The 72,089-nt window shown below is 43.2% G+C and overlaps 1 protein-coding gene across 3 annotated transcripts; it reads left to right on the forward strand.

Annotated features, from left to right (window-relative positions):
- Window positions 1–2,448: 2,448 nt before the first annotated feature.
- CASP8AP2 (caspase 8 associated protein 2) lies at window positions 2,449–59,657 on the forward strand. 3 transcript variants are annotated; one of them, XM_073626936.1, is made up of 10 exons: window positions 2,449–2,676; window positions 16,339–16,417; window positions 17,549–17,620; window positions 34,595–34,695; window positions 36,105–36,179; window positions 38,822–38,937; window positions 42,837–44,824; window positions 46,974–49,668; window positions 53,437–53,536; window positions 55,348–59,657. In XM_073626936.1, exons 2-10 carry the CDS (start codon window positions 16,360–16,362, stop codon window positions 55,408–55,410), a joined length of 5,268 nt encoding a protein of 1,755 aa, XP_073483037.1. In that variant the 5' UTR covers window positions 2,449–2,676; window positions 16,339–16,359; the 3' UTR covers window positions 55,411–59,657. The 3 variants fall into 3 exon arrangements, with proteins under 3 accessions (XP_073483037.1, XP_073483040.1, XP_073483038.1); XM_073626939.1 differs by having other exon boundaries at window positions 42,837–44,644; XM_073626937.1 differs by lacking the exon at window positions 16,339–16,417.
- Window positions 59,658–72,089: the final 12,432 nt, after the last annotated feature.

Genomic DNA, 72,089 nt, shown 5'->3' on the forward strand with positions numbered 1-72,089 from the left:
GAGCTGAACAAAGCTTGGATCGGTTTTGTTTGGCTCTTGGGTATGGTAACCTAGAAGCGATGACCTGACATCACTTCTGGTTTACCCAGATGTCAATGGTGCCATTTTCAAAAAACAAAAGCATTTAAACACACTGATCTTGTTGTGATCAAATGCTTTTAAGGGCAGAGGAGAGGATTGGGGTCTTACAGACCCAGGATCTCTCCATAAAGTGTACCTGTCACATGCCTATTGCTGTCAGGGGATGTTTACATTCCTTGTGACAGCAATAAAAGCGATAAAACAAAATAAAATTATTAAAGAGACAGTGTAAAAATGAACGCACGCAAACAGCGATTGCCCCACACATCTGAGGTATCACTGGGAACGTCAGATCATGGGCAGTAATTCTAGCACCAGACCTCCTGAGTAAATCTAAAATGGTTACTTGTAAAGGCTTTTAATATGTCGCCTATGGACAGTAACATTTACATAATTTGTTGGGGTTGTACGGGGCGTGATTTTAAAACGTGACATGTTTGGTGTCTATTTACTCGATGTAACATCATTTTTTATATTTTACCAAAAAATGTGGTTATGTATTGTGTTTTTTTTGCATTCAAATTCAAAATAAGTGTATGTTTTCCCAAAAAAAAAAAAAAATCGCTGTGCAAATACCATGTGACATAAAAAAATTGCAAAACCCAACAATTAATTCTTTAGGGCCTCTGCTTTAAAAATATACAATGTTTGGGGTTCTAAGAAATCTTCTAGTAAAAATTACCGATTGTTACATGTAAACAAAATGTGCAAGAAAAGCCCTGGTTCATTTTTGCCATTTGTGTTCTACTTCCCCTTTATTACCATTAGCATTTTTTGCTATACAGCACTGCAATACTTCAACTGACAATTGCACGGTCATACAACGCTGTACATCAATGAATTTTGTATATTTTTTTTCCCCCACAAATAGAGCCTTCTTTTGGTGATATTTGATCGCCACTGTTTTTTTTTTTTTTTTTTTGTGCTATGGGGGTTTTTTGAAAAAAAAAAAATATCTTTTAATTTCTGCTATAAAACATATCCAAGAAAAAAAAATCCAGCCTCCTAGGACAGTCAGAGGAGAATGAAAACTCCCCCTACAAGCTTTAACCAGTGCTAGAGCAGACACGTGTATTTTGCAGTTTATATTTACTAAAATAATTGCATTTCCAAGTTCTGTGTACTGGAGACCAGATATAGTGAATGCAGGGTCCTGGGTTTAGTAACACTTTACCTGTGTGCCTAACCAGTGTTTTTGTTTGTACTGAGAGGTGCTTTTACTAAGGGATGTACTAGATTTTATCCCCTGCAAAGCAGGCACACAAAATCCATCACTTCCCCCCTCTCAGAACGAAGCTCTGCATTGTTTGCATATGCAGAGCTCCATCCAGCCTGGCTCCTTGCTGATCAGTGGGTGCCGGCCTACACCCACTGATCGGCATCTGCTGTGACTAATCACAGCAGAAGCAGTACACCCCCTACCCAGAAGTGCAGAATCAATATATATATATATATATATATATACACACACAGGATTCTGCACAGAACAGCTGCCCTGTAGCAGTAAATCTGCTATAAGGTGACTGATGTTCTATCGAAAAATGCCCCCCCTGATGGGTCAGCGCATGCGCAGTAACAAACATCACTCTAGCTGATATGTTGATCAGCTGGCGTGACGTAAACACAGCGCATGCGCAGATCATCTGAGGCATTTTTAGACGGGAGACAGTATTCAAAGCTATGCAAACAGTGGAGGGAGACCGTACTTGTCAGATTGAGCCTCGCTGTTGCGGGGCGATTTTTCCGTGTGCTGAAGGGCAGGATTTGTCTGTGTTGCACAGCGGGTTTTGCCTGTGTGTAAGGACGGGTTGCAACACACACAAAACACGCCCACAACCCACCCTGCAACAGCGAGGCTCAATCTGACAACTATGTTCCCTGCGCTGTTTTCATAGCGTCGGATGATGCCTCAGACGTTCTGCGCATGCGCTATGTTGACGTCACGCCAGCTGATCAAAATATCAGCTGGAGTGATGTTTGTCACTGCCCATTGCGTTGACCCACTGGGGGCATTTTTCAAAAGGGAGGCATTTCTCTATAGAACACCGGCAAGCAGTCTCTTACTTTCACAATTACAAGACCAACAGAGAGGGCACAGACAGTAATGCAAACCAAATGGGTGTACTAATCCTCTCCACTTTGTCCACAACTAAAAAAAGTTTTACGTTTATTTATACTTTAAATATATGGATAACAAATACCTCATCCAGAAACTACAATACTAATAAGAACCTTCTTACTTCATAAGCTGACACTATACACACGCCATAAGCATAGCTACTTCGCAGCGATAGCGCTGGGAAGATGTCATCCCTGTCACAAGTATAGCGGATCATCCCCTTCACACTCTCTCCGCCTCAGACAAGCCTTCCCGCCAAAGCCCGTGCATGGATGAGGCGCGCTCCGGTGACGCAGTCAGGCGCGCTAGGACGTGCTCGCTGATTGGTTGGCTGTGCCAGAGATTGTTTGGAGGGGTACATCGGTGTCACCGAGAAGAGGTTCCCCCCTGAGGTGTCCGAGTGCGGAAGACACCGACAGGCCGATGAGGAAGGGGGGGTTCAAGGCCCGGCGGTGGTTGGCGGGGCCTGAGAGTAGGTGAGTGGCAGACACGCAGGCCATAACTGTGGGAGACATGGACAGGATAGGCTGCACCGTGCTCCACTATGATACGATATTGTCTGTTTCCGGGATGGCAGGTTCATACATCAATGTATCAGTTTGGAGTTGCTGCGGGCATGACAGGGATACAATCTGCTGTGTCTGGCGAGATCAGGGCTGTTCTGGTGCCCCTGTGCTGGCTTATCTAATGGAAGAGCACCTATGAAGGAAGATCACATTTTGACCGTTGGGTTCTAAACATAATTAGGGTTCGTTGACACAGGGGTTGACTCCATACAGTGTAAAGAGCTGTTTTCTGAACTGTGTACAGGCAGGCAATGTTCGTGAATGGACACGCATCGGCTGTACAGAATCACCCATGCAGGTACGCATAGAGTTGCCACCTCATCTCTTTAAACCCGAACACATAAGAATTATGCAGGTTCTGAGGCTAATTTAATGCAGATAAGGCACCAAGTGAATTTAATTACCACCTTAATCAGCCACAGAACCTGTGTAATTAATATGTGTTTGGTTTTAAGGGGATGAGGTGGCAACCCTAGCGTACGCAGGGACAGGTGAACACTGGACATGCTCTACATCATTGATGACTTTGCTGCCTGGCTACCCTACTTTCTCTCCTCTGAAATACCCACCATTATTCTTGGTGACTTTAACATTCCTGTCAATGTCAACAGCCCAACTACAGCTAAACTTCTCAACTTAACCTCATCTTTTGACCTAACCCAATGGACACATACTTCCACTCACTCCAATGGTAATACCCTTGACCTTGTATTCTCCCATCTCTGCAACCCTGGCAACCTCACCAACACCCCCTTTCCTCTATCTGATCACAACCTCATTACTTTCACTGTATCCTTGCCTCCAACCACCCATCCCTCCAAGCAGCAAACAATTACTTGTAGAAACCTTCGCCACTTTAACCCTTCTCTTCTCTATTCTGCTACTGACCACCTATATGACATAATCTCTCCCCTGTCCTGTCCTGACCTGGCCACTTCTGTCTACAACAGTTCACTCTCATCATCACTAGATGCACTTGCTCCCCTAACCACACGCAGAATTAGGCCCCGACCGTTACAACCCTGGCAAACTGACAACACTAGAAATCTCAAGAGACATTGCCGTGCTCTTGAACGACTGTGGCGTAAAACCAAATGCCTGCAAGATTTCACCCTATATAAATCTGCCCTTCTAAAATACAATTCATGCCTCCATGCTGCCAAACAAGCCTACTTTGTCTCTCTTATTAATTCCTTGTCATCCAGTCCCCGTCGGCTCTTCTCAACCTTTAACTCTCTGCTTCGTCCACCACCCCCTCTACCCACTAACTCACTCACTGCCCAAGAGATTGCCAATCACTTCAAAGACAAGATCAATGCAATTCGTGAGGACATCTCCACTGTGCGTACATCTTCCCCACCCATCATACCTTGCCCAGCAGCACATTCAACCCTCTCCTCTTTTGAATTGGCTACTACGGAAGAGGTTACAAAAATTTTCTCGAATGCCCACCTAACCAATTGTCCCTTGGATCCTGTTCCCTCACAACTACTACGGTCACCCTCTTCTTCTATCCTATGCTCCCTCACCCACATCTTCAATCTCTCCCTTTCTAGTGGCATTTTCCCCTCCCCTCTAAAACATGCACAGATCACTCCCATTCTTAAAAAGCCCTCACTGGACCCTACCGACCTGAACAACTTAAGACCCATCTCATTACTCCCATTCACCTCTAAACTTCTAGAACGCTTAGTCTACAACCGTCTTAGCTCCTACCTCAATGAAAATAACCTTCTTGACCCCTTACAGTCTGGCTTTCGCTCGCAGCACTCCACGGAAACTACCTTACTAAAACTCACTAACGATTTACTAACTGCTAAAACCAACAGCCAGTACTCCATACTCCTACTACTTGACCTTTCTGCGGCCTTTGATACTGTTGACCACCCGCTCCTTCTCAATAAACTACATTCCCTTGGCCTCCGAGATTCTGCTCTATCCTGGTTCTCTGGCTATTTATCACAGCGCTCCTTCAGAGTCACCTACAACTCTGTCTCCTCCTCTCCATTGCCCCTTTCTGTGGGGGTCCCCCAAGGCTCGGTTCTTGGACCCCTTCTCTTCTCTATCTACACCACCTCCCTTGGTCACCTAATAACTGCCCACGGCTTCCAATACCACTTATACGCTGATGACACCCAAATCTATCTGTCTACTCCTCACCTCACTCCTTCAGTCTCCTCTCGCATTACTAACTTACTAACTGACATATCAGCATGGATGTCGCACCACTTCCTTAAACTAAATCTCTCTAAAACTGAGCTATTAATATTCCCCCCCCCGCCCGTGCCCCCCTCCATGACTTTTCCATCAAAATCAACAATGCAACCATCAGTCCCTCCCCTCACGCCAGGGTACTAGGTGTAATCCTAGACTCCGACTTGTCATTTCAGCCTCAAATCCAATCATTGTCAAAAGTTTGTAGAATTCACCTCTGTAACATCTCTAAAATTCGCCCTTTTTTAACAAATGAAACCACCAAGCTCCTCATTCACTCCCTTGTTATCTCTTGCCTTGACTATTGCAACTCCCTTCTCATTGGCCTACCGCTCCATAGGCTATCCCCTCTTCAGTCTATCATGAATGCTGCTGCCAGACTTATCCACCTTACCAACCGCTCAGTGTCTGCCAACCCTCTACTTCAATCCCTACACTGGCTCCCAATCACCCAGCGAATTAAATTCAAAAATCTAACCACAACATACAAAGCCATTCACAACTCTGCCCCAAGCTACATCACTAATCTTGTCTCCAAATATCACCCAAATCGTCCTCCGCTCTTCTCAAGACCTCCTGCTTTCAAGCTCTCTCATCTCCTCCTCCCATGCTCGTCTCCAGGATTTCTCCAGAGCCTCTCCCATCCTCTGGAACTCGCTACCTCCATCTATCCGGCTAGCCCCTACTCTTGCTACCTTCAGGCAATCCCTGAAAACTCATCTCTTCAGGAAAGCCTATCACGTCTCCAACTAATCTCCTACCACTTCCACCAGCTCATTCCCCACAGTTACAACCTTTTGTACCACCTGCCCCACCCTATTAGATTGTAAGCTCTTCTGAGCAGGGCCCTCTTAATCCTATTGTATTGTATTGTATTATATTATAACTGTATTGTCTCCCTTTTATATTGTAAAGCGCTGCGTAAACTGTTGGCGCTATATAAATCCTGAATAATAATAATACACCGGGGCACATGCTAAACTCAGCTGTGCGGGGGGAGTCTGTACATCTCATGGGTGTTCAATCACTAACATGGCTTGCCTGTACACAGCTAAGTGCTAGGACAGAAAAGTATACAAATGCCTCTTCACTAGGGTTGCCACCTCATTCCTTTAAACCCGAACACATATTAATTACACAGGTTCTGAGGCTGATTAACCGCTTGACATCCGCGCTATAGCCGAATGACGGCCACATCGCGGACCTGAATTTTCCGGAGGCCGTCATATGACGGCCTCCCCTGTGCACGCGCGCTGTGATCACGAGTTACTGAGACTCGGGTGATCACCGATCAGAGTAAGGGGCCGGTCTCGGCCCCTTACCATGTGATCAGCTGTCAGCCAGTGACAGCTGATCACATGATCAAAACACAAGCTCTGTGGGGTTTTTTTTCTCCTCAAGCTGACGGTGTGTGGAGAAAAAAAGCCGATCACCGGCTTATCTGCAAGGGACATCGGTCCCGAAGAGGAAGAGGCAATTCTGCCTCATATGTGCCACCAGTACCCCCTTCCAGTGCCACCTGCCATTGCCACCTATGCCCACGAGTGCCACCTATCAATGCCACCTTGCAGTGCTGCCTATCAGTGCCCATCACTGCCACCCATCAGTTCCCATCAGTGCCACCTCATCAGCGTACATCAATGAAGGAGAAAAATGACCTTTTTTAAAATTTTATAACAAAATATTTTACTTTTTTTTTTTTTTTTTTTATTTCGGTCTTTTTACAGTTTTTTTTAACAAAAAATAAAAACCGCAAAGGTGATCAAATACCACCAAAAGAAAGCTCTATTTGTGGGAAAAAAAATTATGTATGACCACGCAATTGTCATTCAAAGCGCATTAGCGCTGAAAATTGGTCTGGATAGGGGAGGGGTTTAATTGGCCATTAAGCAAGTGGTTAAGGTGGTAATTAAAGTGGATGTAAACCCACTGTCATCAATTTGAAAGCATTAGCAGAGTTAATATATATAAGGCTTTACATGGCTCCTGCATGTATCCTTCTATTTAAATTTTATTTATTTATTATTTATTTCAGGTACTTATACAGCGCCGTCAATTTACGCAGCACTTTACATATACATTGTACATTCACATCAGTCCTTACCCTCAAGGAGCTTACAATCTAAGGTCCCTAACTCACATTCATACATACTAGGGACAATTTAGACAGGATCCAATTAACCTACCAGCATGTCTTTGGAGTGTGGGAGGAAACCGGAGTACCCAGAGGAAACCCACGCAGGCACAGGGAGAACATGCAAACTCCAGGCAGGTAGTGTCGTGGCTTAGATTCGAACCAGCGACCCTTCTTACTGCTAGGTGAAAGTGCTATCCACTACACCACTGTGCTGCCCAGTTTAAATAGTCACCCTCTCACCTGCTAGGAGCCCCGCAATCTTCCCGATTCTATGGGCGTTTTAATTCTCTGCGCTCGGTGGGCGGAGTCGTGACGTCAGAGGACACCTCTGCCAGCCAGGACGAGCCTTGCGCCTGGTGAGACTCGCATGCATTTGCAGGAGTGACCGAGCGCGTTCTGTGATGAAAGCAGAGCACACTCATGTTACTCCTGCGCATGTGCAGACCAGGAAGCACGAGAAGGAGAGGCAGAACCATTGGAAATGGTTGTACATCCAATCCTGGCAGAACAGCAGAAGAAAGGAGTTGGAGGGAATTAAAAAAATAATGCATGTCTCTTAGGCTAGTGCACAAGATATGTAAATCGCCTGTCACTCACAGCAAGGGGGAGGATTTGAAAAAGTTTTTCTCAGTTTGTCAAGATTTATCTCACTGAACAATAATAGAGGATTGCTCAGAGCTGGATTAACTCTTTGTCGCTAGACTGGGCTCAAATGATAGGAAATCTTATACTCTACATTATGACCTAAAAAATAAAAAAAAAATCGGGTTTACATCCACTTTAAGCTCACCTAGTGCCTTATCTGCATCAAATTAGCCTCAGAACCTGTGTAATTCTATGTGTTTGGTTTTAAAGGGATGAGGTGGCAGCCCTACTCTTCACGCTGTACGGGGCTGAGTGCCCATGGAAATGAGCTCTATTTTGGGCTGGTCATATCTGTCACTTACCTGAAGGCAATAACCAAGGCATCGCTAGCTAGAATATAAGTAGGATCTGGAAGCTGATGACATGCATGTTTTTGGGTGGCGGGAGGGTATTACATATAAATTGATGTACGACATCTCACAAAAGTGGGTACACCCCTAACATTTTTGTAAATATTTTATTCTATCTTTTCATGTGACAACACTGAAGAAATTACACTGCTACAATGTAGTGTGTCTTGCCTAAAGTCAAGAATGGTGGTGGGAGTGTCATGGTCTGGGGCTGCATGAGTGCTGCCGGCACTAGTGAGCTACATTTCATTGAGGGAACCATGAATGCCAACATGTACTGTGACATACTGAAGCAGAGCATGAGCCCCTCCCTTCAGAGACTGGGCCACAGGGCAGTATTCCACATAACGACCCCAAACACACCTCCAAGACGACAAACTGCCTTACTAAAGAAGCTGAGGGTAAGAGTGATGGAATGGCCAAGCATGTCTCCAGACCTAAACCTTATTGAGCATCTGTGGAGCATCCTCAAATTATTTATTATACCTTTCATGTGACAACACTTTCTTCAGTGTTGTCACATGAAAGGTATAATAAAATATTTACAAAAATGTGAGAGGGTGCACTCACGTTTGTGAGATACTGTAGCTGGAGTCATAGGGTGATAACCCATGCTTCTACAGTGTTTACCTCTTTCAAATAACCATTGAGGGAATTTTAAGTCAGAGTGAATAAATGTGGGAAATGTTACAATATACAGCTACACTATCATTTAAAGCAGTGGTCCCCAACCTTTTTGGCACCGGGGACCAGCGTTGTGGAATAATATTGTGCCAAGGCACCCTGGGGGTTTATGCAGCTTATCTCAAATCGCCTTTCAGGACAACCTTGAAGAGAGCAGGAAAACGCATGCAGCCTTTAAATCCCTCCTCTTCCACCATGGCTACAGTTATTGCGTTTCCTCCACCATGGAAGCACTGCTGGAACCAGGCGGAGCTGCGCTCTCTCCAAGGTGGAAGGAGAAGGCTTACCTTAAGGAGGTTGTCTGCCTGGTGTGCAGTGACCATCCCAGCACCCCCACCACTATGGGCGGAGGGTGTTCCAGAGTCCCCAGCCTCTCTAGCTCAGGGGAAGCAATGGTCCGCAGGAGGCGCTGATGTATGTGTGCCCGGAGTCTGCAAGAATAGTCCAGGTGGTCAGGCGGGGTGCAGCTGCTGGTTGGCAGGGTTTCCCACATGTCAGTCCCGGCTGGCGGGTGATGTCACGTCTGGTGACGCGGCTTCCTGTAGGGGCGGGGCGACAAGTGGTTCCAGTCGCCTGGAACGCAGAGGCCAAGGGGGCGGGTCTGTCGACTGGTGGTTCCGGCCCTCGATGACGCTGGGACCGGTTGTTCTCAGTACCCCGCTGCACTTTCTGCTGAAATGGACGAGAGACCAACAGCTACAGCGGAAGCAGGTGCCTCAGGCACCGGTCAGGCCCAGGTAAGAGGGATACAGTGGTACCTTCTATTCTACTCCATATGGGCTTATGCTGGGTATTTGTGTGTGTTCCTCCCCGCAGGGAGCCTGTGGCTGCAAGGTCAGAGGTAACCTCGCTCGGACCCTGCAGCCTGGACATGGTTTCTTTTGACTGGGGCTGGCCCTGCTCGGGGCACAATCTCTTTGTCTGCTGGAGGTCTGTTTGCACTAAAGGTAGAAGAGTAAGCAGGGGTGCTTAGGTGAGTCTTGTTTGTTTTCTTTGCAGGGCAAAGCGTTAGCAAAAACCAAGCATTCAAATCCACCAGTTCAGAGGAAATACCCATCTTACAAGAATCCTCTCAGAGATTCATGGCAAAAAGCAGTGTGCAGGACCTGTATTACGGAACTGGTTGAAGAGGAAACGTCCCAACAATACAAGGATCTGTTTTCTTCAGTACAAGAGCTTACGAACTCTTTGAGCTCAGTCAAATCTATTTTGGCCAAGAGCCCGACAGGCAGGTTGAGCCCCAGCATCCACCGTCCAGCTCTCAGGCATCCAACTCTAAAACAGCAGAGGTTGTTGACTCAGGTGATTAGAGGAAAAGTACTCTTACCTCCCTCAGGGATTCAGACGAGGAAGAAAAGGAAGATGATAGCCGAGCATCTAGGTACAAGCCATCACTGGAGGAGGTAGATCTTTTGAGAGCAATCTACACGACTCTTGAGATCCAGGAGAAAAAGGTGCAACTATTGGTTCATGAGAAAATGTACCAAGGACTAGATGACACTAAACACAGGGTGTTTCCAGTCCACAGAATCCTCTTGGGCGCAGTTAAAAAAGAATGGAACGACCGGGAGAGAGGCCCTTTCTTTTCCAAAACCCTCAAGATAAGGAGACAGAAGTTTGGAATAAGAAACCCGAGTAGAAGCCACGTTCTCACAAGTATCCCATCGCGCGGACCTAGCGTTCGAAGACATGGGGGTACTAAAGGATGCGATGGCTAAGAGCGGACTCCCTCCTGAAAAAAGCGTGGGATTCCACATCTGCCAGTCTCAAACCCGGTATGGCTTCCACGGTAGTGGCAAGGAACCTACAATTCTGGGTAGAAAAGCTGAAGAGCCATGTAGTGGCAGGTACATCATGGAAAGATTTACTGGAGTCCTTTCCACTGATACTGAAGGCAGTAAAATACATGGCTGATGCAACAGCTGAATCAGTAAAGATGTCGGCGAGATCTTCAGCACTTGTGAACTCAGCCAGACGTGCTATCTGGCTGAAAACTTGGACTGGTGACACAGCATCCAAGATATAATTATGTGGCCTACCTTTTTCAGGCGACCTTCTTTTTGGTCCAGACCTTAAAACCGTCTTGGACAGGACAGCCGACAAGAAAAAGGCGTTTTCTTCCAAAAAGAAACCTATCAAGAATTTTCATGCTGTTCAACAGCCCTACAAAAATAGGGGCCAGGACCAGAAGAACCGCTGGGTCTCCCAAAGGGGCATGGGAAGAGGGTGATTTCTCTTCAGACCCGCAGCTCTCTAAGAATAAGTAAAAATCTCACCCCAGTGGGGGGGAAGATTGTCTGTCTTCTTTTCACCTACAGTGGGGAAAAAACAACTACAAGCCTGTTTGTAAAAAGCTTTATCTCCCAGGGGTACAGTCTGGAGTTCTAAACCCCCCCCCCCGAGCAGATTTTATGCCGCAGGTCTTCCAGAAGACAAGGAAAATGCTTCCGCAATGATGAACCTGCTTCAGGATCTGATCCAACAGCAAGTGATTATCCAAGTCCCAAAATATCAGGAATGTCGGGGCTTTTATTCTCACATCTTCTTAGTGAAGAATCTCTCGGAAGTATAGGTTGTTGCTGAACTTAAAAATTCTGAACAAATCGATCCGTTACACTTTTGGATGGACATGATCTATTCTATAACAACGTTACTGACCCCAGCTTCCTTTATGACATCCCTATATCTAAGGGACGCTTATTTGCACGTCCCGATAGCTCAGGCTTCCTAACGGTTTTTCAACCTGGGGAGTGTTTTTGATTCTGACAGCTTTGGGGGTGGAGAAGATTCCCCTGCTAGCTGTAAAAATGGGGGGGGGGGCGGAAGCTAGTCCATCTGTAATTTGTTACATATTACACCCTGATTATAGGTGTAACATGTTACAAAAGGTGAACTTCTTCTTTAACCCTTGTTCCAGGAAATGGCATACGTGCAATTTGATGCATTTGCGTTTAGAAATGTCTTAAACATAAACATGTAATGATTTTAAATTGTATAATGCACACCCTACATTTACTTGCATTCAGTTTAAATCTGTTCAGTGGTGGCCCGTCAATAGGGGGCACACGGGTGCCCAGGCTTTCCCCCAAAAAAAGTAGTCACTTTAAGAGTGTCCAGGCACCGGACACACAGCAGTCTATGGGAAGCTTGCAATTGGCTGAAAGCAACTGGGAAACTGATTTGCCTGTGCCTACAATGAATTTGTCTTTGGCTCCTGTCCCCCTTTTTTTTTTTTTTTTTGCGGGGACTGGAGGACAACTGGGTGGTGCTTTTTGTGTCACTTCCGGTTTACCCGGCTGGCTCACTGTGCTGTGGAGTGGACTCTAATGCCCTGTACACACGGTCGGACTTTGTTCGGACATTCCGACAATGAAATCCTAGGATTTTTTCCGACGGATGTTGGCTCAAACTTGTCTTGCATACACACGGTCACACAAAGTTGTTGGAAAATCCAATCGTTCTAAACGCTGTGACGTAAAACACGTACGTCGGGACTATAAACGGGGCAGTGGCCAATAGCTTCCATCGCTTTATTTATTCTGAGCATGCGTGGCACTTTGTCCGTCGGATTTGTGTACACACGATCGGAATTTCCGACAACAGATTTTGTTGTCGGAAAATTTTATATCCTGCTCTCAAACTTTGTGTCGGAAAATCCGATGGAAAATGTGTGATGGAGCCTACACACGGTCGGAATTTACGACAACAAGGTCCTATCACACATTTTCCATCGGAAAATCCGACCGTGTGTACAGGGCATTAGGCTGTGCGACTGACACGTGATGGAAGCCGTCCTGAGCGGTGGGGTAATGGTAGGTAAAGCTAACGACACCGTGGGCCTCAGTCTCCCTCTCCTCTGAGTTCTAGCTGAGTAAGCTGACTGTCTGACAGCCGCAAGCTGCCCCTTCGCTCCGCACACACTTCACTCGGTCAGTTCCCTGTGCGTCTATGCTCAATGAGGTCTCCCTACTCAGTGCAGACTGTGCCCAGGCCAGGGCAGATGTCCTGGCAGTGGTCACTGAATGAGGATAGCGATGATGCAGGGTGTATTATACAATGGGATGGTGGGTGTATTTTACGATGATGATGATCATCGTATATACCCTGATCTGTGAGGCTGAGTGAGCTGTGTATATACCCTGATCTGTGAGGCTGAGTGAGCTGTGTATATACCCTGATTTGTGTGAGCTGTGTATATACCCTGATCTGTGAGGCTGTGTGAGCTGTGTATATACCCTGATCTGTGAGGCTGTGTGAGCTGTGTATATACCCTGATCTGTGAGGCTGTGTGAGCTGTGTATATACCCTGATCTGTGAGGCTGTGTGAGCTGTGTATATACCCTGATCTGTGAGGCTGTGTGAGCTGTGTATATACCCTGATCTGTGAGGCTGTGTGAGCTGTGTATATACCCTGATCTGTGAGGCTGTGTGAGCTGTGTATATACCCTGATCTGTGAGGCTGTGTGAGCTGTGTATATACCCTGATTTGTGTGAGCTGTGTATATACCCTGATCTGTGAGGCTGTGTGAGCTGTGTATATACCCTGATCTGTGAGGCTGAGTGAGCTGTGTATATACCCTGATCTGTGAGGCTGAGTGAGCTGTGTATATACCCTGATCTGTGAGGCTGTGTGAGCTGTGTATATACCCTGATCTGTGAGGCTGTGTGAGCTGTGTATATACCCTGATCTGTGAGGCTGTGTGAGCTGTGTATATACCCTGATCTGTGAGGCTGTGTGAGCTGTGTATATACCCTGATCTGTGAGGCTGTGTGAGCTGTGTATATACCCTGATCTGTGAGGCTGTGTGAGCTGTGTATATACCCTGATCTGTGAGGCTGTGTGAGCTGTGTATATACCCTGATCTGTGAGGCTGAGTGAGCTGTGTATATACCCTGATTTGTGTGAGCTGTGTATATACCCTGATTTGTGTGAGCTGTGTATATACCCTGATTTGTGTGAGCTGTGTATATACCCTGATCTGTGAGGCTGTGTATATACCCTGATCTGTGAGGCTGTGTGAGCTGTGTATATACCCTGATCTGTGAGGCTGTGTGAGCTGTGTATATACCCTGATCTGTGAGGCTGAGTGAGCTGTGTATATACCCTGATCTGTGAGGCTGAGTGAGCTGTGTATATACCCTGATCTGTGAGACTGAGTGAGCTGTGTATATACCCTGATCTGTGAGGCTGAGTGAGCTGTGTATATACCCTGATCTGTGAGGCTGAGTGAGCTGTGTATATACCCTGATCTGTGAGGCTGAGTGAGCTGTGTATATACCCTGATCTGTGAGGCTGAGATGTATACTCCTGACACTATGGGTGTTTTGTATTTTTTTTTTTAAACACAAAACAGTTTTTTTCCCAAAAAAAACGCGTTCAAAAAATTCCTGCGCAAATACTATGTGAGATAAAAAAAAAAAAAACAACCGCCATTGTATTCTCTAGGGTCTTTGCTAAAAAAACATATATAATGTTTGGGGGTTCTATGTAATTTTCTAGCAAAAAAAATATGATTTTTACATGTAGGAGCAAAGTGTCAGAATTGGCCCGGTATTGAAGTGGTTAAAAAAAAAAATGCACCTCCCCATTGAAAATGCAGTAAGAACGCATCAAAAATGCACCAGTGTTGTTTTTTGGAGTCACATGACCTATGAAAAGCATACTGTAAGCACTGTAAAATCGTGGCAAAATTAGGGGCCTTTTCTGCACTTTTTTTTTTTTTTTTTCCGGCACAACACTGAAAACCCTTTTTTCGGGCCGATAGTTTTCAGCGGATCACTAGTATGTACCTGCTCTCACCTGCATGGCCCTCAACACTGGGAACATGGCGGTTTTGTCTCTTGGAGAAATTTTGTACAAAGTTTATAACCTTGTTTGTACTTGATATTGTCCTGTTTTTCATTTGGGACTCTGTTGCATGAGTCCGCCTGAAATGCATATTACTACTTACATTGTTTGCACTCTTTTTATGCATTTTGTAAAACAAACCTGTCAAATGAAAATTTAAAAAAATTTAATAGAAGGGATAATTTAAGAGCATGCTTATTAACCACTTCACGCTTGCGCTATAGCTGAAAGATGGCTACAGCGCCGGCTTAGATTGCCGGGAGGGCATCCATGTACGCCCCCCGCGGTGTGCGGGCAGCGCGCTTTGTGGCCACCGAGTCCTTGGGACTCGGCTGATCACAGATTGGAGTAAAGGGCCGATCCCGGCCCTTTACCACGTGATCAGCTGTCAGCCAATGATAGCTGATCACACAATGTAATCCGAAGCCCGTGATCGTCTTTTTTTTTTTTTTCCTCATGCTGACAGCGTGAGGAGAAGAAAAACTGGTTGCTGGCTTCTGTAAGAGACATCGGTCCCACTCAGTAGACACAAGTGCTGCTAACCAGTGCCACCTACCAGTGCCCATCAGTACTGTTAATCGGTGCCTCCTCAGCGCACATCAATGAAGGAGAAAAATGTATCTGTTTGCTACATTTTATAACAAACTATGAAAACTTTATTTTTTTCTGTCTTTTTGTTTAGCAAAAAATAAAAACCCCAGTGGTGATTAAATACCACCAAAAGAAAGTTATTTGTGAGAAAAAAAATTACAAAAATTTCATACAGGTACAGTGTAGCATGACCGCGCATTTGTCATTCAAAATGTGAGAGCACTGAAAGCTGAAATTTGGCCTGGGCAGGAAGTGGGTATATGTGCTCAGTAGGCAAGTGGTTAAATATTTCTGTGGGACTTTATGATGGACTTTATATTAAGTGAAATTTGAGCACTGCACAGACTGCCCCCCAAAGTACACCACTATATCACTTTGGTCTCAGGTTATTGTGTTAAATTTACTTTAGACAAACTATAGCTTAAAAGTGGACTCCATCTTTTATAACACGTTACACCCGTGTTTAGGGTATACCATGGAGCCAAGCTCTGCCCACACAGCCATGCCATTCATTCAAATCGATCAGTGAATGAATGAACTACAAATCCTGTCTTCCACGGCAACGGATGGACTTGTAGTTCTTGTTAGAATACAAGTGTGATGATCACTGTACTTGCAGTCCCTTACCACTTCCTCCAGCTCTCCAATAGTAAGCCTGTACGTCTGTATGGACAGAGAGCTGGAGGAAGAACCTGCAGGATCCTGGCACTGATCGAAGGTACAATGCCTTTCACCCTCCTATGCGGAGATAAAAATGCATGCCCATGATGGACTTTATATTAAGTGAAATTTGAGCACTGCACAGACTGCACCCCAAAGTACACCACTATATCACTTTGGTCTCAGGTTATTGTGTTAAATTTACTTTAGAAAAACTATAGCTTAAAAGTGGACTCCATCTTTTATAACAAGTTACACCCGTGTTTAGGGTGTACCATGGAGCCAAGCTCTGCCCACACAGCCATGCCATTCATTCAAATCGATCAGTGATCGGAGATAAAATGCATGCCCATTTTTTTTCTTGCAAAAATATGTGAATTTATTATTACTTTAAAAAGGTGAACTTGACCTTTAAGTAACATTACCCTATAATTTTCCTGCAGATGGTTACATAAACCAGCAAGATGTCAGCCAAGAAAGCCCTCTGTGACCAGGATGTAATAGATTTTCAAGATTTGTATGGCAAGTGTTACATTAAAACTAGACTGTATAGCACTGTAATATGGTGCATGGATGCATTGTAATATTGATCTCTTTCAAACATTTGCAGCAAGTAATTATTGTGTTCATTTCAAAGCATGTACATTTTATTTTTTCTTTTGTTTTCCTCCCAGAGTGCACAGCAATGTATAATGTGTAGATTTATCCGTTTTCTCACATAGCCACATGTACAGTACATTCACGTTTGAGCCTGTTTTTTGTTTCATGCATGTGCATGATCCAAATATGGGCTATGTAGTTTAGCAGGATTTTTATTCTAGTAACAGAAGTAGCTCACATTACGAGTTTCAAAGGCTAACGCCACCTTAAGGTGGAGTATTTAGGGTGTAACATATTGCTAAGTACCCCCCCCATGCTCGCCCACAGCCTTTGTCACTTTTAAAATCAGCAAAGCTCTACGACAGCTGCTTCATTCACAGAGATCTGTGAATGAATACGCTACAAGTCCCATCTGGCAGCACAGCAGAAGGACTTGTAGTTATTAATGGAACATGAGGGAGGTAATCGGGTCACTCTTAGTTCATTGATATTTTCTCCAGTTACCTAACTGAAAGCCAGTATAGGGGTATCAGCAGAGAGCTGGAAGGAGAGTGTGCAGGAGCCTGATATTGCACTCGCAATCCACTGATCGTATGTGCAATGCTTTGAAGGCTTCTGTGGAAAAAAAATGCACAATTTTTTTCCTGCAAAATATATGCATTTATTTATTCTCTTAGAGGAGACCGTAGCCTTTAAGCTGAATTCTCACTAAGAGCCCTTTCACACTGCCAGTGCCTGGGCAGTAAAGCGCCCCTAGTTTTAGCGGCGATAGTGGGGCGCTTTTAACCCCTGCTAGTGGCCCAATAAAGGGTGCAAAGCACCGCTGCCAAGGCACTTCATTGGCGCTGCCCATCAATTTCAATGGGCAGGGGCGCTTTAGGAGTGGTGTGTGTATGTACCGTTCCTAAAGTGCCTAAAAGAAGCTGTTTGCAGGACTTTAGGATTTTACTAATTTTTTTTTTTAGATGCTTTTTTTGGATTTGGTTATTGTCCCTGCTTAGCCTTGTATGAGGATTGCAAATAAAATTACTTTTTATTCTTTTTATTTTACAGGGTCTCCTGCTAAAAGTGAGACCAGTTCAGTTGACCTATATGATGGACTGGACATGTCAGTGACTGTACCAGGTAATGTATTTATTACTTTTTGTTGGACAAACAAGGAATGAATCAGCCTTTCTGTGGTTCCCTGCAGAATAACTGTAGATTCTTTGAAATAAAGCAGATTTCATTCCAACATAATGCCGTTATGACCTGCCAAGCAACGCCTTGCTTTCATACTGGTTTTCTTGAAAAAGTAAAGAACAGAACGTAAAGATTTAACACTAGAAATACTGTATGAACCCTCTGCACACTGCTATATATCCTTTCAAACAAACCTTGCAATGAAAAACGGGGATTTTTAGTTCACACATATTGCAATACATGTTTTAAGCTGGCCAGCTTCATCAAAATAATCTCTCTTATGGCCAGTCCTACTCTGCCAATGCAAATGCTACGGTGAACATCATGCCAACATGGGCCAAACAGACACACAAAATGGGGGAGAGCTACTAGGCACTAAGGGGGTGTAGCCACATGTTCACACTAGAAATTTTGGATGAAACCTCTGCACGCTGCTATATACCCTTTCTAGCAAACTTTGCAATTAAAAACAGGTATTTCCCTAAACATCTTTCAGGACAGCACCTGAGAGAGTGGCTCCACCCACTGTTTCTCCTCTGGCAGGGGAACACTTAGTGGGAGTCAGGGTTTCTTGGGTGCTGTCCTGAGAGGCCAGACTGCCTACCCCACCATATCTTTTTGCCTCCAGAGAGTCCGCCCCTCCCACGCCGCACCAAGGGTAGCTGGTAAGTGGGCTCCTTCTCCAGCTCAGAGAGAGCTTGACTGTTTCTGGGGCCGCTCCTAGGTGGTGGCAGCCGTTCGCAAGTTCCCCAGCATGACGGCGTTACAGGCCGCCGCCATCTTTTTGGGTAGAGTAGAGACCCAGCTGGCCAGAAATGAGGTGAGACTCGGCTGGGCGGAAATGAGGTATCCAGCAAGGGGCTGCACCGAGGAACAGGCGCAGCGTGATTTCCATTGGAAATTGCGCAGGAGGGAGGACCTGTCCTGGTGCCTATAAGCCACTAACAAGCAGCATCATGATCGACTCTGTGGCAGCAGCAAGTGGGACAGGCACAGGCACCAGTATGGCCCAGGTAAGTGGGTTTGGGGGGTCTACCCTGTATACTGTGGTGCCTCTCTCTCGTGTGTTTGTTTGTTTTTTTTGTTTTTTTCCCATTGGTGGCTGGGGCCTGTCTGGGCACAGGGAGTTGGCTGTTGTACTACCTGTGCACCTGTGGTGAGCCCATTAGGAGGCATGTTTGACTCACTGGGATGCTCTGGTGTTCTTTTTTTGTCGTTTTTTTGGCAGGCTAAGAGCTCTGATCCAACGATCAAAAAGATATGCCCCCCATTTAAAACCAAGTTACCAGAGGATTATAAGAAGTTTGCATTAACTCCTTAGTTAAGGAAGAAGCTTCTTCTGCATGCAGTGATTTAATCGCATCAGTTAAGAAAGAGCTAATGCTACTATCCAATCTTTTCGCTCTTCTTTTACAACACCATCCCTGAGTCAGCCAACTACCTCAGGATCCTCTCAGGGCTCACAATTAATCCCAGCAGTGGAGGCTGAAGCTGGTCCTCCTACCCAAGGGGAGCGTTCCCCCTCTCACTCCAGGGAAGAAGAGGAGGAAGGGGCAGAAGATGCTCCTTCAAAACACAAGACACAAACTGTCCTTAGAACAAATAGACAGTCTGTTGAAAGCAGTCTATGCAACATTGGGTTTAGGTGAAGAAAATAAAGAATTATCGCTGAATGACCGAATGTACACAGGGCTTAGTGAAACAAAGTCACACTTTCCCTTTGCATTTGGTAATCTCTGAAGCCGTCAAAAAGGAATGGGCGGATCCAAAGTTCTTTTTTTCCCAAGAGCACATTAAAAGACGCTTCCCGTTCAGACCCAGAGGCGCTTTGGAACAAAGTTCCTAAATTGGATGCGGCATTTTCCCCAGTTTCCAGATCGATGACTTGGCATACGAAGACATGGGAATATTAAAAGATCCCATGGACAAAAGGGTGGATCAACAGCTTAAAAAGGCTTGGCAATCCATCATGGGCAACCTCAAACCGGCTATGGCTTCTACCTGCGTTTCTAGAAACATGGAGTTCTGGCTAAATCAGCTAAAAGTCCCCATTATAGCAGATTCACCCAAGCAAGAGATTCTGGATTCTTTTTCAACCCTAGCAGCAGCTGTGACTTACATTTCTGATGCATCTGCAGAATCAATAAGGATGTCAGCTAGATCCGCGGCCTTAAGTAATTCAGCCAGGAGAGGCCCTATGGCTGAAGACCTGGCAAGGAGACGCAGCATCTAATAGTAAATTGTGTGGAATCCCATTTATCCTGATCTAGATTAAGTTTTAGATAGGACAGCTGATAAAAAAAATATTTTCCTGTTAAAAAGAAAAAGCAGCCTGTTAAGCGGCCTTTTCGACCTCAAAAAACTCAGGAACAGGGCAATAGGCTCCAAGAGAAGAGAAGGAATTGGTCGGCACAAAGGGGCAAAGGCATAGGTAATGTCCTTTTCCATACTCCTGCGCCAACCAATAAATTTCAACGACTCGTCATTGCCAGTGGGAGAAAGGCTTCAGAAATTCTTTCCTTACTGGGCAAGCATGACAGAAAACCCATTTATTCTAGACATGTTGGCCCAGGGATACAAAATAGAGCTTTCGGCCCTTCCTCCAGAAAGATACTTTGTAACAAACCTGCCAAGGGACACAACAAAGGCCCTAGCCATGAAGAACCTGTTAGGGGATTTGATGCAACAGGGAGTTGTGATTCAGGTATCTCCAGAGGAATGTTATCAGGGTTTCTATTCCCAAATTTTCCTGATTTAAAGAAACCGTCGGGAAGCTTTCGTCTCATTCTCAACTTGAAACTTGTACCAAATTCCACATGGACTCCATTGTTTCGGTCAGAAATCTTAGACAAGGGATGCTTCATAGCATCAATCGACTTAAGAGATGCATACCTGCATGTGCCTGTAGCCTCTCGGTCTCAAAAGTACCTCAGGCTGGCTATAAATATAGGGAAGGATGTTCTTCATCTACAATTCAAGGCTCTCCCTTTTGGTCTTTCATCCGCCCCATATTTACAAAATAATGGCGGAAGCTCTTGCTCCTCTCCGTCTGCAAGGAATTGTGGTAATCCCTTATCTGGACGACCTCTTCTTCTTTGCCCCTTCCAGAGAAAAATTGCAGGTAGACCTGGCCAAGGCCCGCAATCATTTGGAAGCCTTGGGCTGGATTGTGAACCTTCAGAAATCAAATTTCAATCCAGCTCTGATAGTTCAGTTTCTAGGTTATCAAATAGATTCTGTAGAGCAAAGGTTTTTTTTCTTCCAGAAGAAAAGAAAAACCCTCATGAGTGTAATAGCCAGGCTACAAACAAACCAGGAGATATCAATCAGATTATGTCAGCCCTGGGAACCTTAATTCGACAATGCCGGTGTTCTGCCGAGAAAGTTCCGCTCGGCGGATTAGTTCCCCCCTCTACTGCGCATGCGCAGTAGAAGCCGGCGGAAATAGCCGAAGCGGAACAGCTGAAAATCAGCTGTACACGGCGCTTCGCTCGCCGCGCTTCGGGCACGGCCTCGCTGCGCTCGGCACTTTTAGATTCCCCCTCTAGGTCCACTTGGATAGTGGGGAAGGAACCTGGACCCAGAGCACAGGCGCCGTGTACAGCTGATTGAAGCGTTTGAGCTTTGGCTATCTCCGGCGGCCGACAGTAGTACGTACTGCGCAGGCGCTGCGCCTGCGCAGTACAGGGGGGGAACCTATCCGCCGAAGGAACTTATTCGGCAAGACACCGGCCATTCAATGGGCGAGGCTCCATTTCAGGCCTCTCCAAAGTTTTTCTCTTAAAGGTTTGGGATTAGAGCCTGAAACCTTAGACACGAAAGTCAAACTCCCCACCAGGGTCAAGAGGACCCTGTGGTGGTGAAGTCAGTCAGTTTTGTCAAAGGGCTTACTATGGTGTTTTCCAACAGAAAAAAGAGTCACGACAGATGCCAGCAGTTGGGGATGGGGGGCCCACTGTGATCAAAATATAGCACAGGAAATTTGGTCCTGATCCGAAGCAGGAAGGTCCTCAAACTGGAGGAAGTTAACAGAAGTCGTCCTATCATTGGCTGCCTTCTCTCCAAACCTCCAGGGGTCCTATGTGCAGATTCTATCAGACAATGCCACTACCGTGGCATACCTGAACAAGCAGGGGATACAATAAGCAAGGCTCTTCTATTGCTGTCATCAGAAATCCTGGAGTGGGCAGAGAAGCATTTACTCTCCCTGTCAGCAGTGCATCTCAAAGGCATGCTAAACAAAGTTGCAGACTTCTTGAGCTGACAAATTCAGGAAGCCGAATGGAGCTTGAATCCGGAAATATTTTCATTGATCACCAGGATGTGGGGGCGTCCACAAGTGGATTTGTTTGTGTCAAAAGAAAACGCTCAGCTCCCTCGGTTTTTTTTCTCTGCACAGAGACAGCGACTCACTAGGGATAGATGCCTTAGCAGATCCCTGGAACTTTCATCTGGGCTTTGCCTCCCCCCTCAGCTAATTCCACTGGTATTGAGGAAAATACAAAAGAAAAAAGCATCTGATCACTCCGTTCCGAAAAGAGCCCGGTTTTCCTCCACTCTACAAATGACTGTCAAACCATCCTGGCAGCTTCCTCTGATAGGACTTACTACTTCAAGGCCCAGTATACCACCCGGATATAGCCAGATTAAGTCTCACCATCTGAGATCGGTATCTGAAGAACAATAGATTGTCAGAGCCTCTAGTATCCGCTTTACTCACCAGTAGGGATGAGCCGAACACCCCCCTGTTCGGTTCGCACCAGAACATGCGAACAGGAAAAAAGTTCGTTCGAACATGCGAACACCGTTAAAGTCTATGGGACACGAACATGAATAATCAAAAGTGCTAATTTTCAAGGCTTATATGCAAGTTATTGTCATAAAAAGTGTTTGGGGACCTGGGTCCTGCCCCAGGGGACATGGATCAATGCAAAAAAAAGTTTTAAAAACGGCCGTTTTTTCAGGAGCAGTGATTTTAATAATGCTTAAAGTCAAACAATAAAAGTGTAATATCCCTTTAAATTTCGTACCTGGGGGGTGTCTATAGTGTGCCTGTAAAGGGGCGCATGTTTCCTGTGTTTAGAACAGTCTGACAGCAAAATGACATTTTGAAGGAAAAAACTCATTTAAAACTACCCGCGGCTATTGCATTGCCGACAATACACATAGAAGTTCATTGATAAAAACGGCATGGGAATTCCCCAAAGGGGAACCCCGAACCAAAATTAAAAAAAAAAAATGACGTGGGGGTCCCCCTAAATTCCATACCAGGCCCTTCAGGTCTGGTATGGATATTAAGGGGAACCCCGGCCAAAATTTAAAAAAAAAAATGACGTGGGGTTCCCCCTAAATTCCATACCAGACCCTTCAGGTCTGGTATGGATTTTAAGGGGAACCCCGCGCCAAAAAAAAAAAAAAAAACGGCGTGGGGTCCCCCCAAAAATCCATACCAGACCCTTATCCGAGCACGCAACCTGGCAGGCCGCAGGAAAAGAGGGGGGGACAAGAGTGCGGCCCCCCCTCCCTCCTGAACCGTACCAGGCCACATGCCCTCAACATTGGGAGGGTGCTTTGGGGTAGCCCCCCAAAACACCTTGTCCCCATGTTGATGAGGACAAGGGCCTCATCCCCACAACCCTGGCCGGTGGTTGTGGGGGTCTGCGGGCGGGGGGCTTATCGGAATCTGGAAGCCCCCTTTAACAAGGTGACCCCCAGATCCCGGCCCCCCCCCCCCTGTGTGAAATGGTAAGGGGGTACATAAGTACCCCTACCATTTCACGAAAAAAGTGTCAAAAATGTTAAAAATGACAAGAGACAGTTTTTGACAATTCCTTTATTTAAATGCTTCTTCTTTCTTCTATCTTGCTTCATCTTCTGGTTCTTCTGGCTCTTCTGGTTCTTCTGGTTCTTCCTCCGGCGTTCTCGTCCAGCATCTCCTCCGCGGCGTCTTCTGTCTTCTTCTCCTCGGGCCGCTCCGCACCCATGGCATGGGGGGGAGGCTCCCGCTCTTCTCTTCTTCTCTTCTTCTTTTCTTCTCTTCTTCTCTTCTTCTTCATTTTCTTCTCCGGGCCGCTCCGCAATCCATGCTGGCATGGAGGGAGGCTCCCGCTGTGTGACGGCGCTCCTCGTCTGACAGTTCTTAAATAACGGGGGGGGCGGGGCCACCCGGTGACCCCGCCCCCCTCTGACGCACGGTGACTTGACGGGACTTCCCTGTGACGTCACGGGGAATGCCACAGGGAAGTCCCGTCAAGTCACCGTGCGTCAGAGGGGGGCGGGGTCACCGGGTGGCCCCGCCCCCCGTTATTTAAGAACTGTCAGACGAGGAGCGCCGTCACACAGCGGGAGCCTCCCTCCATGTCAGCATGGATTGCGGAGCGGCCCGGAGAAGAAAATGAAGAAGAAGAGAAGAAGAGAAGAGCGGGAGCCTCCCCCCCATGCCATGGGTGCGGAGCGGCCCGAGGAGAAGAAGACAGAAGACGCCGCGGAGGAGATGCTGGACGAGAACGCCGGAGGAAGAACCAGAAGAACCAGAAGAGCCAGAAGAACCAGAAGATGAAGCAAGATAGAAGAAAGAAGAAGCATTTAAATAAAGGAATTGTCAAAAACTGTCTCTTGTCATTTTTAACATTTTTGACACTTTTTTTGTGAAATGGTAGGGGTACTTATGTACCCCCTTACCATTTCACACAGGGGGGGGGCCGGGATCTGGGGGTCACCTTGTTAAAGGGGGCTTCCAGATTCCGATAAGCCCCCCGCCCGCAGACCCCCACAACCACCGGCCAGGGTTGTGGGGATGAGGCCCTTGTCCTCATCAACATGGGGACAAGGTGTTTTGGGGGGCTACCCCAAAGCACCCTCCCAATGTTGAGGGCATGTGGCCTGGTACGGTTCAGGAGGGAGGGGGGGCCGCACTCTTGTCCCCCCCTCTTTTCCTGCGGCCTGCCAGGTTGCGTGCTCGGATAAGGGTCTGGTATGGATTTTTGGGGGGACCCCACGCCGTTTTTTTTTTTAAATTTTGGCCGGGGTTCCCCTTAATATCCATACCAGACCTGAAGGGCCTGGTATGGAATTTAGGGGGACCCCCACGTCTTTTTTTTTTTTAATTTTGGTTCGGGGTTCCCCTTTGGGGAATTCCCATGCCGTTTTTATCAATGAACTTCTATGTGTATTGTCGGCAATGCAATAGCCGCGGGTAGTTTTAAATGAGTTTTTTCCTTCAAAATGTCATTTTGCTGTCAGACTGTTCTAAACACAGGAAACATGCGCCCCTTTACAGGCACACTATAGACACCCCCCAAGTACGAAATTTAAAGGGATATTACACTTTTATTGATTGACTTTAAGTATTATTAAAATCACTGCTCCTGAAAAAACGGCCGTTTTTAAAACTTTTTTTTGCATTGATCCATGTCCCCTGGGGCAGGACCCAGGTCCCCAAACACTTTTTATGACAATAACTTGCATATTAGCCTTTAAAATTAGCACTTTTGATTTCTCCCATAGACTTTTAAAGGGTGTTCCGCGGCATTCGAATTTGCCGCGAACACCCCAAATTGTTCGCTGTTCGGTGAACTTGCGAACAGCCAATGTTCGAGTCGAACATGAGTTCGACTCGAACTCGAAGCTCATCCCTACTCACCAGTAGAAAGAAAGTAACTAAAGTTTGGAGAGTCTACAACTTTTGGTGTCGTTCGTCAAACCAAACCTTAGAAGACCTTGTGTCGATTTTGGAATTTATACAAAATGGCGTGGACAAAAGGCTTGCGATTAGCACTCTTAAAGTGCTAGTGGCTGCCCTGGGAGTATACATAGACCAATTTCTTCAGTCCCATTTGCTTACAAGATTCTTTAAGGCACTTGCTAGGTCCAGACCATCTCCTACTAAACATTTTCCTAAATGGGACCTGTCAGCAGTTTTGCAAGCCTTTACAAAAGATCCTTTTGAACCGTTGGACAATCTCGTTAAGGTATTTAATTCTTTAAAACGGTATTCTTGCAGTTACGTCCACAAGAAGAATCCGCGAACGACATGGTCTATCAGTAAAGGAACCTTTTTTGTTAATTTACCCAGACAGGATTGTACTTTAAAACAGATCTGGGTTTTTTCCAAAAGTATCATAAGTTCATAATAGGTCTCAGGAAATCATCCTGCCAACTTTTTGTTCAACTCCTTCTGGAATAAAGGAGAATTTATTCCATAACTTGGATGTAAGAAGAATTTTAATACATTACTTGGAAGTAACAAGGGACTTTAGGGCTTCGAGCTCTTTATTTGTTCTTTTTTCTAGCAACAGGGCCACCAAGCATCAAAGGGGTCAATTGCTAGATGGCTAAAATCGGCTATTTTCAGAAGCTTATTCCCAGATATGTTTGTCTCCCCCGCCGGGAATTTGAGCACACTCTACTAGAGCTCTGGACACTACCTGGGCAGAAAAAGCTGGTGCCACCCCAGATCAAATTCGTAAGGCGGCTACATGGTCACGTTATCTAACGTTTGTCCGTCATTACAGACTGGATCTTCTGTCAGCCGATGATCAGGCATTTGGCAGAAAGGTCCTGCAGTCTGTTGTCCCTCCCTAGTTGTTAAGTCTTGATTATTCTCTCAGGTGCTGTCCTAAAAGACGTTTAGGGAACATTCAAGTTAGACTTACCGGTAACTTGTTTTCCAGGAGTCTTTCAGGACAGCAACGACCCGCCCTTTTCTTGTTTTATATACTGTATTTGCTATGACTAACCATATTCTGATTATGTGTTCCAGCTTGGGCCGGAGGGACTCTGCTACAACTGACAAGCTGTGGGGAGAAGCCTTCTTTTAAAATTTGGTGTTTCCCGTCTCCTAGTGGGTGAAGCCACTCTCTCAGGTGCTGTCCTGAGGTGGCACTGATGGGCACTGACAGGCAGCACTGATGGGCAGCACCGATGGGCTGCACTGAGATGGCATTGACAGGCGGCACTCCCCGTCCACAGCAGGGGTAAGGAACGGGCGACCAATCAAGCCCGCAACCCAAACCCCAGCCGTAAAACTGAGAAGATGGGGGGAGGGGGGGGTGCCTGGGTTTTGTTGTCGAGTCCTGGATTTCATACATACAATCTATTGGGATTTGAGCACAGGTATATCTTGTTTCTTCTGCAAAAGATTTAACACACCAAACTAGTAACCCTTTAGTAGAACGCCAATAGGGGCTGGCTTTACTAAATGAACTGACATACATCATGGGTTTAGAAGTCTTAGGCTACATTCAGACCGAGGCGTGTTACAGGTGTTTTTGCACTAAAAATAGCACGTGTAAACTGCTTCTTCTGCAGCCCCTTCTGCTTTCACACTGGGGTAGTGTGCTTGCAGGACAGGAAAAAAATAAGTCCTGCAAGCAGCATCTTTGGGGCGCTGCTGAAGCGCCGCTTTTTAACACTTTCCTGAGCCGCTAACAGGGGTTAAAAGCGCCCCGTTAGGGGCTGAAAACTTCCGCTCCAGTGTGAAAGCAGCCTAACTGGCTGGATCACCAGGTAACAACATTTTGTGGGGCTCAGTTAAACAGACTGCTGTGTTAACCACTTGTCGACCATCGCGCACACATATACTTCGGCAGAATGGCACAGGCAGGCAAATGGGCGTACCTGTACGTCCCTTTGAATTTGGCGCCTATTGGGCATGCGCCGCTGGTCCCGCAAACTCGATGTTTGCCGGCGGCCCACGATTGCGGCAAGGGGAAGCAGAACGGGGAGAGGCCTATGTAAACAAAGCATTTCCCTGTTCTGCCTAGCAACATGACAGGGATCTACTGCCCCCTGTAATCTGGAGCAGTGATCTCTGTCCTGTTGTAGTGAGCCCTTACTCCCTAGGACACACTTAACCCCTTGATCACTAAGGTTTAACACCTTCCCTGCTAGTGTCATTCATACAGTAATCAGTTGCTATTTGTAGCGCTGATCGCTGTATAAATGACAATGGTCCCAAAATAGTGTCCGATGTGCCTGCCATAATGTTGCAGTCCCGATAAAAATCGCAGATCGCCACCATTACTAGTGTAAAAAAAAAAAAATAATAATAAAAATGAAGGAAGGGGGTAAATTCTTCCGTGGCTGAAGTGGTTAATGCTACTGATGGACTGTATCCTATGTGCCATTTTGATACGGGCCATAGTTGAACTTTAAGCTGTTTGCTTTATAATTATGAATGCTTATTGTATATACTGTATGCATGTTATCTGAAAATAACAATGTGGGGCAGTACTGTGCATTGTGGCAATGTGCATAGTACCACAACACAAAGGTGTGCAGCTCTCTGTTTTTAAAATAAATATCTGTTTCAATCAGTTTGAATAGTTTTTATGTGAGAGAATAGCTGATATGTAGAGTGGGGTTCGGCACATCACGGATCTAGTGGACAGATTACTGGGAGGGGCTGGGGAAGACCCAGCTGTCATGGTGCACGTTGGCACCAATGACAACGTCAGAGGAAGATGGAGTGTCCTAAAAAAACGATTTTAGGGACTTAGGGACTAAATTGAGGAAAAGTACCTCCAAGGTAGTATTCCCAGAAATACTACCGGTACCTCAAGCCACACCAGAAAGGCAGAGGGAGATTAGGAAAGTAAACAAGTGGCCGAGGAGCTGGTGTTAAAAGAAGAGGTATGGGTTCCTGGAGAACTAGGGCGACTTCCCAGCTCTATAGAAGGGACAGACTGCACCTAAATGGGGCAGGTGCAGATCTGCTGGGAGTGAAGATGGCCGAAAAGTTAGAGGGGCTTTTAAACTGGCGATGGGGGGTCCAGAGGTAGAGATGGTCAGCGCGGCACATATTCCATAGGGTAGTATTGGGGGCATCAGTGGTAGGTTGACTAAAGCACCTGAACCCGAGGTAAGTATAGTATTAAATCCTATTTGCAACCCCAGAGCACCTAATAAGGAGATGATATGCGACCGATCTTAACTGTGGCATGTTCACCAATGCCAGGAGTCTGGCAGACAAGATGGGAGAACTAGAGCTATTGTTGTACAAGGAAGATTTTGATTTTGTAAGAATTGCAGAAACATGGTTCGACAGCTCTCATGATTGGTTGGCAACCATTCAGGGGTATTCCCTATATCGCAGGGATAGAGAGGGTAAAAAAAGGGGAGGGGTATGCCTGTATATCAAAAATGATGTACAAGTGAATGTGAGAGATGACATCACTAAGGGAGAAAGTGGAATCCTTATGGGTAGAGCTACAAAGGGAGGAAACTAAGGGTAAAAGTAATACTGGGAGTATGCTATAGGCCCCTAACCAGAGGCAGACCTCCTATCACAATTTGGATTAGTGGCAAGAATGAGAAGTGTTTTTCTGTTAAAAAAAAAAAAAAAAAAAGAATGAGAAGTGTCATTATAATGAGCGATTTTAATTATCCAGACATAGACTGGGTGGAAGGAACCACGCATTCATCTAAGGCTCGCCAGTTCCTAAATGTCTTGCAGGACTATTTCATGGGTCAGTTGGTAAATGCACCAACTAGAAACAAAGTGTTACTAGACCTACTGATTGCCAACAATACAGACCTGATCACGGATGTGGAAATACAGGGCAATTTAGGAAACAGCGATCACAGGTCAATAAGTTTTTAGTATAAATCTCACAAATAGGAAACATAAGGGGAATTCAGACACTGAATTTCAAAAGAGCCAACTTCCCTAAACTACGATCCTTGCTAGAAGATAATAATTTGGATAGTCTTATGCCGCGTACACACGAGCGGACTTTACGGCAGACTTTGCCCGGCTGACTTTTCGACGGACTTTGGACTTTCTGAATGAACGGACTTGCCTACACACAATCCACCAAAGTCCGTCGAATTCGTACGTGATGACGTACGACCGGACTAAAACAAGGAAGTTCACAGCCAGTAGCCAATAGCTGCCCTAGCGTGGCTTTTTGTCCGTCGAACTAGCATACAGACGTGCGGACTTTTCGACCGGACTCGAGTTCGACGGATTGATTTAAAACATGTTTCAGATCTAAGTCCGTCCAATTTTGAGAAAACAAAGTCCGCTGGAGCCCACACACGATCGAATTGTCCGACGAAATCCCGTCCGCCAGGCAAAGTCTGCTGTAAAGTCCCCTCGTGTGTACGCGGCATTAGGAACACCTATTCTTACAGGAAGTTCTCCTTCATCCTGTAACTTTCCTCAGCCTTCCTTCTATTCCCCTCTCCCCACCCTCCAACATGCTCACACTAATCTTTGCTATATTGTCCTCTCTCCTCAAACTCTTCTTTACCCCTCCCTTCCAGCCCGCAACCTGTACATATCTCTCTCTCTCTTCTGCCCACTCAATATTACTGCACTTATCACCTCCTGCTTATTCTAAGCCCATACAGTATCACCACTTCCACTCCACTACAGCATGTGCCCTCCTATAAATCCCACTCCTGCCTTACCACTCTCACCCTCCTACTACTCCTATTGTCTGGGGACATCGCACCAAACCCTGGCCCTCCCACACCCAATTCCCACCCCCAAAATTGTCTTTCTACCTCCTCCAACAGTAGTCGTAACTACCACCTTCTCATCCCAATTCCCCTGATTCCACAAGTCAGCCCCCCTCTTTCATGTGCCCTCTGGAATGCCTGCTCAGTCTTTAACAAACTAGCTTGTCAATGACCTTTTCCTCTCCAAATCCCTTAATCTATTTGCTATTACCGAAACCTGGCTCCAGGAATTTGACACTACCTTGCCCAGCTGCCCTGTCCCACAGTGGCCTCCTCTGGACTCACTCCACCAGACCCTGTGGCCGAAAAGGAAGTGGCGTCTGACTTCTCCTCTCCCCACAATGCACCTTCCAGGTTCTTACCACACCTCCCTCTCTATCCCCTTGCTCTTTCGAAGTGCACTGCATTCGTCTTTTCTCTCCAGCTTGTCTGAGGGTCGCAGTCATTTACCGGCCTCCTGGACCAGTGTCGCGCTTTCTGGATGACTTCTCTGCATGGCTACCCTACTTTCTCTCCTCTGAAGTACCTGCCATCATCCTAGGTGACATTAACATTCCAATCAATGTTAATACTGCAACCACTTCTCAACTACTCAACCTAACCTCCTCTTTTAACCTAACACAAGGGACACAAACCACCATTCACTCCAATGGCAATACTCTCGACCTTGTATTCTCCCATCGCTGCACTCCATGCAACCTCTCTAACACCCCCTTTCCTCTCTGATCACAACCTTATCCATTTCATCTTTCCTTGTCTCCTTCCTCCCATGCTGCCAACCCACAAACCACTACCCACAGAAACCTTTGCAACCTCAACCCTTCCCTCCTTCTTCATTCTGCTACTGATGGCCTTTACAACAAAGTCGCAACCCTGTCCTGCCCAGACCTAACCACCTCCATCTACAACAACACACTCTCATCCTCCCTAGACGTACTTGTTCCTCTTTCTACACGCAGAACCATGCACCATCTGCCACAACCCTGGCAAACAGACGACACCAGAAGTCTCGACCCAGCCGTGCTCTTGAGCAAACATGGCATAAATCGAAATCCCTGCAAGACTTTACCCCCTACAAATCTGCCCTTCTCAAATACAACTCCTGCCTCCACGCTGCTAAACAAACCTACTACAACACTCTCATCAAACCCTCTCACCCAAGCCTCGTCAACTCTTTTCTACCCTTGATTCCTTCACCCCCCCACTGCTCCCCACCCACTAACTTTCTTACCGCTCAGCAGATTGCCAACCATTTCAAAAGCAAAATCGACACAATTCGCATGGAGATATCCAGCATTCAACTCCCCTACCCAACCCATCAGGTCCAACACCTCGCTCAATACTCTACTCTCCTCCTTCTGCCCAGTTACCACCGATGAAGTTGATAAACTCCCCTCCATGGCCCACCTCTCTACCTGTCCTCTGGACCCTGTCCACTCACAATTACTGCGACCACCTTCCCGCTCTATCCTAAAATCCCTAACCCACATCTTCAACCTCTCCCTCTCCTCCAGCACATTTCCTTCCCCGCTCAAACATGCACTGGTTACCCCCCCCCTCCCCCCATACTTAAAAAAAAAAAAAAAAAAAAACCCTCACTAGACCCCCTGTTTTAATAACTTAAGACTCATCTCCCTGCTCCCGTTTGCCTCCAAGCTCATCGAATACCTTGTCCATGACCAAATGAGTCGCTGCCTCACGGACAACAACCTTCTCGACTCCCTACAGTCTGGCTTCCATCCACAACTTTCCACTGAAACTGCCCTACTAAAACTCACCAATGACCTACTAACTGCTAAAACCAATGGCCATCACTCCATACTCATACTCTTAGACCTCTCTGCTGCCTTCCACACAGTTGACCACCTTCTCCTCCTCAGCAAACTACACTCCCTGGGCCTCCGTGATTCTGCTTTATCCTGGTTCTCCTACTACCTATCTCAGCGCACTTTCAGTGTCACTTCTCAACTTCATCTCCTCCGCTCCTCTTCCTCTTTCTGTTGGGGTATTCCAAGGCTCCCTCCTTGGGCCCCCTCCTATTCTCGCTCTATACCTCTTCCCTGGGCCAGTTGATAACCTCCCATGGCTTCCAATACCACCACTACGCCAACGACACACAGAACTATCTCTCTTGTGCTGTGCCCCCTCTACATTGTAAAGCACTGCAACTGTTGGTGCTATATAAATCGTGTATAATAATAGGAACAAAGAACACAGAGGAAACATGAGTATGCTTTAAGAGCATATTAAATAAGGGCATTAGCCAGTGCATCCCAATAGGAAATCAATTTTAAAAGGGCTAATAAAACTCCGGGGTGGCTTAACTCCAACGTAAAAATCCATATAAAAGCAAAGGAGAAGGCCTTCAAAAAATACAAGGCTGAGGTATCATCATCAGCATTCCAACTTTACAAAGAATGCAACAAGAAAGGTAAGGGGGCAATCGGGGCAGCTAAGATAGAACACGAAAGGCACATGGCGGAGGAGAGTAAAAAAAAATCCCAAGAAATTCTTTAAGTACATAAATAGTAAGAAAGGGAGGTCAGATCATATTGGTATTGGTCCCATAAAGAATGATGAAGGGAATCTGGTTACTAAGGATGGAGAGATGGCGAAGGTATTGAATTTATTCTTCTCCTCAGTCTTAACCAGGGAAATGGGGGGGGGGGGGGGGGGGGGGCTTCAGTAACCAAAACTACAATGTTTATCCTCGTGACACATCACAGGAAGCACCCTCATGGCTAACAGAGGACAGAATTACAAGTAGACTTGGAAAACTTAACATTAATGAGTCAGCGGGACCAGGTGGCTTGCACCCGAGGCTCCTTAAGGAACTCAGTCAAGTAATTGCCAGACCATTGTTCCTAATTTTTACAAACCGTCTACTGACAGGAATGGTACCAGCTGATTGGAGAAAAGCCAATGTAGCACCAATATTTAAAAAAAGGGCCAAGATACATCCCTGGGAATTACAGACCAGTTAGCATAACATCAATTGTATGCAAGCTCTGGAGGGGATGATGAGGGACTATATTCAAGATTTTAGTAATCATCATGAATTCATGAAGAATCCTTCGTGCCAAACCAGTCTATGAACCTTCTATGAGGAGGTGAGCTGCCATCTAGATATTGGAAGGTCCCTAGATGTGGTGTATCTGGATTTTGCAAAAGCATTTGATACAGTTCCCCATAAACGTTTACTGTACAAAGTAAGGTCCGTTGGCATGGACCATAAGGGGTGAGTTTATGGATTGAAAACTGGCTACAGGGGCGAGTTCAGAGGATGGTGATAAATGGGGAGTACTCGGAATGGTCCGGGGTGGAAAGTGGGTTTCCCCAGGGTTCTGTCCTGGGACCAATCCTATTTAATTTGTTCATAAACGACCTGGAGCATGGGATAAACAACTCGATCTCTGTTTTTGCGGACGATACTAAGCTAAGCAGGGCAATAACTGCTCCGCAGGATGTGGAAACCTTGCAAGAAGATCTGAACAAATTACAATGTGGTGGGCTACTACATGGCAAATGAGGTTTAATGTAGAAAAATGTAAAATGATGCATTTGGGTGGCAAAAATATAAATGCAATCTACTCACTAGGGGGAAAACCTCTCGGGGAATCTAGGATGCAAAAGGATCTGGAGGTCCTAGTAAATGACAGGCTCAGCAATTGCATGCAATGCCAAGCTACTACAAGCAAAGCAAACAGAATATTGGCATGCGTTTAAAAAGGGGATCAACTCCAGAGATAAAACGATAATTCTCCCACTCTACAAGTCTCTGGTACGGCAGCACCTGGGCTGTGCTGTCCAGTTCTGGGCACCAGTCCTCAGGAAGGATGTGCTGGAACTGGAGCGAGTCCAGGGAAGGGTAACAAAACTAATAAAGAGACTAGAGGAGCTTATGAGGAAAGGTTACCAGCACTGAACTTGTTCTCTCTGAGAGGAGACGCTTGAGCGGGGATATGATTTCAATGTACAAATACCGTACTGGTGACCCCACAATAGGGGGGTTTCCACGAAACTACGATCACTATGCTGAAAATTTGTGGACGTCACACATAGCTATTATTTTGAAATCCTATGCTTGACAGCTAGATAAATGCTGAAGGCATAAATGAAAAGAGGTTCTACCTCCTAAAATCTGTTTGCTCAGGCAGATATGACACTGTATCTGAATAGTTGGTCCATGCTCATTTTCAGTCTCAGATTCATATACAAGAGATGTTAAACTGTAAAGGAGATCAAGCGTAAACTTCTCTTGTTAAATTGCATTGTTTTTATTTTTGTGGATTCTGGTACCATCAATAAGAAAACTGTTCTCTTTCTTGATCCCCCTACAATTATTATAGAATAACAGAACTACATTCTATGTGTTATATCATGGATGCTTTGAATGTTTTAAAAAGGCTTTTTTCATATTTTGATTTATTTATTAATTTAATTTTCTTGCAGATGAAACCACTAAGCCATCCAGTCCTTCAAGAGACTGCTTGGACCTATATGAGGAAATAATTGCAGAAGAAGGAACTGCTAAGGAAGCATCATTTAATAATGTATGTAGTAAATATAAAAGCAACCATGTTTGAGTGTAAAGTAATTGTGAACTTGTACGGTTTTATGCCAGTGCTTGCAGACTTCTGATCACTGTTGTAAACTGGTGCTGGAACCCCACTAACATGCTATGAAATTATTAAGTTTGAAAGTGTGTCCCAATTGCCTGAGCAGCCTGGCAATCATTTGCTATGGGTAATGGATTGGGGTGTTTACAGCTGTTCCATATCTGCAAGCTTTTCATCAGTGGAAATGGTGACACATGGAGACAGATCCCTGAAAGTAGAAGCTGTATTCTTATAGTGCCTGCTATACAGCTTTACCAGTACTTTGCTTTATGCTTTGCACAGGACTGTATTAAGGGGTATGGATAATTTAAAGAAGTTCACCTTTAGGAGTATGTTACACCGATATTTAGGGTGTAACATTCTCCTATGCATCCACTGCCAGCGCCTCCTGCTCTTCTCCCTGCACCTGCTTTCACTTTTTGAAAACAGCTCAGCTGTGCGGGTTCTGTCCACACAGCCATGTAATTCATTAACAGAGATCTGTGAATGAAAAAACTAAAAATACCGTCTGCCACCATGGAGCTTGACATTGCACTCATGATCTGCTGATCGTGGGTGCAATGCTCTGTAGACTCCAGTAAAAAAAAATAAAAATGTATAGGAATCCTTACCAGAACAATTTATTAACCATAAACAGCACACATATGAATATATAAGAGCCCTTGCACACTGGGGCGATTTGCAGGCGCTATTGCGCTAATAATAGCACCTGCAAACCGACCTGAAAGTGCCGCTGCTGTGTATCCAGTGTAAAAGCCCCGAGGGCTTTCACACTGGAGCGGTGCGCTGGCAGGACGGTAAAAAAAGTCCTGCCAGCAGCATCTTCGGAGCGGTGAAGGAGCGGAGTGTATACCGCTCCTTTACCGCTCCTGCCCATTGAAATCAATGGGACGGCGCGGCTATACCGCCGACAAAGTGCCTCTGCAGAGGCGCTTTGCGGTGGTATTTAACCCTTTCTCGACCGCTAGCGGGGGGTAAAACCGCCCCGCTAGCGGCCGAATACCGACTGTAAAACGCTGCTAATAATAGCGGCGTTTTACCGCCGACGCCGCCCCCGCCCCAGTGTGCAAGGGCTCTTAGTCATGATATTAGCGGTCCTGGGCATTGTGATTCTATAGAGCTTTAGACATTCCCTCATATAAAGCAATTAAAAGATAAAAAAAAAAATGCATCTCAAACCTATGCAGTGGTATATAATGGAACTTTTCCATTTACTTCAAATAAGTTGATCAAGAAAGGGTAGATTTATGTTCAGTTATGTACATTGCAATTTAAATGTCTCCCCTTTAACTTGTTTGTGGTGTTTTTTTTATTTTTTTTTTTTTTTTTTTTTTTTTCATTAGCTAAATACTGAATATGAAAAGTGCCAGAAACAAATGAAACAGCTAGTAAGCAAGTTGAAGGAAATGCAGTGTTTGGTAAAGTACTAATTTTAAGACCCTAAAAAAAATTTCACTTTTGTATATTTATTTGGTTAAGATGTATATTTTAAGAACCTTTTTAGTGTGGTGGAAGTTACTCACTCATGTTTTCAGCTATACAAGACCTTCATTTCCTGGCCTTTAAAAGTTGTGGTACCTTTTTGAGACCTTTTAATTTAATATTTTTCCTGCAAATTAAGAAAATATCACTTTGATGTTTGTCTCCACCAGTGTATCTGCAAGTATTACATAGCACACACAAATAGTAATACAGAAGTAGAGTTCTATACTGATGCAAATGTTGCAGTAAGTCATAATCCAAGTTTATCAAAATTTTGTAAACCGTTGATGCTAGTGGTGAATATGTGACAAAATCTAGCCAGTAAGAATTCACAGGTATATAACTGCTTTAATAAAACCTGGAGTAAATTTATACAATACAGACGCTTTGTGTGTATGTAAGTTAAAATAGCACACAAAACTGTGGGCTAGACGCAAATTAAGAATGCAAGGGGAAGACAGACGGCTTTTTTTTTTTTTTTTTTATTGGTTCAAGTTCACACCAGCGCTGTGTGTTGATGTGTACTGGGAACAATGTAGGTCATGATGCATTTTATTACAGCGCATTAAAATGTATCAAAATGTGTTGCAACTAGCTACAATGTGTGATAGCCAAAAATTAACTTTGTAAGCCTGTGGGAAAATACTATATAGCATACATTAAATTAGAACTATAGGCAAAGCTTTTTTTTTTTTTTTTTTTTTTTTTGGGATAGAGTAAGGGAGGGCTAAAAGCCCTGTAAGGTTTATTTTTTACCTGTTTATCTCAGTGGGGAGATTTACCTTCACTTCCTGTCCCATAACCAAAACAAGAAGTGAGAGGGAATCTCTTGGGGACCCCCAGGTCACAAGAACTAGTGTCCCCGTTGGAAGATTTTTCCTCTATTACTTTTCTGGGGACAACACACAATTTGGGATTTTTTTTTTTTACCTTCACTTGCAATGATAGTAAACAGGACAAATTATAGAGGGTGAATCTCCCTGACAGGTGTTCTAATCCTTCTCCACTCTATCCAAAAAATAAATAAATAAAAAAAAGCCCATTCAGGGAGAAACTCATCAGAGGGGCGTGACCAAGATACAGGGACTGTAGCCTCTATTCGCCTACCAGTGGATGTGGTTGATCGATGCAGTGTTTGTTTGAAGGCTGGGAACAGTGTCAGTACAGGGCTTTCATGATTGTTGTTAACTTCTTATTTGTTATGAAAGCCCTGTGCCATTGTTTGTGTACAATTGAAAGCAGGGCTGTGTTCTGACACTGCTGCTACTCCCAGCTGTCAAACAGGACGTGTGTGAGCTGTAGCGCCATTTTGCTGTTGCTCCTTATACAAAAACTTGGAGCGCCACTCAACACTATAAGACTTCACCGTGCAGTTCAGACACAGATCGGGTGCTGACGTTCAAACAAGCTCATTCAGGCTAGCTGAAACAATTCGTAAGAGAGAAGTAGGAAATTCTGCACACCAGAACGTAGCCACTATATAGAGAGGTAAAGATACGGCTTCAGCCTGAACTCCTCCTCGCTATGTTCCTCTGACATATTTTGCCTTGCCTATGGAGCTTAATCATTCTCAATGACTGGGTCCTGTAGGCAGGGCGAAACATGCCAGAGGACCATAGCCAGGAGGATTTCAGGCTGAAGCCATATCTTTACCTCTCTATATAGCGGCTGGGTTCCAGTGTGCAGGGATTCTACCTTCAGTCTTCCGCACCTTTTGTTGTTGAGTGATAATTTCACACACCCACTCCCTTGTATTCAAAGTAAAAGCACTGTCAATCATACAGCCGTCTCCTTGAAACTTTGTGGTTGGAAACAGGTGGGCAGAGCTTGTAGCACGCTGTTATTTACTGGATCTCAACTTTTACAGCTCCTCCAAAGATTTGATTACAGTATTATATGTACTTTATTTCCTAGGAGGTTGTAGAATCCTAATAATAAAGTTTAATGCTGGTTGTATGCTTGACAGTTTTAATGGTTATCTTTGAATTTTCTATCAGCTTAGATTGAACAAAAGATTCAAAGTAGCATGCAAATTGAAAGTGCCACAGAAAATAACACTGACGTGTATTGCACTTTTTGTAGGGTGTGTGTGTATATATAGTTTTTTGTTTTTTTTTTGTTTTTGTTTTTTTTTTCTTCTTTTTATTCAAGTGGGTTAAAATAAAATAAAAAAACTTGAATATCCTCACATCAACACAAGCAGCTGACAACGGGGACTCTCCTCACTCCCCCAGTTAGAATACACAGATCAGTGCCATTTGTGTTGATTTTTCAGCATGACTGTTCAACAGAAGTCAGTCATTAGACCGGCTTCTGTTGGACAGCAGTACCCACATACTGAAAGTGGGCAGATGTCTGCTAACCAGCTGTCTTTCAGTATGTGTATACCCAGATTGTCTGCTTTTTGTAGTTTCCCTTCACCCCCAAGCTAGTAACCTTGAAAATATATTGTATGAAAAAGGTAAATTGTTTTGGGGTTTTCTTGTGTGTGTGTGTGTGTGTGTGTGTGTGTGTGTGTGTGTGTTTTTTTTGTTTTTTTTTTAACTTGGTGAATTAAGGTGTTTTATTTTTGTTGTAGAACAACAACTTACAAAATGAAAACCAGTGCTTAAAGAAGAATATTTCTGCTCTTATAAAAACAGCAAGAGTTGAGCTCACACGTAAAGAAGATGAGATCAACAGACTTAATCAACAGTAAACATGGTCTTTTATCTCTATGCATACTTCTGTGAATTAGGATTATTTATATATTTTTTTTTCTTTGTGAAGTTTAGCTGCAAAGATATGCCTTTTCAATATTGACTATTTCTACAAAAACAGTAAATTTTATATTACATCAGATAGCTGATGGAAATACAATGGATGGCAAACAATATAGTTCAAAGAGTGTTTGTTTTAAAATGAAAAAGTTTTCATGATTGATTGTAATTGTTTTAATTAGAGTCACCAATGGTAGACATCAGTTAAAATGGGGAGCAAACCCTACATACTCTTGTATTCAGTGTTTTATTTTATAGATGTAGCTGCCGTGCACTCATCCAGTTAACTCCCGTTTAAGAATTCATGAACCCCATTTGCTTATTTGTGAGTAATTGAGAAGTATTCCATTTCCCGATAACTTGCTGTCTAATGTTCAGAAAGCCTGATATTTGTAAGTCTTTAACCACTTAATCCCTGAACCATTTGGCTGGCCAAAGACCAGAGCACTTTTTGCGATTCGGCACTGCGTCGCTTTAACTGACAATTGCGCGGTCGTACAACGTGGCTCCCAAACAAAATTGACATCCTTTTTTTTTCCCCACAAATAGAGCTTTCTTTTGGTGGTAATTGATCACCTGTTTTTTTTTTATTTTTTGTGCTATAAACAAAAAAAGCAATATTTTTTACTTTTTGCTATAATAAATATCCCCCAAAAATATATAAAAAAAATTTTTTCCTCGGTTTAGGCTGGTTATATATTCTTCTACATACTTTTGGTAAAAAAAAAATTGCAATAAGCGTATATTGATTAGTTTGCGCAAAAGTTATAGCGTCTACAAAATAGGGGATAGTTTTATGGAAATTGTATTTTTTTTTTTTTTTTTTTTATAAGTAATGGCAATCTGCGATTTTTATCGTGACTGCGATATTATGGCGGACACATCGGACACTTTTTTGTAAATGACACTGGCAGGGAAGGGGTTAAACACTAGGGGGCCGATTAAGGGGTTAAGTGTGTCGTAGGGAGTGATTATAACTGGGGGGAGGGGATAAGCTACCGAGGACATGACAGTGATCACTGCTCCCGATGACAGGGAGCAGTGTATCTCTGTCATGTCACAAGGCAGAACGGGGAAATGCCTTGTTTACTCTCACTAGAGCGCTGAAGTATGGACGGGGTGGAAGCAGCTGGCTCAACCTCTCAGCAGTGCGCTGAGAGGCTGAGCCAGCTGCCGGTCAGGAATCTAGGCAGATCCCGTTATCATTGTCAGGTTCTCTGTAGAGCCTGGACTGGCTTTGGTTCGCTGTCAGCTGAATCTTGGTCACAGGAACGCAGAACCAAGTGCACTCCTGTGACACACAGGAGAAGTATGGCCAAAATAGCTTTGACCATACTTCTCCTTTAGCTTATAGTGTGCCTGCGCTTTTTACAAAGTAGCTAAATTCCTGGAATTCAGGTTTATAGTAAGCTGCATGGGCTTCAACCTTAGCCCAGTTGCAATATCTGCAGGATAATGTTAAAGTGTTTGTTAACCCCGGAAAAAAAAAAAAAGGATCCTGCTTCTTTAAAGCATGTTATATGACAGTGCTTGTGCTGTGTCATTTGGCCCCCTGCTGTAACGCCTAAAAAACCTGACTGATCCTGCCACTTTCTGCCCTTTCCTATGTAAACTGACCACGGTGTATGATGGCTGATGCATAAAGTGATCTGTGCGCGTTTCAGAGATGTATACCAAATGCTAAATAACATCTATCTAATAAGTAATTAAATGAAATGATCCAAAACATGTAACAAAAAAACACAATCCAGAATGTGAAATATAATAAAGTCCAAGTTGTCCGAAATCTGGACTACAAAGTCATGTTGGTGATGACAATAAATAATGTCCACAAGTGTGACAAATCTTCTAAATAATAAATGCAAATGTTTCTTAACCACTTAAGGACTAGCCTCGTTTTGGATTTTAGGTGTTTACATGTTTAAAACAGGTTTTTTTGCTAGAAAATTACTAAGAACCCCCAAACATTATATATTGTTGTTTTTTTTCTAATACCCTAGAGAATAAAATGGCGGTCATTGTAATACTTTTTTTTTGGCACTGTATTTGCGTAGCGGTCTTATAAGCGCAATTTTTTTGGAAAAAATTAACTTTCTTGAATAAAAAAAGACAACAGTAAAGTTAGCCCAATTTTATTTTTATATTGTGAAATATAATGTTACGCCAAGTAAATTGATACCCAATGTGTCACGCTTCAAAATTGCGCCAGCTCGTGGAATGGCATCAAACTTTTACCCTTAAAAATCTCCATAGGCGACGTTTAACAAATTCTACAGGTTGCATGTTTTGCGTTACAGAGGAGGTCTAGGGCTAGAATTATTGCTCTCGCTCTACCGGTCGCGGCGATATCTCACATGTGTGGTTTGACCACCGTTTTCCTATGCGGGCGCTACTCACGTATGCGTTCGCTTCTGCATGTGAGCTCGTCGGGACAGGGCGCTTTAAAAAAAAAGTTTTTTTTCTTTTTTATTTTACTTTTATTTTATTTTTCACTGCTTTTTAAAAAAAAAAAAATTGGATCACTTTTATTCCTATTACAAGGAATGTAAACATCCCTTGCAATAGAAAAAAGCATGACAGGTCCTCTTAAATATGAGATCTGGGGTCAAAAAGACCTCAGATCTCATATTTGGACTTAAATGCAATAAAAAAAAAAAAATGTCATTTGAAAAAAATGTGCCTTTTAAGAGCCATGGGCAGAAGTAACGTTATGACATCGCTTCCGCCCTGCAGTGTCATGGAGACGGGTGGGGGCCATCTTACCCTCACTCGTCTCCATGCACAGCCACTGACAGTACGCGATCGCCTCCGCCGTTACCCGACAGCTCTGGTAAGCAGCAGAGGGCACCGGATCGCGGCGGGAGGGGGGGGTGACCCTCTCCCGCCACCGATAAAAGTGATCTTGCGGCGAATCCACTGCAGGAACCACTTTTATCTTGTAACCGACCGCCGGCCGAAAACGGTGATACCGGGGTTATGGCAGCTAGTTGCTGCCATAACAACGATATCTGTCCTCAAAGTTAGGACATACATCGGTGTGCGGCAGTCGGCAAGTGGTTAAATATAAATCTTCGTGACTATACATCCACCTAATGCTCACAGAGCTCTTACCTCCATATGGAGTATAGTAAGCCTCAAGGATATCATGTGATGGGACCAGGTACACAGCACACAAGTGTCCATATGGGGAATTCTGGGTGTGGGTAGCAATCTATCGGGCTCTAGTTTCCCTCTGGTATAGATCAAATTTTCCTCTGGACCTCGCGGTGACACAAACTTTTTCTGCCCACTGGGTGTCCGCTGGGAGATAGATTCTGAAGGCTGCTGAGCCTGTCACCGTGGTTCGTTTACGTGCCTCTGTCATCTGCAGCCTGCTATCTGCAGGCTGCTATCTGCTCCTGTGTCCTCCCCTCCCCTCTCTGTCTGCCTGTGACAGTGCCACCCCCCCTCTGCTTGCATAACACAAACCTGTACCGCTGCATCTGTCAGAGGAGGAAAGGAAAAAGCTGGCTGGTCATGTGATCGCAATCTCTGCTGTGAAATTGGGTATTTGCAGCAGAGGGGGACTCTGCACTAGGAGGCAGTGCTGATGGTGTTTACAGGTTAGAGTGGCTTAACAACCACTTTAACTGATTTCGCTTATGGCCTAAAATTTAACTTTTAAGAGCTTAGTTTATCATGTGTTGTATTTTGTTTGTTTTGAAAATTAGAATTTTAAAGGTAAAAAATGTATTGAATATCATTTTGATAGCGATGGCTGTCTAAACAATTAGGTCGCAGTAGTTATTGTGCTAATTCCTATTTTTCCATTTTTTTTTTTTTTTGCTTATTAAGGCTGTGTGTTCCAGGAAGCTATCGAAGTTTTAATTCCCGTCCAGCGCCATTACTAACCATTAATACAAAATTAAAGAACAAAGAGCTTTCCGAAGACACAATAAATAAGACCAGTAGCATAAGGAAAGAAGTGAAACCACAAGGAACTTCCTCTAAAGACCCAATGAGTAACTATTCCTCTACAAAAGGCAATTCTGAACCGGTCAAGTCTTGTGTAGAAAATAATTCTGAATCTAATTCAAAAATGGACCAAAAACAATGCAAGGAGAATGAAGGAACAGAAAAACCTTCTTCAAGGCACAAGTTAATGGTAGATAAGAAAAGTAAAAAAGAAATGGACTCCGATAGTCAGAGTAGAGATGTAGATCGACGGCAAAGGAGTGAAGGACACAGACCCAGTCTTAGCACTGTAACCGATGATCGTGTTTGTGAAATAAAAGAGAAGTCACATGGACACCCAACAAAAACTGGGAAAAGTGAAAGCTCTCAAGAAATCAGAAATTCTAAAAAATCTGATGTGGATAACAAAATGGACAGTAGGAAACACTCTTCAAGCTCCCATGATAAACCAAGCTTTTCAAAGGAAAACACACGGGGCCAAGAATTACATCAATCAAAAGAAAAGCATTTAAAAACAGATGAAAAATCGGAACACAGAAAGGAGTCTAAGGGGTATGAGAGAGACAAAACTGTGGGACACAGAACAAATGAAAAGGATGATGAGTCCCAAAGGTTGAAAAGAACCCATTCTTCGAGTCTTAAAACCGAATACTCTCAAAAATCATCACCATCAGAACAGAATGTTGGCAAAGGGATTAACGAATCTGACAGAAGGGATAAACGCTGCTCAGAGTACAGCGATTCCAAAAATATAAGCAAAGACTCAAAATCAAGCAAAGCTGAAGTCAGGCCATCATCCAAAAATAAACAGAAATGTGATAGCAAAAGTTTAACTGAACGGGACAATAGGACTGAAAAGAAGAGATCTAAAAATGATGAAAATATTAGATCTGATCAAAATCGCAGAGGGCACCGAAAAGGAGAAAAAGTGTGTCACCATTCTTCAAATAAAGTAAAAATACAAGATTGTCCTAGTAAAGCAGACGTCAAGTCCCAAAACTTTGCAAAAGGCTTAACTTGTCAGAGGGAAGATAATTCTGTAAAGGACTTGAAGTTATCCTTTATGGAGACTCTTAATCTGACCCTTTCTCCAGCTAAAAAAAAAAGTCAGGATTCAGAATCTGCCAACTCTCCTGTGTCTTCCGGGGAAACTGACATGAATTCCATAAATACAGAGGTATCTTCTAAAGTGTGCACAAGCAGTAATAACACAGATTCTCATGAACATTTAAGTAAACCTAACTCAATGTATTTGAAACCTAGTACAAAAATGTCTGTAGAAAATCCAACTTCTTCAGACGAGTTAAAATTGGTGCATCATTCTGAGCCTGTTGAAGATACTGTAGCACTTCACAAAGAGCAATTAACCGTGACCATTAAGGAGGATAAGGCTCTTACAGAAGCTACTCAATCAAATGTAGATTGTCCCCATGTCTTACATATGGAACCTGAGGCCAACATATCTGATGATATGAACACACAAAGCATTTTACTTGAATCCGATTTTATTGTGCTTGATTCTTACATTGAAACTGACAAGTGCAGCAGTAATGAAATCCCTTCTGAAAATCTGAACATGTCTGTGCCAGCTGAAAATGTCCAAGATAATGGAGTCTTCTTGGCGCAGATATCTGAAGATGTAGACCAGACAAATGGCTTGAAACCATATATAACTGGGTCCACAAAAGGTATCTTTGAATCCTCCAATCCTAATCAGTGTTTACATGATGAAATAAGTCTTGACTTAAATTTCTGTAGACGTATACCTAAAGTCGTCAGTCCGCTAAAAAGCCCAGCCAGACCTTTAGCGCATCTGCCTACAACTGAATGCACAACCAAGGCTTCAGTAGTGAGCGTTTCATATAAAGGTAGTACTTTTTCATTAATATAAAAGTAGTAGTTTTGCATGCAGGCATGCTTTTAGATTTAGATCTTTTTTTTTTTTTTTTTTTTTTCTTTCTTCTGGCGTTGGACTGCTTTTTATTTTTATTCTTTCTTTTTAATTCTAATCCTTTTTTTTTGTGTGTTTTTTATATTTGCCATGCTGTTTTTATTTTTTCCTTTTTACGGTTTTCTTTCTGTAGATTCTGAATTGTTATTGCAATCCTAACTTTTTTATTTTTTATGTTGGATAGATTTATGACTTTACTCTTTTTGTATTTCAAGATGTAATATTTAGAATTTGATTTCTGTTATTTTTAGTTTCACGAGTCTAAAAATCTTTTGGGAATATAGTAATATACCGCTGGAGACACTGGTCTGGGTCTTTTAATCTTCCTTTGAGTCTATATAATTTGCAGTTTATGAAGGGTCTTATTGACAACAAATTGGCCATTATTGCAGAGATCTGTCAAAGGGTAAGTCCACCCTTACACTAAAATCTCTAAATCTAGACATCCACCATCTAAGACTAACCTATCTAGCCCTGTAAAGAAGAACTCCATATACAGTAAGGCTCTGTTTCCACTACTGAAAGTTGTGAAGTCGCATGACAAGTCAAAATCTATGTATTTCAATGGTCCCCGTTCTAATTGGTGCGACTCAAGTCGCAGCAACTCCAAAAAGGGTTTTTGTACTACTTTGGTGCGACTTGTTCTCCCATGGTTCTCGCCAGTAGCATGATATCACATTGCAAAGTAGCACTGCAAATCACGCGACTTTGGGGTCGCAATAGTGGAAACCTAACCTAAAAGCTTGAATCGCAAGCATAATTCGTTCTGGAAACATGCTTGTAATCCAAAGCACTCGTGTATCAAAGCAAATTTTCCCATAAGAAATAATGGAAACTCAGGTGATTCGTTCCTCAGCCACTTATTCATAAGTCCTTCAGTTTATAGTCCATATAAAAAGTTTATAGCAATGTGATAGGTTGTGTAACCATAAAATGTCCATCCAAAAATGGCAGCCTCCACAAGGGGATTAGAATTAAAATCCAGCAGGAGCTGCAGAGTATAAAAGAGAAGAGAGGCGCTCCTAAGCGTAGCAATATGGTTACATTTAATGAAGAAAAGAGGCACATCTAAGTATGCAGGCATATGGGGTAAAGCTGTCCACATAGACTCCTCTGCACTGCCGGCTCTCACTGCTGTCAGCCTGTAATTGTGACCAGGAAGACTACCCTGCAGTAGAGAAATCTGAAAGCGAGGCTTGAAGCGCTTGTGCAGTGCAGCGTGGAAGGGATGACGTCAAGGGCGGTGTGGAGGATGGTCTATATGGACAGCTTTTCCCCGAATGCCTACATACTTAGATGTACCTGTTTTAATCATCAACCCTGTGAGTTGCTAAATGTTGTACCTTCAGTAAATGTAACCCTATTGCTACACTTAGAGTGGCCTCTGTTCTCTTTTTATACTCAGTTGTGACGTGACGTTACTTGTATATCAAGACATCGCTCGTTTAGAAGTCAAAATTTTATAAAAAAAAAAAAATTTGCTTGTCTTGAAAAACACTCTCAAACCAAGTTACTCTCAATCCAAGGTTTAACTGTACATACTTTTTTCTGAAGCCGGTTCGGTCCCACGCTGAGCTGTCAGTGGCGGCTTTGCTATGGAGGCGGGTGCAGAGGAGGCAGCTGACAATGGAAGCCCCATAGTAACTCTATGGGTGATGTCACTTCCCATTAATTTCACAGCCGTTGTTGGTTGTGTCCTCTGCAGAGCTCCTGCTGCTGGAGACCTGACCGGAGTGGCTTCAAAAAAATATCTATAGCAATTTCTTCTTTACAGGGCTAGATAGGTTAGCCTTAGATCGTGGATGCCTGTAGATGTAGCAATTTTTAGTGTTAGGGTGGGCGTCCCCTTTAAGTTATGAACTGTTTATTTTTTTCAATAACAAATTACCTTCAATAGAAGGTTAAATCATCTTTCAAGTATGCTTTCTTTTTTACATTGCCAGTGTGAATTAGTGTGTTTAAAACTGAGGCAAATAAGTTGATGTGCTATTGCACAGTTCATGAATTAAAAAATATATGCATCACCAGAATTGTCTTAAAATCTTCTTTTTTTGTTTCCTTGTTAGATCTTCCTTCAGATGTGAATATAAGCACTCCAAATGAACTGAACAAAGAGAATTGTAAACCAGTCATCAAAATTGATCTAGGCTCTGAAACTTTTCCCATAGAAATTTCTTCCGATGAAGTTGAGGAAGGGGAGATTGTAAGTGATGAAGAACCAGATAATGAGCAATCCTCACAGTCTAAAAGTAGTCCAAGCCAAACCAAGCCCATCAAAGATGCAAATGTGAGCAAGAGTCCCGAAAGTCAGGAAAGCAAGATAGCTTCTGTTATCAAACCAAATGGAGTCATTTCACCACTGAGGCAGTCCACTTCAAAGACTAAGAAACAAAAAGATAACACAAAAGCAAAGTTGCTTGCATTGCCAGTTGACAAAGGAAAAAATGTAAGAGCTGACTCTTGCCTTGAAGGAGTCTTACAAATTGTTCCTCCATCAAATATACAGGATGTTCTACAGATGTTGAGAATAATTAGAAAGCATATAAGAAAAAAATACATGAAATTTAAGATACAGTTTCCACTGTCCCAGTTCCATCGCTTTGTTGAAGCAACATCATTATGCTTTACCACTCTAGCAAACCGTTTGGATTGGTCTAGGTTGTGTTCTTCACCAGACAAATTGCAAAAACAAATGTGTAAGCTTATTGAATCCAGGCTAAAGCAGCTTAAAAAGAATGGGATTGTAGATCGGATCTTTGAGCAGCAGCTCCTAGACATGAAAAAGAGACTATGGAAATTTGTAGAAGAACAGCTTGATTCTTTATTCGACACCCTTAAAGGAATTACCGTACAACTTTGTGACAAGTCCAAATTAGAAGATGGCCAAGATGAGAATAAAAGAAGCACGTTATCGTCAACAAAAGTTAAAAAATCTGATCAAATAAAGTCACAAAAAGTGAACAAGACTTCTAAGGCTAAAGCTTCCCTGGCCAAATCAGAAAATGAACGTTGTTTAAGACGTTTGGACTTTCAGTATCAAAGAGATGCTGCGAACACAAAACCTCAAACTATAGAGGACCACGGCGTGGAAAAGAAGTGCTTAAAAGATTTGAGTACTACTTATGAAAAAAATGGTATTTCACCTTCTAACCACATGAGCCTAAAACCAAAAATGCCTCCTTCCTCTACTGCCAAACCTGACACATCCAATGAATGTCAAATAGATCAACAAAGCTCTGCAGGTTTATCCTTTAACTTAGTAAGTGATGATCACATGGGTGACATTTTTAAAAGTTTGCTGAATGACTCTGACAATTTAGAGGTTAACACCCTGCATGAAAATATATGGATATTGGACACTCCAGAGAAAAAAAGCACCCCAAGTCAAAAAGATGATGTTGTAAATTCTTTGTCAGAAATTAAAACTCCAGTTATGGTAGCTTTTCCTTGGTCTTCAGTTTCCCCTCCACATATCAGTACTTTACCTAGACATGAGACTGTACTAACCCCAGATGTTTTTGATGAAAGCTGCTTGCTTGAAGTCCCTACAAGTACCTCTTCCAGCAAAAGCATAGCCACCTCTGAGGACCGATTCAAGTCTTATTCGGTTCTTATGGAAGATCTTGCGGTGTCTCTTACTTTTCCTTCACCCCTGAAATCTGATTCTCATCTTAGTTTTCTTAGACCAGTTTGTGATCCTGAATCATTGTCTAAAATAAATGCACATTTTAGTGAAAATGCTGTCCTGGATGAGGAAGATGTCACAGAACAGGACATACATTTAACTTTGGATTCAGACAATTCAAACACAGGTTCAATGGAAAATTCAAATGAACCTGATGGTTTTCAGTGTCATCCAAGCGAACCCATGCAAGCAGTTATAATGGAGAAATCCAATGATCACTTCATCGTTAAAATAAGGCGTGCTGTATCCTCTAGTTCTCCGGTGTCTGACAGCTCTTCTGTAGTAGAATCTGACGTTGCAGCCACAGGTCAGTTGAAAAGTACACACTGTTACATTCTTGATGAAAGTTTACAAAAGGGGATCCATACTGAAACTAAACTCAAAGCAGATGCCAAGAACAGTTTACTTGCTGAGTCCACAGTGCCATATTGTGAGGAGTTAAATTTCTCAAAAATTGATGAGAAATCTGAAAACTTTACAGATGTAAAACCACCTACATGTTCATCGCCCAAAACCGCACACTCCAAAATATCTATCTTAACGGATGCCTTAAACCAAAGTTTAACAGACACACCTGAAGTTGAGTTAACAAATGTTCTTCATACAGAGAATTCTGAGCTAGACAGTGAGAAATTGGTGACTGTTTGTACCAAAAAAATTTCAAAAGAAGATGACGAGATGATATCTGTTGAACAGCTGATTTACTATGACAAGATAGAAACATCCTTTACAGAAGAGATAATAACCAGTCAAACTCCATGTGCAGACACATTTATAGGGAGTATTCCTGAAGCTGAGTCTGTAGACGTAAATCCAAAGAAAAAGAAACGGAAATCATCAGAGCGGGGACCTTCATCAAAGAGGCGAAACGTTTCTTTTCTTTCTGACAATAAAGATAAAAAGGAAGGTGCCCGGGGTAGCAAAACTGAGGATCAAGACAAACCGCTTAGAAAACACAGAAGGGCTGTTAGTGAAAGCAATGTGAACTTTACTTCATTTAAACTTTCCCCAAGTGGTGGGATATCTGCAAAGAATGTCATCAAAAAGAAAGGAGAAGTGGTTGTTTCCTGGACAAGGTAAATATTGCATTTTTAGTTGTCCTTTATAAATCTAGAATATAGAAGGTGGTTACTGAAAATAATTTTCTAGCACTTTGAAGAATGTGTCGGCATGGTTATTCGTAGTGTCCATCAGGGATGCATGTCACAAGATGTCACTTAAATTAGAAAGTGCCTGAACAAGGACCTTTATGGCAAGATCGGGTATTCTTTTTTATCACAGCTGCCCGTTTAATAAAACTGAGTATTGCCAGTAAGTCTTGTGTTTTAGCAGAACAAGCTGTTCTGCAGATGTACTAGTTAGAGGGCCCAATTAAAGTTAGATGTATCAGACTTCTTCCATATGGTATGGCAATGCCCTCGGGTGATGTCATATTGGAAGACAATCCTCACATATATGGAGGAGGAACTTGGGCTCCCAAACATATATTCTCTGGCCAGATGCCTCCTGGGAGACCTGGAGGAGGTAGAACTGACCACATCACAGAAGAGACTTTTGAGAGTAGTATTTTGCTATGCCAAAAAGGCTCTGGCCCTTAAATGGAAAAATTCGACCCCCCCCCTCCATACAAGACTGGTTGAAATTAGTTAATAATGCTCTACCAATGTACAAACTTGCATACCAAGCCAGAAGTTGCACTAAAAAGTTTGATAACTTGTGGGGAAAATGGATTGAAAATGTGTCGGGAGATATTGCAGTATAATCAATGAGGTGAAAATCTGAGAAAAAGATATATTAATATTTGAAACAAATGTATAATAGATTATATTGGAAAAGAAAAGAAAGGCAGAGAGAGAATTATATTTGGGACACAGATAGGACACAAAAACGATTAGCATGTTTGACAATTTTATTGAACATATTCTAACATAAAAATGGAATGCTTGGTTATTAACAGTTATATGGTTTAGCTTCATGATAGCACGCTCAGTCTAAAATGTATTTAAATTACACTGTATGAAAAAATGAACAGTAATATTGAAGTGTAAAATCTTGTGAAATTCAATAAAATTTACCCTTTAAAAAAAAAAAAAAAAAAAAGTTAAATGTATCAATCTAAATTGAGGCTATAGTAAAACATAGTTATGAAAATTGTGTGCTTTACAGTGGGGACGGAAAGTATTCAGACCCCCTTAAATTTTTCACTCTTTGTTATATTGCAGCCATTTGCTAAAATCATTTAAGTTCATGTTTTTCCTCATTAATGTACACACAGCACCCCATATTGACAGAAAAACACAAAATTGTTGACATTTTTAAAGATTTATTAAAAAAGAAAAACTGAAATATCATAGTCCTAGGTATTCAGACCCTTTGCTGTGACACTCATATATTTAACTCAGGTGCTGTCCATTTCTTCTGATCATCCTTGAGGTGGTTCTACACCTTCATTTGAGTCCAGCTGTGTTTGATTTTACTGATTGGACTTGATTAGGAAAGCCACACACCTGTCTATATAAGACCTTACAGCTCACAGTGCATGTCAGAGCAAATGAGAATCATGAGGTCAAAGGAACTGCCTGAAGAGCTCAGAGACAGATCTGGCCAAGGTTACAAAAACATTTCTATTGCACTTAAGGTTCCTAAGAGCACAGTGACCTTCATAATCCTTAAATGGAAGGCATTTGGGATGACCAGAACCCTTCCTAGAGCTGGCCGTCTGGCCAAACTGAGCTATCTAGGGAGAAGAGCCTTGGTGAGAGAGGTAAGGAAGAACCCAAAGATCACTGTGGCTGAGCTCCAAAGATGCATTTGGGAGATGGGAGAAAGTTTTAGAAAGTCAACCATCACTGCAGCCGTCCACAAGTCAGGGCTTTATGGCAGAGTGGCCTGACAGAATCCTCTCCTCAGTGCAAGACACATGAAAGCCCGCTTGGAGTTTGCTAAAAAAAAAAAAAAAACACCTGAAGGACTCCAAGATGGTGATAAATAAGATTCTCTGGTCTGATGAGACCAAGATAGAACTTTTTGGCCTTTAATTATAAGAGGTATGTGTGGAGAAAACCAGGCACTGCTCATCACCTGTTCAATACAGTCCCAACAGTGAAGCATGGTGGTGGCAGCATCATGCTTTGGGGGCGTTTTTCAGCTGCAGGAACAGGACGACTGGTTGCAATCGAGGGAAAGATGAAAGCAGCCAAAGTACAGGGATATCCTGGACGAAAACCTTCTCCAGAGTGCTCAGGACCTCAGACTGGGCCGAAGGTTTACCTTCCAACAAGACAATGACCCTAAGCACACAGCTAAAATAATGGAGTGGCTTCACGACAACTCTGACTGTTCTTGAATGGCCCAGCCAGAGCCCTGACTTAAACCCAACTGAGCATCTCTGGAGAGACCTAAACATGGCTGTCCACCAACGTTTACCATCCTACCTGACAGAACTGGAGAGGATCTGCAAGAAGGAATGGCAGAGGATCCCCAAATCCAGGTGTGAAAAACTAGTTGCATCTTTCCCAAAAAGACTCATGGCTGTATTAGATCAAAAGGGTGCTTCTACTAAATACTGAGCAAAGGGTCTGAATACTTAGGACCATGTGATATTTCAGTTTTTCTTTTTTAATAAATCTGCAAAAATGTCAACAATTCTGTGTTTTTCTGTCAATATGGGGTGCTGTGTGTACATTAATGAGGGGAAAAAAATGAACTTAAATGATTTTAGCAAATGGCTGAAATATAACAAAGAGTGAAAAATTTAAGGGGGTCTGAATACTTTCCGTCCCCACTGTATATACAGTTCTTATTTGAGCTCCAGTGCCAGCATATACACTTAAGCCACAGGCTGCAGAGAGAAGTGCAGCTCTTTGCAGTGGTCTGACATTCCCTCTGCTGATCACAGGTAGAACGCTGTAATTGGAGAGCCTTAAGCCGGCCATAGACTTTTCGAATCTCAGCAGGAACCGGCTGAGATTCGAACCATGTATGGGCAGGCTGAATGTTCCCAAGTTGAACGAACGATCAACTTTGGTACAACCAGCATGCTGAATTTTGCATGTGATTATTGCTAGCGGCTGTTATAGCCACTAGCAGTAATCACTGTTTTCCCCTGGCAGGGACAGCTATCCCTGCTGGGAGAGCACAATGGCTCGGTGACAGATGCAGGGAAGAAATGCACCTTGGTTGCAGGAAAGAAATTCGCTACATTTATGGCCTGCCTTAGCTGTGCGTGCGTCAAGTGGGAATGGTGTGTCAGACTACTGCAAAGAGGCTGCTTCTTACACAGCGATAATGGTGGTACTTTCTGCTGCCTGGTTCTCAAGGTTTTATGTTGATACTGTAAATACTTGTGTAGTAACACTTTTACATATTACTGCTTGATTTTTCTGCACCCTCAATTCAGATTAGTCATTTTACATGCCTGGAGTTTGCATGTTCTCCCTGTGTCTGCGTGGGTTTCCTCCGGGTTCTCCGGTTTCCTCCCACACTCCAAAGACATGCTGGTAGGGTAATTGGATCCTGTCTAAATTGGCCCTAGTATGTATGAATGTGAGTTAGGGACCTTAGATTGTAAGCTCCTTGAGGGTGTAGGGACTGATGTGAATGTATAATGTATATGTAAAGCGCTGCGTAAATTGACGGCGCTATATAAGTACCTAAAATAAATAAAATAACTTTACTTGGGTTTGAAAAGGGGCTTTACATTATAATGTGGTGACAGACATTTCTTTTATAGAGCTAGGTACCAGACCCATTTAAAATATACAAAATGTGTGTTTATACATTGTGTATCTGTATCATTTTGTAAATATTTGTATAGAAATAGTGTGTTAATCTGTTTTTCCCAGGAATGAGGATCGTGAAATTCTATTGGAATGTCAACAACATGGACCAAATCGAAAAACGTTTCTTGCCTTGGCATCGAAGATGAGTAAATATCCACATCAGGTATGTAAAGTGTACAGACATCTTGTGCTTGAATGTAGCAATATTGACTATTCCAACAACCTGACCAAACCCATTACTTTTTTAGGAGGAGATTTACTAAAACTAGAGAGCGCAAAATCTGGTGCAGCTGTGCCTGGCAGTCAATCCGCTTCTAACTTCAGCTTGTTCAATTAAGCTTTGACAGAAATACCTGGAAGCTGATTTGGTTTCTATGCAGAACTGCACCAGATTTTGCATTCTCCAGTTTTACTAAATCAACCCCTTAGCCCCATCAGTGCGGCTTTGAAATCGCACTACTTCAGTGTAATTTCGAAGCCACAGATCAATGCAATTTTGCACCTCCCATTTCATTGTGTCTTGCGACTTCATTTAGTCGTAACTATTTGATTTAATTGCCTACAATGGGGTGCGACTTGTCATGCAAAAGTCAAATCGCACCAATGTGAACCAGGGCTTATAGTTGAATTGTGCACCATATATCTTAGTTTCCTGTGTGTGTGTGGTTTTTTTTTTGTTTTTTTGTTTTTTTAATAGTTTGCTTCCTATGTTGTAAAAAAAAAAAAAATAACTTGGATCCTTTGATGTACTGATTACATTATGAAGCGCTATAAAAAAAGTTTTTAAAGCTAATGCATTTGCCTATTGACTGCCCCTACATTCTAAGGGATATGAGTAAAACTGCTTAAAGTTGGCCTAAAACCTTATAGTGCACAATCTCCTTTACATGTAACTATGCAACACATGGGCCTTTCTATCCAATCCTGTGAGGTAGACCCTTGAAATGCATAGTTGATGAATTTAAAGAGGATTGCGCTGTATAGACAGTTTTGTAGATATTTCTTTTCATGACATTGCATGTTTAAAAAAAAAAAAAAAAAAAATCTTTTAAAGGGTTAATTTACCTTAAATTTGCCACAAACCTCCCTATGCATTACAGTGTCCTCAAAACATTAATGTGCAAGTGTTTTTTTGGAACAGAATGCTTACTTTTTCATTTTATATGTAAATATAAAGCGCTGCGTAAATTGACGGCGCTATATAAGTACCTGAAATAAAAATAAATTAAATAAATAATACATTTTATTGCCCTCCCCTCTCTGCAGTGCAGATGGCAATTGTTCCACTAGCTATTGTGGTACATGGGAATATCCTTGCTTTCGGGGAGTTCTACATGTTTCTTCTTTCAAAATGGGAAAATTCTTTCTCAGGGTTTTTTAGCAGCCAACAAAAGTATTCAAATTTGTTGATTTAAATTTGTTTTATTTTATCAAATAGCAATTAACAATTTCATGAAAGTTGTAAAAAAATGATCTCTGGCATTTACATGAAAATAGCATTACAATTCAATCATGATAAAACTACATATTTGTATGGAACCCATTATTAGCATTTTACTGCAACGTAGTCATTCACCTAATACCCCTGTAGGGGTATTAGGTGAATGACCACGTTGCAGTAAAATGTTAATAATGGGTTCCATACAAATATGTAGTTTTATCATGATTGATGGGTAATGTTATTTTCATGTAAAAAAAAATATCTCTAGCATTTACAACTTTCATGAAATGGTTAATTACGGTACTTTTTGATAGAATTTTAAATCAACAAATTTGAATACTTTTCTTGGCTGCTAAAAACCCAGTGAGGGAATTTTCCATTTTGTATAAAGTTTTGGGGTGTGCAGCACTAGCAGCTCGCATACATGTGTTATTCCACTCTACAAGTTTCTTCTTTCAGGCAAGACTCCTCATTTTAACTTTTTTTTTTTTTTTTTTTTTTTTTTTTTTTTTTTTTTTTTTTTTTGCTTGCAGGTGGAAGAAAGATTCCGACAGTTAATGAAGTTGTTCAAGAAGAGCAGAAATAGTATAAGCTGACGTGCTTTTTATATTACATGAGTATGGATGTACATTTGTTTCTTTACATGCTACTCAGTCTGGACAGTTGGAAGAAATTGTAGTGATTGATGACCTGCCTAAGCCTGTCTAGTAGTTTCTTCTCTACTAAAGCAGAAACTCTGATCTACCAGGCTGTGAAAATAGGAGCTGTTATAGACTTGCAGAGCGGGTGTATAAGAGTATGGTGTCCTAATCTGACCAACATCTAGGTTCTGTTTCCTGCTCCACCATCTGCCCAGTTGGGCCTGATATCAAAGAAATAGGGTGGAAATTTCAACCAACAGAACTTGGAAGTCTTTTGGACCTGAAATTGTAGGCCTCTAAATATAGAAAGAAAGCTAAGCACAATTTTACCTACTGTCCTCTTCCCTCCCTCAGGCCCCCACCCATGTTGCAGTTCTCCTTTTTAACTTTATTAGTTTCTACCACTTATATATTTTCTAACTGTAAAATATTGTGATTAGGCTTGTTCTGCAAATTTTAAGTTAATATTTATATACAAAACCTTTTGTACCATTTCAAAGCTCTTGACTCGGTCTCTTGTGGTGTATGCAGCCCTTCACTCCACTTCAGCTAAAAGTGTAATTGTTGATGTTTATTATTTGAGTTTTGTAAATGCTGTACTTGAGACTTGATCTTCAGTGTTTTATCCTGTCCTTTAACAGCAGTGGTGGTTCTTAAAATACCTGAATACAAAATTAAATGATATATTTATAACATATTCATTTCCCCTTAAAGCAGACCAAAAGGCAAGTTACAAAAATCCACTTAGGAGTGCAGAAATACAGCCAGCCTAAGTGTCCTAGTCGTGTTGGCTGCTGACTTCACTGCCTGTTTGCTGCAGTTCTCCATGAGGCAAAGGCACTGACTGGCTGCCTCTGGTTTATTAGCTGATCAGTACTTCTGCCTGCATGCCTGCACAAGCTGACAGTCTGGGTTTCCTGCTCTCCAGTGGGGATTTTTGTAATATTTGACATCAATCCTGTTTTAACCCCTTCATGCCAACCGCCTCCCAGCCCTTGACCGCTGTGATGGCTGTCACAGCAATCATATGATCAGAAAGCTCCTGATCGCAAGCATGCATCTGGAGCTTACGAATGCCTACTGGCTACCGTGCAGGGATCGCTCTCAGCATGGTAAGTTGTTTTAACAGGGTCGCATATATGTGGCTACTCTGCGTTAGGGTCCACCTGCTGAGCAGCCGCATATATGCGTGCACCCAGCGTCAAGAGGTTAATGTTTAGGCTTGCTGGAGATCTTGTATCAATAAGCAGTTAATGTTCTTGATAGCATTCACATTTGGAAATTAATACTTCTATAGGTTCATTCTGCTCGTTTGCTACATTACAGTTGTATATCAAATTATACATTGAATGCTATATGTCTCCAAACCTGTTGGAGACTGATAATTACATATATACACACACTGTTCATGAGAAGTCTGTTACTGAAAAATACAGCAGCAGAACTTTCTTCCATTAACCAGGTCCAAACTAATATGGCTGAGGATTTTTTTTTAGATACTGGCATATGAACAACCCCAAAAGTTTCTGTAACTGGAAATTCTGCAAGACTGCTTTTCTTTCTTTGTCTATTACTGTAAGCACACGAAGCCATGCAGTAGCAAAATCTATTCAGTTCAGGACACCAGGAATAAATAATGTTCCTATTCGTTCTTGGTGAATTTGATAGTCTTGATTGGATTCTGATCTTCACAAACTCTAGTTGCATCACTCTGCCTTGGATTTGGTGTAGCAGGGGTTTAAAGTGGAAATAAAGGCTACATATAAATATGCCTAAAACCACTTCTTTTCCCCTTCCTCCTAACTATGCTATATAGTGCAATAGTCTGTCTGATACAGAAGCTCCTGTGTAATAGAGCAGCTGCAAGTGAGAGGGGAGGGAGCCCTGAAAACATATGGGCAATTGCTGCTGGAGAGTGATGTCATGGCTTCAGGAAATTTGCCCTGTTGAGCGCTCCATGACACAAGGGAGCTAGAGCTTCTGCATAATGTGATCAGAGCAGATTTTAATAAGGTATTTACATTTTTTTCTTTTTGATACTACATATAATCTGTACCCTTCACTTACACTTTAATGTATGCTGCTGTCATTCTCTGCATCATATAATTAAATAAAAAGGAGTAGTATTACCTTACAATGACTGGGGCAGACTTGAAAACTCATACAAAATTGTGCATTTTCTCTCAGCATCAAAGCAAAGTTGAAACATCTGTGATGGGTGGTCTGACCTTTCTCCAACTTACTTTAGTTCTTTGGTGGCTTTGCTGTCCGGTGAGTGCATCTCACTGTGGAATAGATAAAATGCATTTGTTGAATTGTTTGACATCTGCAGAAAAATGGACAGCAAACAATTTGCCTTGGAGTGTTTTTAGGCGCTATCATGAAAGGGCAATTTGTTTTAGGACAGCCCCCCCAACCTTCCAAATATTCTGTGTCACAGAAACATGTCAAAGCAAGATAATATTTGTAAGTCAACTAATGTCGGTGCATAGTTCTGATATGTCTGCCTTTCACTATAAGGTACAATTACATTTTTAGTGCTGGACATTTTTGGTGCATCACTATTCTCTCCTGTGGAAAAGTACATTTGGCTAAAAACTGCACCTAGAATGCAGCAGGCCGGGTTTTTTTGTTTTGTTTTGTTTTAACACCGCACACTAAAGTTGTCCAGCTCCAGCTGTCGAGGGACGTTTTTGGCAGGCACATTCATTTTGCCTAGTAACCAAAAAATGTAGCTACCAATACATGAATATTCACAAGTGATATGCCAGATCAACCCATTGCTTGTGGTAAAAGGAAGGTAACCGGCTTATGAGAAGAGCTTATTCTCTGTTGGAACTTCTCATTCACCAGCATACAGTTAAAATGTTGGTGCTCATTTAGTAGCAGGATATAAATGGAATTACAGCAGGCATATTTCTTCCCCATTTATAATGATCTAATGAGGCACTTTTTAAATGAACCCTAATGAAAAAATGTAAAGGATATCTTTTTGAATATTAAAGTAAAAGTGCAGCAAAGGAGCTACAAATGTGTTGGCTTCTTCTGTCTGGATTTTTGATTTGCTTTTTTGCTGATGTACATGACTCAGTTTAACGCTGACTTCAGGATTTGTTTGTATTGCATACTTGCATTGGTGGATTGGCCGAGATGGAGAAGATGGGTGGTGAGGTTACACTCTCCACCTCTTCCAGTCAAAGAATGTCTTTTATTCATTAAACCCTTTGCGCCGGCGCCTCCTGGCCCTTTAACGAGTTTGAGATGCTGGGAGGCAGGAGGAAGTTTCTGATCATGTGAGCACTGTGATTGGCTGTCACGGCAGTCGCATGATCAGAAAGCTTCTGATCGCAAGTAGAGATTGGGAGCTTTCTTTTGGCCGCCGGGAGCGTGGTGCTGGCACAGCTCTGTTTATCTTTAGGTATGCATATATGCGGCCTCTCTGCATTAAGTCCCACCCACCAAGAGACCGTATATATGCGTACGGCCAGGAGTTAAAAAAAAAAATAAAGGTGTTCTTTGAATGGTTGTGGTGTCATGTAAACAGAGGGAAAACTGCCCAAACAGGACCAAGAAGATTGCAGTTATCACTGTAATAGCACCGACTACTACAGTGTTTTTCAGCTTCCCCAGCAGCCTTTCAGATATGAGATATGCATACTTACATTGTGCCAGGCTGGACCAATATCAGTATGCATTACAGATAATTCCTGGAGTTCACTTTTAAGAGAAGCTCAGCTCTTGTGTGCATCTTAAAAGGGTGCTCAAATATTTCGGTATAGATCCACAAACATTAAAGACAACTTTTAGGGCTTTTACTTCAATAGGTAGTGTGAATTAAAAGTCTGTTAACCTTACTGGTTAATTTCAGAAACCCTAAAATTTACATTTTATGGATTTAAGGGATTGAGTTAGGCATCATTTGCAGTTGTCCTGTTTCATATACTATATGTTCATTAAAACTTGGTGATGAAAAGGAATAAAAAATGCATTGCCTTTGAAAATGCAGCAATGTAAAATAGGAGGTAGACTCCGATACCTTGTATAGTAATTCTGTTCACTTCTGTCCCTCCTATAATCCTGTAAAAACATTTCAATTTGAATATAAATGTGAATTTCAATTGTAGAGTTCATTTTATATTGTAAATCTATGTACAGACTTGCAGTTACTGTTCCCTGTAAACATTTTTGTATGTATATACCAATAGTATGACTTTTTTTGTTCTTTTTAAAAGTTGTAAAGACAAATGCATTTATTTTCTATAAACCTGTTTGCATAAATTAGAAGAATGTTAAAAATATATAAAATGTTTTGATGCATTTTTTGTGGTTGCTAATTATTCAGAATACTTTCTTGTACATCACAGAATTCTATATTCTGGAACCTTGGGATTTGCTTCAACCTTTATGAGATTTAACACTGGCAAAGCTCTAAGGGCAGCGCAGTATAACCCCTTTTCATTCCCAGCAAGCCAAAGGTTTTTTTGCGTATGTGAGGCCTAATGCACATTGGACATTTTTATAGCTGCTATTTTTGGCTTCAGGCGTTTTTTGTTTTTTTTCTTTTTCTGCAGCCAGTAAACTCCTCAGCATGCTATCCTATGTGTCCATGCACACGTAGGCTGTTATCAGCATTTTTTGGCAGGGGTGTTTTCTGGCTGGGAAAAAAGGGCTGTAAAAAGGCTCTAACTCTGATAAAACATGGCTATTTGTTGTTTAATCAGCGTTTTTGAGCCATAAGCATTTGTCGGAGTATAGTTTTGCTAAAAAAAAAAAGCTGAAAAACACTGCAAAACTAAAGCTAATTCTACTGGCGTTTTTATAACGTTCATTGTGCATGAGGCCTATGAGCTGGACATCGTCTTTGCTTTGAGAGAAGCAAACAAACAAGCGCAGCTCCACCCCTTCATAGTAAACACTGCCGTGACAACACCCGTTTAAATGCAGCTGCTTCCACTGTGCCTTCAGTCATACACGAGAATTCCTCCAGCATTCTGGAAGATATAAGCAAAAGACAGCACCAGCGATTTATATATCAAAAAGCGTAATACACCAGGGAAGCAAGTAGCTGCTGTCCTGAAAGGCTCATAGAAATACCGTTCTGGTAAGTCTAACTAAGGTTTTCTCCCTTCGCCTTTCAGGACAGCACCCTGGTGATAACTGAGAACTTACTTCAGGGTGGGACCACAGCTGGTAAGACCTTCCTGCCAAAGGACTGGTCCAAGGCCGACGGCAGGTCCAACCTGGAATGCCTTATAAACATGGAGAAGCTGGACCTGTGGCTGCCTTACAGATCTGTTTCGGCAGGGATCCTCAAACTACAGCCCTCCAGCTGTTGCAGAACTACACGTCCCATGAGGCATTGTAAAACTCTGACATTCACAGACATCACTAGGCATGATGGGAATTGTAGTTCCTGAACAACTGGAGGGCCGTAGTTTGAAGACCCCTGTGTTTCAGTGATGCACCAGCCCTCTGCCCAGGAAGCTGCCATTGCCTGTGTGGAGTGGGGCACTATCCCCTCCGTAGGTTCTTTACCTAATGTCAGGTAGGCTTCTTTGATAGCCTGCTTTAGCCATCTTCCCAAGGTACTCTTGGATGCTTTCTCTCCTTTTGTGAGCTCCTGCTGACAGGATGCTGATCTACCGGTCAGGTAAGATCTTCTGCGTCAATGATATCTCCATCATCCAGATCCAGCATACCTCAATCTGATGGCCTGGTTTCTGAGGAGGACACTTGGCAGGAAGGTCTTACAAGCTGTGGTCTCACCCTGAAGTAAGTTCTCGGTTATCATCTCCAAGGTGCTGTCCTGAAAGGCGAAGGGAGAAAACCTTAGTTAGACTTACCGGTAACTATTTATGTGAGCCTTTCAGGACACTAGCTACTTCCCTCCCTGGTGTATTAAGTGTTTTGATATAATCACTGGTACTCTGTGTTTTTTGCTTATATCTTCCAGCATGTCAAAGAAATTCTCGTGTACGACTGACGGCATGGTGGAAGCAGCTGCATTTAAAGGGGCGTTGTCACGGCAGTGTTTCATGTGAAGGTGTTTAGCTCTGCTCTCTCCAAGGTGCTGTCCTGAAAGGCTTGTAGAAATACTGTTACCATAAGTCTAAGGTTTTTTTTTCCCTACCGTAAAAATTCCTAGCTGGTGCAGAGCCATTGGAGCACAATTTTAGTACCATCCAGATCAGTTACTCCCTGGCCTAGCCCTGGAGACTGTACTCAGACCCCACAAGGAAGAAAATATGGGGCCATCCTGTAACGTTGCTCTGGGCACCGGATCCTGCATTGGGAGCTTAATTTGGCATAGTACAATGTGATGAATTAGCTGCAGAGTACTATACAGGTCCAGGGCCATGGTGCTGCTGTCTGTAGTAACCTTAACCTTGAAGTCTTAGGGAGTATGCCCGCAATGAGGGAGAAAATTGCTAAAGGTGGCCTTTCCTTTTTTTTCTGTTATGCTGAGAGTGCTGTCACTCCATTACCTAAGGGGTTAAAAAATGGAGCACTGGTCGTGACATTTGGCCGCAGCTGGTGGAAGGTCATTTGGCTCTCAGTTTTAAATTTTGCACCATTGGGGATGGCTAGGCTTAGTCACTTTGGGACACCTGTGCAACCTCTATTCCAGATGGGCCTTACTCTGCATGCACCTGCACACATGTGTGGACTGACTTCACAGTCTCTTATCTTGCCTAATTTTACAGCGATCTTTGGGTGTTCTTGGGCTCCCTTCTGCTTACAGTAACTGGTCACAGAAGGTTTACCCCTTCCTGCTCTGCATGGGGGGGCACATTATGATGGATCATAGACATGAGGGAGTTGGTCATGGAGTCCTGCCAGCATATGCACAGCCAACTGCTAAGGAAAGTATCCAATGTATCCATTATAGGGAAATTCTGCTAGCCCAGACTGAAATCCTCAAATTAGGTCACTTTCTTCTCCAGGGACTGCATTGCCCCCATATCTCTTAACAAAAGAGGAGTTTTCTGCCACAGTATCACAGCTTATTGAGTAAACTGTCAGCCTGCTCATTCTTTCCCCCAGAGTCTCTGATTTTCCTTTTGGCTGCTTCTGCACCCCTTGAGGAGGATGATGCTTTGTCCATTTCAGAAGACTGCATTTGAGGAAGTTCAGTCTGCTGATATTCTTCCCAGGCTTAAGGATACAGTGTACATCCTGCATTCCCTGCTATGAAACTTGTAGTTGCATCAATGTCAGTCTGTTAGACTCTAGTCATATGGTCCAGGTTCATGATTCAAGATTATGGGTCCTTCCAACAACTGGAGCTCCTGCTCCTGGCCCTGCATTGTTGTGTTGAGGACTAGCACAACCTCTATCAAATGTTTCTCCACAGAGGAACCCTTGAAATAATTTTCAAGGGTCGGGGAACACCTGCTAAAACCAATTAATCTGGTCAGTGGGGAAAAATACCCTTTACTGGGGTGATTAGTGGGAAGACTACATCTTTATACAGTAGTGGTCAAAATGATGCCCCTTCACACAGCAAAAAAGATCATTGATGTCATGCTGCTGGCTCTGCTAAATGGTGTTTGGCCCTAGACACTACAGACACTATTAGATGGAATGTCAATAAGCCACAGCTTAAGGGACCCCTAGTAACCTCTGGAGGAACCCTGGATGAGAATGGATAGGCTACAGATACTCTGGTATTTAGGGATTGCTCTCCTTGTGTTACCTAGGAGGAACATCTGGATCAAATGCAAGGTGTGCCTCATGTGGATGTCCTTCAATGGAGGATACCTATATCAAAAAAGCCATGGGGGAGTACTCCTTTTGCGGCGCTACAATGTAAACCTGTTGCTCCTGAGATCAAAAAAGTTCCTTTTAAGCCTAGAATGTGGTTCTTGGGCTCCTAAACCCACAACATTGATCAGAGTGGGGGAAGACTGTTAACCCTTAATGCTATCTTGTCCAAGGACATTGCTGACCCTTGGGTCCAATATGTCTTGTCCAGTGCCTACAAACTGGAATTCCAGTCTCTGCCTCCCTCCCAATTCATGCTGCCAAATTTCCCAAAATCATCACAAAGATGGTCTTTTTCGCTATACTTGAGCAGCTTGTTTCTCAGGGATTCATAGCTATTGTCCTGAAAGAGCAATAGATCTAGAGTTCTGTTGAAATCTGCTTACCACCCCAAAGGCAAGGGGAGGCATTCAAAACAAAACCAAAGAAAATTTCCAGCTCAACTAGCGAGCCTGCAACCAACCAGATTATCCTGTCTGGTTTTTTTTTTTTTTTTTTTTAGCATACATACAATGTAGTACAAAAGTGCCCAGCCAGGGCCACTAAAGAACCCATAGTAAAAAAACAAAAGAACTTACTCAACAAGAAAACAACCCTATAGAGGGAGGCTTATTCAGGCATTTTAAGGCTCACAGTATACAAAGGAGTAAAGTAAAATTACCAGGTCTTTGCTACCTTAAATGAGGCACCGTCTCAGGGCTTAGACCCCAGTGTGCATTAGCCAGTCACCATTGCAGCAGTGGAGTTATCTTCCAGCCAGCAGGACCATATTTTTTGGAACTTGGGGGGGGGCAGCCTTTGTTGGTATATGTGGCTCGGTAAAGAGGCGGATTAGTATTGATTAACTGCTTCCAGAAGGACAGTGTAGGAGGGGAGGTTTGCTTTATGGGCATAGTATAGCAAGAGGTTGACCAGGGTTCTTTTGGCCACCGTCACAGGAATTTGCTCCACCAACCCAAGCAGACAATATCGTTGTTCACATGGTACAGTTATCTGCGTTGTGTTGCTAATTGCTTCTAAAATATGCCAAAATTGTACTATAGCTGGACAGGTCCAAAAGATGTGAAAAAAAAAAATCACCTGTTTGGTGCGGGCAGCGCCAGCATATTGGAGAATGCGAGGTGGCCATCTTGTGAAGCCTGTGCGGGGTATAATATGCTCCATGTAGGATTTTAAATTGGACCACCTTATCTCTGGCTGAAACTAGAGGAGAGAAGGGAAAACCCCAGATCTCCATCCAATCCTCCTGATCCAGTCCAGGGACAGCAGCAGACCATTTCTGGCGAAGAGTGGATAGCTCAGAACTGGCAGCCACAGATAAAAAAAACAAAAAAAAAAACCATACAACTGAGACCTGTTTTTTTCCAGAACCGATACCTGGAGAATAGTCTCCAACTCCGAGTATGAGAGAGATAGGTTGACCCAGAAATTGACATCTGAAGGCATGTGAAACCTGAAGATACCTAAAGTAATATTGAGCAGGTAAGTTACATTTAGATTGGAGAGCATGGAAGGGGGACAGATCAGAGTTGCTTACAATATGCTGCAATGGTTTGATTTTATACTTAGCCCGTATATGTGGGTCTGGGATAGTGTTAAAGTGTGGGAGAGTGGGATTAAGCCAGAGAGGTTTATGGGGATAGGGTATTAGGGGGGAGATACTCCAAAGCTGTACCCACTTCTCAAGCCTGGACGGTGGTATGCATGGAAGGGGTAAAAGAATGGGGGGGGCTAAGGTCTTCTAAGCACCAGGAATTGAGGCAGTTGGTCAGCTTAAACATGTTTTGCAATATATGTGAACTGAATATCCGTTTTTCATTGCATAGTTTGCTGGGAAGGATGTAGCAGTGTGCAGAGGGTCTGTCCATCCAGAATTTGTAGTGTTGAGGTGGTCACACCCCTTTAACACCTGATAGTTCAAATACATGTACAAGCTATTGGGATTTGAGCACAGATAAATCTTTTGTCTGTTGCCATGCAGGTCAGTGACCAGATCTGAACAGAATTGCTCTCCCACGCCTTGGGTCGTTATTCCCCATGTTGGCATGGTGTCCACCATAGCATTTGCAGTGGCAAGGCAGTGTAGGACTGGCCAGAAGAGGAATTACTTTGACGCAGTTGGTCAGCTTAAACGTGTATTGCAATATATGTGAACTAAATATCCCTGTTTTTTATTGCAGTAATGGGGGGGGGGGGGGGGGAGACTCCAAAGCTGTACCCCACTACCCAAGCCCGGATGGTATGCAAGGAAGGAGTAGTAAGATGAGGGGATTAAGGTCCTATAAACACCAGGGATTCAACAATTGCGGCCTCCAACACAAAAGATGAAATGGTAAGGTCTGGCTGTAGCTACCAATAAGCCGTGACAAGTTGTGTTGCTAGAAAGTACTTAAAACAGTCTGGCATAGCTAGGCCCCCTCTGTCAACCGGCCTGGTAAGGGTAGTATATTTATATCTGGGTGGTTGGCATCCCCATATAAATGACAAAACGTTTAAGTGAGACAAAAAAATTATGCGGGAGCCATGCTGGGGAATTCCTAAAAAGGTATGTAAATTTAGGGAGTACCTTCATTTTTAGGAGGTTTATTTGCTCAATTACCAAGTTTAGATTTTATTTTAGCTAATACTGGGTCTAATTTATCTTTTATAAAATCCTTGCTCTGGCTAGAGATCACCACCTGCAGCTAGGTAAGTTTATCAACCCACTGGAGCGGGAGGGCAACAGAAGAGGAGGACTTCGCCCCCCTCATCCACTGGGAACAAGAGTGATTTATGCCAGTTGACTCATAAGCCCGTGAATGTGGAGTAGGTATTCATGACCTGAAGAGCTCCCTGCAGAGAGGCACCAGCATCATTAAGGAACAGCAGTAGATCATCGGCATAAAGTGGCACCCTCTCCTCCAACCATCCACCCGAAGGCCATGAATCTCTGGGGAGGCTCTCAGGGCTTCAGCTATGGGCTCCGTATCCAGAGCAAAGAGGGCCGTAGAAAGAGTGCAACCCTGCCATTCTAGAGCCCTGGTTTAGGTGAGGGGGTGTATATTGGAAAACCACTGACGAATATTGATATCTGTCGATCTGCCAGGCATGAAACCCATTTGGTCAGAGTCTACCAGGGACTTTATGACTTTGTTCACTCTGGTGGGTAGTAGTTTTGTAAAGATTTTAGGGTCACAATTGAGGAGAGCAATGGGCCGGTATGAGGTGCACAGCTTGGGGTCCCTAGCGGGTTTAAGTATATGTATGATATGAGTCTCTTTCATAGAGAGGGGCAGGGAGCCTGAAAGCAGGCAGGTTTTGTATAAGGTTGCCAGCCTGGGGGCAAGCAGTACAATGTGAGCGCTATAAAATTCAATGGGCAGTCCTTCGGGCTTTGCCCACAGGAAATGATTGGATGGCAAGGGCAACCTCCTCCGGGGTGATGTCAGAAATTAGAAATTTCCTTTCTGAGTCTGAAAGCCCATGCCCTAATGCTAGTATGTCTAATAAAGGAGTCATAGAGGAGGTATAATATCTGGTAAACTCTGCCAAAATATCCTCCTGAGAGATCACTACAGTTCAATCTACGTTGCGGATTTCAGGTATAACCGCAAAAGGTCTATTATCTTGGTCCAACATTGCTAATAATTTACTGTTTGTGTCCCCAAATTCAAAATATTCTTGCCTGTGGGTTTGTACACCAAACCTGGTGATCTCTGATATATGTAAGGCTGGGTTCACACTAGTGCGAATTGGATGCGGAAAATTCTCATAGCAGGAGATTGTGAGCGTCTCTCTATTCCTGTACCCTGGGAGGAATGCGTTCCTGGGATAACTTGTGATTAATTTGGGCTGGAGCTGCCAGAGGGCTCGGTTACGTGTCCTCTGTACTCCTAATGTTAATTTCAGGGTACTATGGTCTGACAGACCCCAGGAAAGATAACAGGCTTCTTGGACCTCACAGAGGAAAACAGGGTTAACAAAGGCCAAGTCTATGCGAGAGGAGAAGCATGAGTATACCCTGTCCTAAAGGGTGTAGTCACCGCCATACCTCAGTGAGGTTGGCCGCCTGTTCCCAAGTGACTGAGTCAGAGTTAAAAGTAGCAGGGGGTACCGGTCTGTCTAAGGATTGGGACAGTATGGCATTAAAATCTCCCAAAAAACAAAATTTTGGTGGGGCAATACGGAGTCAGCTTCTCCTACTACGATAAAAAGGGGTGTAGCTGACTGGGGGAGGGGGGGGGGCAGATATAATATATTTCTGATCCCATACAGTCATTACCAGCATAACGAATTTCCCATTAGGGTCAGTGATAACATCATCGATCATACATGGTAAATTCTTATGCCGCGTACACACGGTCGGACTTTTCGTCTACAAAAGTCCAACGGACGCTGACGGACTAAAGCTGGCTGGTAATCCGATCGTGTGTGGGCTTCTCCGGACTTTCAACGGACTTTTTTAGCCTCAAATCCGACGGACTTTAGATTTGAAACATGCTTCAAATCTTTACGTCGTAAGTACGACGGACCCCGAAATCCGCTCGTCTGTGTGCTAGTCCGACGGACAAAAACCCATGCTAGGGCAGCTATTGGCTACTGGCTATGAACTTCCTTATTTTAGTCCGGTGTACGTCATCACGTACGAATCCGTCGGACTTTTGTGTGGTCGTGTGTAGGCAAGTCCGTTCGTAAGAAAGTCTGCCGCAAGTCCGCCGAAGGTACGTCGGAAGTCTGTCGGACAGGCTGTCGGACTTTTGTAGACGAAAAGTCCGACCGTGTGTACGCGGCATTACTTATCAATATAGAAATCCCTTGTGAGGGTTATGCAATTTGAAATATTGGAACAATAAAGAATGTTTATATTTTAGAGTTAACCCCTCTAACATTCCAGGATAGAATAGTCAGGGAATCTTTGGTATGATTAGGCATAGTACTATGCTAAAGGGAGTTGTGCCAAAAAAGGCACTGGACAGCGTGATGATGACATACCAATGGGTAGCAAAATCCTGAAAGCAGGTACAGTGGATATACGGTATAAAAATAGCAGGAGCAGAGCCTGTTTGAACCAGTATGGTATGGTGGTAGTAGTAAGCACTTGACTACAATAGTATCATGCTGGTAGGTTAATTGGATCCTGTCTAAATTGTCCCTAGTATGTATGAATGTGAGTTAGGGATCTTAGATTGTAAGCTCCTTGAGGGTAGGGACTGATGTGAATGTACAATGTATATATAAAGAGCTGCGTAAATTGACGGCGCTATATAAGTACCTAAAATAAATAAAAATAAAATAGTATCCTTGCACTACCTGTAAGTCTGAGTCCTCAAAAACAAAACTCCCTACCCTTGCACCAAAGACAGAAAAAAACCTGTAAATAAAACAACTGGTGCAGGGTCTTTGCATTTAACTTAAACAGTCTATTGACTGGAATGGTACCAACTGATTGGAGAAAAGCCAATGTAGCACCAATATTTAAAAAGGGCCCAAAAAACATCCCTGGGAATTACAGACCAGTTAGCCTAACATCAATAGTATGTAAACTCTTGGAGGGGATGATAAGGGACTATATACAAGATTTTAGTAATAAGAACGATATCATTAGCAGTAATCAGCATGGATTCATGAAGAATCGTTCTTGCCAAACCAATCTATTAACCTTCTATGAGGAGGTGAGTTGCCATCTAGATAAAGGAAGGCCCGTAGACGTGGTGTATCTGGATTTTGCAAAAGCATTTGACACAGTCCCCCATAAACTGTACAAAATAAGGTCCGTTGGCATGGACCATAGGGTGAGTACATGGATTGAAAACTGGTTACAAGGGCGTGTTCAGAGGGTGGTGATAAATGGGGAATACTCAGAATGGTCAGGGGTGGGTAGTGGGGTTCCCCAGGGTTCTGTGCTGGGACCAATCCTATTTAATTCATTTATAAACGACCTGGAGGATGGGATAAACAGTTCAATCTCTGTATTTGCAGACGATACTAAGCTAAGCAGGGCAATAACTTCTCCGCAGGATGTGGAAACCTTACAAAAAGACCTGAACAAATTAATGGGGTGGGCGACTACATAGCAAATGAGGTTCAAATGTAAAATAATGCATTTGGGTGGCAAAAATATGAATGCAATCTATACACTGGGGGGAGAACCTCTGGGGAATCTAGGATGGAAAAGGACCTGGGGGTCCTAGTAGATGATAGGCTCAGCAATGGCATGCAATGCCAAGCTGCTGCTAATAAAGCAAACAGAATATTGGCATGCATTAAAAGGGGGATCAACTCCAGAGATAAAACGATAATTCTCCCGCTCTACAAGACTCTGGTCCGGCCGCACCTGGAGTATGCTGTCCAGTTCTGGGCACCAGTCCTCATGAAGGATGTACTGGAAATGGAGCGAGTACAAAGAAGGGCAACAAAGCTAATAAAGGGTCTGGAGGATCTTAGTTATGAGGAAAGGTTGCGAGCGCTGAACTTATTCTCTCTGGAGAAGAGACGCTTGAGAGGGGATATGATTTCAATTTACAAATACTGTACTGGTGACCCCACAATAGGGATAAAACTTTTTCGCAGAAGAGAGTTTAATAAGACTCGTGGCCACTCATTACAATTAGAAGAAAAGAGGTTTAACCTTAAACTACGTAGAGGGTTCTTTACTATAAGAGCGGCAAGGATGTGGAATTCCCTTCCACAGGTGGTGGTCTCAGCGGGGAGCATTGATAGCTTCAAGAAACTATTAGATAATCACCTAAATGACCGCAACATACAGGGATATGTAATGTAATACTGACACATCACACACATAGGTTGGACTTGATGGACGTGTGTCTTTTTTCAACCTCACTTACTATGTAACTATGTAACTTGAGGAAAGATTACGGACTCCATTACTCTTGGGGGTAGTCCATTTAGGGAAGGCACCTGTGGACTAATGTCAAAGGGAAATCCAAGCATCGCTTTGGACTGACTCAACAGCAGCAGCAAAAACAGAAACAATAAATCAAACAGAAGGGATCAACATCAACTGTGTGCTGCACTTGCAATGATCTGCTCCAGAGAAATGCGGCAAGGTAATGAGATCATACACCCTGAAGATACAGCAGTTTATAAAGAGGTGGTCTGGTTCAGGAGATTTAAGAAATACCCAGGGGTGAAGATACAAGCCAGTCAAGGATTCTAAGCAGAGGAGATCAAATAGAGGGGTGCAGCAGAAACAACTGTACCTTAGCGAGATTTCAGCCTGGTATCCGCTGTAGCAGGAGTATCTGAATACCGAGCAATGCCGCTATCTATGATCCTGAGCTTGCTGGAGTATAGAAATATAGAAAAGTGACAGCAGAAAAAGACTGTAGTCAATCAAGTCTGCAATCAGTGCCCATCTGCAGCCCTAACACTGCTATGAATGCAGCCCCACTGTTGCCATGAATGCAGCCCCACCATTGCTAGGAATGTAGCACCCCCATTGCCATGAATGCAGACTCACCATTGCCATCAGTGCAGCCTGATTAATGCCCATCTGCAACCTCGGATGGGACAGGGAGGGGGCGGGACAAACGCCAACAGATTACATACAGCAGAATCTGTTTTCTCGGAGGCCTCTTTAATTCAAAGTCCCAACTCCTATGATGGACAGAACAGTTGTCCAATGGTAGCGCAGGAGACAGGACTTCCTATTACAGAGGCCGCCATGTAAACAGGAAATTCACCTGTATGTACGGCACTCATCCCGTCTCCTCCAAGGCAGCCAGCATTTATATCTTTTGTGGCCCCCCGCGCTAGGGGATTCATTGGGGGCCACTAAAGATATACATGTCCAAATTACCGGACTTTGGACATGACTGATATAGGGGAATCAGAACCTCCTTCCTCCTGTTGGTAATCCCTCTAGTGATGCATCCTAGAACCCCAAATAAAGTTCAGCTGTTCTAGTAGGTCTTTCCTGAGATTTTCTTAGTTGCATCCTACAGCAAAAGCCATGGTCCACATTGAGCTTCCAAAGTATCAGAGGGATCTCATTGTTAGAATGTATCATTCAAGAGAAGGTTACAAAAGAGTTTCCAAGGCATTAGATATACCATGGAACACCATGAGCACAGTTATCATCAAGTGGAGAAAATATGGTACAACAGTGACATTACCAAGAACTGGACGTCCCTCCAAAATTGATGAAAAGTCGAGAAGAAAACTGGTCAGGGAGGATGCCAAGAGGCCTACAGCAACATTAAAGGAGCTGCAGGAATATCTGGAAAGCAGGGCTCTTTTAAGGAATTTGGGGGCCCAAAGAAAAATGGACATGGAGCCCCCCCCCACATCCACGCACACAAAGCCTAAAGGAATCACAGTATAGCGATACATTTTAAAGTTCACCAACACTTTATATCAATAAAAAAGGTTTACAGTGCAAATACTGCTGTTGCATATAATGTGCATAAAATTTTAACATTTTCAACAATTGAACATTTGCAAAAAAAACCACTGTACCATACAATCAAATATGGTTTGCAACAATTTACAAAGCAGAGAAAAGACTCTACAGTAGAGTGTACTGTAGAGTCTTTTCTCTGCTTTGTAAATTTTTGCAAAAAGCTTTAATAAATATTACCTGATTCAAAAAAGAAGCAATAAGATGGAAATGGGATGGTAAAGAAAGAAGAAAATGGAAAGAAAGCTATGGTAATTGTTTTTATTATGGTCAGCAAGCTACTATATTTTTATTACTAAATGGGTCTTGATAACTGCCTCCCCCCTTACTACTCCCCCCCCCATGTTCTTTTTAACCCCCTCCCTACCGCGCGGCAGGAGATTCAGTTTTCTGTTGCCGGCCATACTGAAAGGAAGTGAGCACTCAGTGTGCGCACTTCCTGTCAGTCTGGCCGGGAACAGGAAACTGAATC

This window comes from Aquarana catesbeiana, linkage group LG04 (assembly GCF_042186555.1).
Source record: "Aquarana catesbeiana isolate 2022-GZ linkage group LG04, ASM4218655v1, whole genome shotgun sequence".
Lineage (NCBI taxonomy): Eukaryota > Metazoa > Chordata > Amphibia > Anura > Ranidae > Aquarana > Aquarana catesbeiana.

Excerpts from the sequence above, each read along its gene's own strand:
- CASP8AP2 (XM_073626936.1), top strand. The coding sequence starts at position 16,360 with ATGTCAGCCAAGAAAGCCCTCTGTGACCAGGATGTAATAGATTTTCAA. Across the intron at positions 16,418-17,548 it reads AGATTTTCAAGATTTGTATG|GGTCTCCTGCTAAAAGTGAG; the intron begins GCAAGTGTTACA and ends TTTATTTTACAG. Across the intron at positions 36,180-38,821 it reads TGAAGGAAATGCAGTGTTTG|AACAACAACTTACAAAATGA; the intron begins GTAAAGTACTAA and ends TTTTTGTTGTAG.